We start from the raw sequence: 72,089 nt of genomic DNA on the forward strand, positions 1-72,089 counted from the left end.
AAACTTAATCCAGAGACTCTCAGGTTTTTCTACAGTTTCATACTTGAGCTCTGAGCAGTCATACTGCTCCCTTACATACAGTGCAACTCCCCCACATTTTCTGGCCTCCCATGGGGAGGATGGACGAGAACACCACTTGCACCTCAAACTCCTTTATCCTTCTTCCCAGAGCCACGTAGTCTGCAGTGATCCGCTCAAGGTAATTCTTGGCAGTATCATTGGTGCCCACGTGGAAAAGCAGGAAGGGGTAGCGGTCCGAGGGCTTGATGAGTCTCAGCAGTCTCTCCGTCACATCGCGAATCTTAGCCCCCGGCAAGCAGCAGACTTCTCTGTTTTCCCGGTCAGGGCAGCAGATAGATGACTCAGTCCTCCTGAGGAGAGAGTCCCCGACCACCACCACCCACCTCCTTCTCTTGGGAGTGATGGTCGTGGAACCCCCAACCCTAGGACAGTGCATCTCATGCCTTTCAACTGGTGGAGTCTCCTTTTGCTCCCTTCCCCCAGACGTATCATCTGGGTCACTCCCCGCAATGGTACCTGTGGAGAGAACATGAAAATGGTTACTTACCTGTGTCCGCTTTGCTGGTACATTGACTTTCCCCCTTCTTCTTCTGGAGGTCACATGTTGCCAGATTTCTTCACAGTCCTCCTGTCCCTGCTGCGCAGCCTGCTCTGAATCTTCAGAACCTTGTGCCCATAGAAGCATATCCTGACGTCTGTCCAGGAAATCTTCAGTTTCTCTTATGCAACGCAGGGTCGATACCTGTTGCTCCAGACCTTGAACCTTCTCTTCCAATATGGAGACCAGCTTGCACTTTGTACAGACAAAGTCGCTTCTGTCCTCTGGAAGAAAGACAAACATGGCACATCCAGTGCAGGTCACAACAGTTGAACACTCCCCATCCATATTACCTTCCTACTATGAGCTTCCTCCGGAGATGCAGTAATTCCTCAGAGAAGTCGTTAGGGTGTAAGCCTCAGTGGGCTCACTCCAGGTGAACTCCCAGGCAAACTCCTGCTGTTTGCTGCTCAGCTGGTTCCCCGCTGCTCAGCTGGTTCTTTAAGCACCGAGCCTAAAGCTCTTCCAAGCCTTCTTAGCGCAGCGGGCAGCACATCAGTCTCATAATCAGAAGGTCCTGAGTTTAAGCCTCAGAGAAGGCAACTCTTCTTGCTCCCTGCTTTAGATTTTCTAACGTAAATCAGAGAAAAAAAGACTAGAACTGAGTGGTTTCTAGACACCCTCCCATCCATCTAACACACACACACAAGACTTTTCTAACTGTACGTGTACAGTATGAAATTAGTTCAAAATTATTCGATTTGAAATTTCGGGAGCTATTTTAGACATTCAGGCTTCGGTGTCCCCACTAAAGCACGTGAATTCGGCAGAGTGCGTCCACAGTACCGAGGCTAGCATCGAACGTCGGAGCAGGTGCACCGTGGGTTGCTATCCCACAGTTCCCGCAGTTCCCGCCGCCCACTGGAATTCTGGGTAACGCTCCCAGTGCACGATGGGGCAAAACGATTCTTGCGGGTGTTTCTGGTGCGTGTCATCAGGAAGCTCTGGCAGACAATCGTTTCACGCAAGACGGTGCACCGCTTGCTCTCCTGCAACTATGAATCCGCCTCTCATTTCCTCTCCCCTTCTCTACTATCTGCTCTTTCTCTTCCTCATCGAACTCTTCTGCCTCCAACTCTGCTCTCCCGCTGGTGACACGCTTCCGAGCTTCTCCGGGTTGTCTGTCCTGGGCTCCCGCCTCCGTGAAAGCCACAGAAGACAACCATTTCCCGCCTTTGTTCAGCTACCACGAACCAAACAGCACCTCTTCCCCTGCCACTCTGCTCTCCTACATTTCGCACCCCTTTTCCAGGATTACCCGTGCAGGCGCCATGGAGCCCGCTCAGATCTCCGCTGCAGTTTTGAGCATTGTAAATACCTCGCGCATTACCCAGCAGTATGTGCAGTCCCTGCAAAACGGGGCGAGGAAACGACGACCGTGCGATTACTATACTGATGAGGACATGGACAAAGATGGCACGGCGTGTGGCAATTGGGAGATCATGGTGGCGCTGGGCCAGGTTCATGCCGTGGCACGCCGATTCTGGGCCCAGGAAACAAGCACAGACTGCTGGGGCCTCATCGTGTTGCAGGTGTGGGATGATTCCCAGTGGCTGAGAAACTTTTGTATGCGTAAGGGCCACTTTCATGGAGCTTTGCGACTTGCTGTCTCCTGCCCTGAAGTGCAAAGACACCAAAATGAGAGCCACCCTCACAGTTCAGAAGTGAGTGGCCATAGCCCTGCGGAAGCTTGCAACGCCCGACATCTAGCGGTCAGTCGGGAATAAGTTTAGAGTGGGCAAATCTTCTGTGGGGCCTGCTGTGATCCAAATAGCCAACACAATCATTGATCAGCTGCTATCAAGGGTTGTGACTTTGGGAAATGTGCAGACCATTGTGGATGGCTTTAATGCACTGGGGTTCCCTGACTGCGGCGGGGTGATAGACATAACGCATATCCCTCTCTCGGCCCCGGAACAGCGGGGCGGCCACTACATAAACCGCAAGGGGTACTCCTCCATGGTGCTGCAAGCCCTGGTGGATCACAAGGGACGTGGCGAAAGGGATGCACAAACAATCCAGTTGGGCCATTGCCCACAAGCTCACCCCAAGCAGCTTGGACTCCTGATGACTGTGATGCTGAGGTTCCTTAGACCCCTGTTCATATTTCAGACCCCAGCCGGTGCAGCATCCCTGCCCAACCACTCACCATCTGCCCCAGGAGAACCAGCTGGTGGGCTGCATCCACAGGCAGGTAGTTTATGCCGCTCCCCTCAGAGCAGCAGCCACAGCTGTGCAGCTAATCCCCACATCTGGTTGCCGGGGATCCAGCTGGATTGTTTGGGCATCCCTTTCAAGACTTGCCCTCAACAACCTGGCAGCCCCCAGCTTTCTCATTGCTCTGTGGTTGTTTGCTCTGTGAAAGGGGCCTCTAGGAATTGGTATTTCCAGAGACATTAAAGAATCATAAAGGAGAAGGAAAAGTTAATGCCTTAGAAAAGTCTGTGTGTCTGTATTAGATGGATGGGTGGGTGTCTAGAAACCACTCTGCTCTCGTCTTTTTTCTCTGATTTCCAGTGGTAATCAAGGTCGGCCATTGCCAGCAGTTGACAAGAACATGTGAGAGCAGTGGGGGCGGGAAATAAACATGGGGAAATAGTTTTACTTTGTGTAATGACCCATCCACTCCCAGTCTTTATTCAAGCCTAAGTTAACTGTATCCAGTTTGCAAATTAATTCCAATGATCACTACAAAAGGTTCCCCCCACCCCACCCGGCTCTCCTCCTGGTAATAGCTCACCTTACCTGATCACTCTCGTTACAGTGTGTAGGGTAACCCCCATTGTTTCATGTTCTCTGTGTATAGGAGTCTCCCCACTGTATTTTCCACTGCATGCATCTGATGAAGTGAGCTGTAGCTCACGAAAGCTTATGCTCCAATAAATTTGTTCGTCTCTAAGGTGCCACAAGTCCTCCTGTTCTTACTCATGGTGTTGTATCCCCATAGTGTGGCCGTTTGGTGTCAGTCCTTTTAAATAAACAATGAGTTTTTTTCATAGAAACCATATTTTCCTCATACAGACACAGGAGTAGATTAATCTACAAAGGGAAGGTGATTCCAAGGCAGTTCCGGAGGGAGAAGGAAACGTTTTCAGCATCACTAAATTATTGTGTTGTACCTCACACACACACAGAGTGACAATAAACTCAATTAACTGAGCTACCAACACACTGCACAGGAATGAAATAAACAACTTTATGTTCAAGGAGTTCGGTGCATTTAAATAATATTAAAAATATGTTTTGGGCAACGCATGGAAAAGTCATTGTATTGTACAACCCATTTGATATAGTTAATACACCACATAATATTTAATGAAGTTAAAACCGACGTGCTTATAAATTAACATGTTGTGCCATTTACACACACACGAGACCTAGAAAAAACTGAATTATTTGTGCTTCCAACATTTCCACTTTCTCACAGCATGTTAGACCCCCTGCTTTAAATGAAATATGTCTAAAGGACAGATGTATGAAAGAATTGTCTCGTTCTGTATTTCTTAGCTTTTATCTCAAAAGGTAATAGCCTCATAATCTCCCCCAAACACCCTGGGACCTCCCCAAATTATTAAAATGCCCCTGTTCTCAGCAAGGCCACGACAGTGACCCACAGCTAGAGTGTCTAGGCCAAGCTGTTCTGAAGGAGGCAAGTCAAAGATTTTCTCTCTGCTTCCCTTGGCAAGGTCTTAGTGGGAAAACATTGTACACGGTTCCTGGGAGAGTCCTTGGGAGCGTGGATACCTTCACTGGGCCAGCAGCGAGTCTGGCTCCTCCAGCGTCACACCGGAAAGGCTGGCGGTGGCCATTTCCCAGCCTCATCACATATTTCAGTGACGCACCCAGAGCAAAACTCCACCACTTCCCAGACAAGCCTAGCGCACACCATCCACCCAGGTATTAGCCTTCAACAGATCACGACTTTTACAATGATAGCTCACCAGGCCGACTCTGTACAAATCATCCCTTAATTCTATGAGAGTGGTGACTATGGGGCTTCCAGGGTGCTGCTTTGAGCACAGCCTGCCACCCCTGGGCTGACACTGCAATGGAGACGTCCCCGTAGAGTCTCTCTCTCCCGGGATAAAGATGGCAGCAGGGCTGGCCTGGGTCACCTGATGTGGGCTTCTGGAGCTCAAGCTGTGGGGCTGAAAAGTGGCGTGCAGATACTGGTGTTCCTGCTGAAGCCTGGGTTTGGAAACCCTCACCCCTCATGGGACCTCAGAGATTGAGCTCAAGCCCATCTGTCTCCACTGTCATTTTATAGCCCTGCAGCTGCAGCCCCAGAAGCCTGAGTCAGCTGCCCCGGGCTCTGAGACAGGTGCCCTGGGTGTTTGAATCGCTGTGGAGACATAACGTTGGGATATGTCTACAGTGCAATGAATCACCCATGGCTGGCTGGTGTCACATTAATCAGGGTCATGTGGCTTGGGCTGAAAAGTTGCAGTGTACAAATACAAAGAAACAAGAGCAAAAACCGGTTGCCTTTATAGCTAGATAGCTATAGATACATGGCAAATAGCAACAAGAATCAGCGTAGAGCTGGATCTAAAAAAATGAAAGATTAATCTTTGCTCTACGAATAATAACGACTGATAAATGGTAATATAAAATAGGACCTGGAATTCCTTCATAATTTGACGGTTCTTGGAAGTTCCAGGCATATTGGCTAGAATTTTCGAGACACAGATTGTCAGAAAAACGTAACACGCTGAGTGCTCCACCTGAAACAAGAGCAAATACTGTTGCCAAGATAGATAGATACATTGCAAAGAGCAACAAGAATCAATGTGGAGCTGAATCTGCAAAACGGAAAGATTAATCTTGCAATACGAATAATAATGTATTAATTATTAATTATTATTATGTCATAAAGGACCATGAATTCCTTCATACTTTTATCATCCTCAGAATGTTGCTGTGAATTCAGAGACATGATCGTTTTCTGGAGCAGCCGTTGCAGTTTCAAAAGGAAATGCAGGCAGAAAACAAAGCAGGGAGGGTTGTGATGGGGGCGCATGAAAGCAGAGGAGGCTTGTTCCTCTTGAGTTTTCTTTCAGTTTCTCTTGTGATCGTGATGGAGGAAGCAGAAGCTTAATTTGAGTTTGTCCCCACTCCCCTCCTTCTCTCGGTGGAGTGTGTCTTCACCAGGAGTGCTTCCACCGAATGAAGAGGGGCAGTGTGGGGGGGCTGAGAAACGGGGCTCTTCACTCCGCGCAGCTGCCCACTGGGACCGCAGCTGCCCACTGGGAGCCCAGCTGCCCCCTGGGCTCTTGACTCCCCACCTCCTCCCTGGAGTGGGAGCCGGCCACCTGGGCTTCTTGCCTGCCTGCTCCCAGCCAGGAGTGGGGGCGGGGGCCAAGGGCTCAGGCTTCTCGGCTCCCTGCGCTGGGAGCCGGGAGCTTTCGTGCAGCAGCCCTGTGAGGAGCCAGGCAGGTGCAGCCCCGCTGGGATCAGGGAGCGGAGGGCAGCCATGAAGGTAGCCAGCCGGAAGCCATGACATTGGCAAGACAGCCAGCAGCCCCTGTGAGTAAGGCAGTGTCTACACAGATACTGGGTTGTCCTAACGACCCCAACACAATCCCCGTGCCTCTTGAGGAGCTGGAGTTACCATGTGGGTGTAGCAGGGCACTTACATAGATGGGACAAGGCTGTAGTGTGCACCGTGAGGTAATTAGGACAACGTAAAATGCTGTCGGCGGGCCTAACTGTGTAGTGTAGCCCAGGTTTTAATCTCCTGCTGATGGGTTATATGCTGGGTGTCTTGTTTCCTTTGCATAGGAGTGCTTGTTCTCACACCTATCTCCTCGCTTTCCATTCCAGTTCAGGGAAGGAGAGAATAACCAAGTCTTCAGGTATGAAAAGGCAAAACATTTCTACATGACCCTTCGCAGTCAGTGAAACCTGTGGTGGGAAATGTGCCCTGGATTTTACTGCATTTTGGTTTCTTGTCTTGTTGGTTGCTCCCGAGGAGCTGGCAGGGAAATGTCCATGGAGAAGTGGAGTGGATGTGAGGTTTCTTGCTTACGAGATTTGCCTGCGTTTTGGCCTCATTGTGAGAAGGGCAAATTGGTACAATTCGTTTCTGTCACAGATTGTAGTGTAGTGTGGTGGTTATCATGTTTGCTTCACACGTAAAGTATCCCTGGTTTAAAACTAGGCAGAAACAGTGCCTTTTCCCCTGACTGATCAGTTTTGGTCTTCCTCCATTCCAAGCCCTTTGCTGAAATACACCCGTATTTCCCACACTTTTTGTTCCTTTTTCTTTCCTTTGACGATATTTTAGGGTTGTAATTTAATGGCCACACAATTTTGCTCATGAATTAAAGTTTAACACAACATTTGACAGCCTTTTCCTATGCCCTCTTTTCTGTCACTTACGGGAGTTTACTTATGGGAATATTCACTGATTTATTGCACCGAGCATTTCAAAGGAAAGGTCAGAATCATTTACCTTGGATTCACTTTCCTTACTTCTTTCTAATTCTTTCTTTCACATAGATGGGGAAATCTGTGTTGGAGCAATTTAGCTTACCACTCTCTCTTTCTAGACGGAAGCTGACACAATTAAAACTTCCCAATTTGCAAATATCTATGTGAAAATATTTCCTAAACCAATGCAGAGATCCTGGGCAGGGCTAGGGGTGAGGCAGATTAATAATTGGCTGTTCTTTATTTTGGTGCTTGCTAATTGGCCATTTGGAATTTTAATACGTGATGGCATTACAGGCGAAAGATAATCTCAACATGTGGAGAAGAAACGGTTATACGGGCTAATGAATAATTTCTTGGTGTCACACCAAAAGTGATGCATTCCAGTGTGAAAGAAGAACTAATTCATGGCTTATGAGCATTTGCTACGTAGTTGTAGCCATGCAGGTCCCAGAAAAGCTTGTCTTTGTCCCCAACAGAAGCTGGCCCAGTCAAAGATATTATCTCACCCACCTGCGCGTTTGCTCGCCACACTACCTGAGACAAGCGGAAAGAGACTCAAAGCAGAGAAAATGGAACAAAGAAGTTGAATTCCTAGCTGAAAAATGGGCCCCTTTGTCAGCTGGAGGCAATCTCAGATGATTCTGGGACCTCTTGTGACTATTGCTGGTTTTGAAAAAAGCCAGGTGTTATTTAGGCAATATCGCTTCTACTATATCCACTGAAGCAGATTTATGCTTCACGATTGCTGTGTATCCAAAGAGATTCATTCAATTCAGCACACAAGTGAATAGAGATAGGCAGCTGGAGTCAGCCAGTTCGCCCCCATCTCAAAGTCTTTGGTTTTTAAAAAGGCCCCTTTTGGTGTTTATACAGGACAGGGCAGAAAACGGCCAGATAATAAGCTATTGGGGTGAAAGTTCTGAGGTTTTTTTTAATTTGCAGTGAAGACTGAATGGAGAATTGTGTCGAGAAGTTTCTTTCCCTGACTGAGGATGGAACCAAGGCAGCATCAACGAGACTCCTAACCAGTAGACCAAGGGTACTCAACATGTGTACCATGGGCCAACTCTAGACCGCCAGAAATTTTTAATGGACCCTGAAATCTTTTTAAAAATCATAATAATAAGTAAATAAAATTATTTTCTCTGGAGTCTGGACCTTGATCATATCTTGACTGAGATTTTGGACCTTGACAAAAAATAGTTGACTACCCCTGCAGTAGACCATAAGGGGGGGTAATGTAGGGTTTTTTGGTTCAGCTCCTCTATGCTTTCTAAGGCTACTTGCTCTCCAGTTAAAGAAATCCCTTCCAACCCTGATATTCTATGATTCTATGAAATGGTCCATTCCCCATTTCAGAGGGGACAGGAACAGAGAGTGAAGGAACCCCTGTGCTCATAACCTGAGCTCAAGGAAAAGCATTGAAACAAGCTCAAATTATGATTTAGGTTCCTCCATCAGAATCCCAAGAGGAACACAAAAGAGGAACAATCCTCCTCTGCTTTCATTTACCCCACCGCATCCCTCTCCGCTTCTTCTTCCGCCTACCTAGTGGCTTGATTTCCTTTCAGAGTGGTAGCCGTGTTAGTCTGTATCAGCAAAAACAATGAGGAGGACTTGTGGCACTTTGGAGACTAACAAATTTATTTGGGCGTAATCTTTCCTGGGCTAAAACCCACTTCATCACATGCATGGAGTGGAAAATACAGCAGGAAGAGATATATACAGAGTCCATGAAAAGATGGGGGTTGCCTTAAAATCATAGAAGATCAGGGTTGGAAGGGACCTCAGGATGTCATCTAGTCCAACCCCCTGCTCAAAGCAGGACCAACCCCAACTAAATCATCCCAGCCAGGGCTTTGTCAAGTCCCCTGCCCTCTGACATGTCCTTTCACAGAATCGCAGAGTTGGAAGGGACCTCAGGAGGTCATCTAGTCCAATCCACTGCTCAAGGCAGGACCAATCCCCAATTTTTGCCCCAGATCCCTAAATGGCCCCCTCAAGGATTGAACTCACAGAGAACTGTTTGAAATGGGCCACCCTGTTTACCACTACAAAAAGTGATTTTTCCTCCTACTGCTAATAGCCCATGACAATCTAACAAAGAAACAGCCGTGATTTAAAATCTCCACTCAGAAATGGTGAACAACAGCAGAACCCAAAGTAACTGAAGGAAGGGCGGATGATCACAGTTAGGACACAGAATTCAGAAGATGGCAAAGCTCAGAGCCCCGTTACATGGAGTCAGAATGCAATCAGCTCACAATGAGGGGGAGCAAACTCCCTCCCTTGCTCTCTATGCCAAAGTTCCTGTCAGCTCAATGTCCAGGTCGGCTGCTGAGAGGGTTGCAATGGGGTCAGTGAAGGCAGAGGAGGATTGTTCCTCCTGGGTTTTCTTTGTGTTGCTCTGTGATCCTAGTGGAGGAAGCTGACGCATCATTTGAGTTTGTTTCAGTGGCTTGGGTTGGGCTCAGGTTGTGACCCTGAGCACAGGGGTTCCTGCCCGCTCTGCTCTTAGCCGCTCAGGGAATGGACAAAGGAGCAGCTTCAGAAATTGGAGAGAAAATAGCCTAAGGAAGTGTAGCACAGCTGAGAAGAACAACAACCCCATCTTCTCCCTGGTGGTCTAGTGGTTAGGATTTGGCGCTCTCACCACCACGGCCTGGGTTCAATTCCCAGTGAGGGAAAAGTGACTTTACAGCAAAACACCTTAATTTATTCTTCTCTTGCAATTTGAACAAATTGACGGTTTTTCCCTGACTCCCCCATCTTCTACGTGATCTTGGCAAGGGCTTTGGAGACCATATCAAAATCAAAGCTTCCCATTGACTAGGAGCAGAATGTGGGCATGTTTCCACTGTGCACTTCGTTGTCCACAAATAGACAGGTGCAAATTCTTGTTCCCCCTTGCTAGCTAGCCTAACCAATGTTGTAACAACAGTAATAGACACTCAGGTTGACCCAAGATGTCAGTTTTCTTGCTGAAACAAAACCAAAAAATCATTTGGGGTCAACCAAATTCTTTCAGCAAATAAAATATTCACTCAAAAAACTTTCATCCCACTCTATATACCAATCTTTGGAAGTAACCATCTCAGCAAAACTGACCATTAGCCTCTTCCATTCCTGAGGGCTAGCTGCTGTCGTGTTCTAAGCATAGACGATGGGCCTTTCACCTGTTGGCCACTGGTTTCTACCTTGCTCAGGTAGCTACTGATGAAAGGCAATGTGGTTTAGTGGCAGACCTACTTCTATCCCTCTGTCCAACTAGGCGTGTTTGTTTCACACTGCTTGTAAAAGTACAATCAATGCATTTTGTTGATACCTAAATCTGGGATCAAGATGAAACATTGTGATTGTAAGTCAATGAGAAAATCTCTGCTGAGTTCGACAGAAGGAAGGTTTTCTCATCAGGTTCTAGCACACGATAAAAGTTCTGAAGGTTCTTAGAGTTTCCAGACACATGGGCCAGAATTTTCAGAAGGTCTCACCCCCACCCCTAGAGCCAGATTTTCAGAAGAACTCAGCTCCCATTTGGGCAATAAACATTTTGGCCAGATTTCAGAAAGGCTCAACACACTGAGGGCTGAGCTATTTTGGAAACAAAAGGTGGTAGAAGTTGTGGGTGCTGGTTGCTTGGCCGTCTGGCCCACCAGGCAGGAGTTTGAGGTTCAACGTTACTTTCTCAGAATGGTAGCAATCATCTTTTATTCCCTTAAAAAGGGAGCAGGGAGATGACATATAAAAATCGCTTGTGCTTTAGAAAGTCTCTAGAAGTTGAAAGAGATATGCCATCTCCACCTCCCTGGAAAGTTCACAACAAGTTAAAGAAAACTGTGATTGATAAGTGGCTTGACAAACAGTGACAGGCTGGCCGAGTGGTCTAACGTGTCAAACTCAAGGCTGTGTCTTTCCGTCATTTGTGTTCTGGGCTCCATATGCAGGTGGGCGTTCAAATCCCCTTCCTGACACAATCATTGCCTTCTACATGAGAAATAGCCTCATTTCAACCTCTCCTGTAACATTACAACACCAACTGCTTCGCATTTCTATGCTAGAACTTGGAGGGAATTCAAAAGTGGTGCATTCAGGGCACCTAGTTGAGGTCACGGGTGGTCTAGTTATAAGCAAAGGTTGTTCAGTCCTGTCTGGGAGGGTAAGCTCTGGAGAACACGGATCATCTGAAGATTACTGAGGGGAAGCAGGAACATCTGATCCAGCCAGTGGAGGACAGCCATCTAGAATCCTAAGGAGATATTTTGGCATCTAGGGAGTGAGAAGTAAATCTCAGAACGGAGAGCTGAGGTGGTGCTGATGACTATTTCCTGCGGCTAAGGCTAAATGGGAGCGTGTACATCTAGGAACAAGGAATGTCAGCCACGTATACAGCAACAGTGGGATCTCAGCTAGGAGTCGAAAGGTCTTTTTACCTCTGTATTTGTTGTGCCCACTTCATCCAGTTCTGAGGTCCCCAGTTCAAGAAGGAGGATGAAACATTTGAGAGGAGAAAGAAGAGCCATGAGAAGGATGAAAGGCTTAAAACCCCCGCCTTGCTGTGATAGTCACAAAGAGCTCAGAAAAGGTTTAGGGGATGACGCTCTCACTCCCTAAGTACCTACATGGGGAACAATACTTACAAACAGGCTCTTCAATCTAACAGACAAATGTATAATGTGAGCCAATGGCTGGAAGTGAAGCTAGACATATTCAGATTGGAAATAAGGCATGCTTTCTGACAGGGAAGGGAATTAACCATTGAAAATCTTACCCAGAGTCCTGGTGGAGTCTCCATTCCTGGAAATTTTCAAATAAAAATTGGATCTATTTTTTTTTAAACGGATCTGTTCTAGTTGAAAAGGAATTCTTCGGGGGCAGGTATCGGGCCCATGCTAGACAAGAGGTCAGACTGGGTGTTTACGAAGACCCCTTGTGGTTTTAAAATATGGGAAACAAACCCTTAAATGACAAACGCTTTATTCTGTGAATCAAAAGGAAGTGCTTCCCCTGGCTCTTTTTCTCATTTTGTAAACAAGGGCTTGGAATTTCAACTCTCAGTGAAGCTTTGCCTTTAAACTGAATTAGGTGAATTTTCCAGCTCTTGATCCTCTGAGTCTAAGGAAGAATCCCTGAAAAGCAGGTGAGGTTGCAGTTCAGAATTTCATAGGTTAATTTGATGCCATCCAAGAGTGAACACTTCGGTAGGGAACAAGTGAGAATTTGTTGACTGAGAAAAATTCCTGGTGAAAATTGGCAAAGCTGTGGATATTTTTAAACATTCCAGTGAATTTACACATGAAGATACAAACAGAGAGAGAAAGAGAAAATCACACACTGCACAGCCCCTTGTAGGCATCAACAAAAATCAGACCCACACACAAACCCACACAGCACACAGAGAATCAGAGAATCATAGAATAACAGAGTTGGAAGGGACCTCTGGAGGCCATCTAGTCCAACCCCCTGCCCAGAGCAGGACCAATCCCAACTAAATCATCCCAGCCAGCCCAATGCCCCTACTTATACAGCCCAAAATGCCATTGGCCTTTTTGGCAACAAGGGCACACTCTTGACTCATATCCAGCTTCTCGTCCACTGTCATCCCTAGGTCCTTCTCTGCAGAACTGCTGCCTAGCCATTCGGTCCCTAATCTGTAGCGGTGCATTGGATTCTTCTGTCCTAAGTGCAGGACTCTGCACTTGTCCTTGTTGAACCTCATCAGATTTCTTTTGGCCCAATCCTCCAATTTGTCTAGGTCCCTCTGTATCTACCACTCCTCCCAGTTTAGTGTCATCTGCAAACTTGCTGAAGGTGCAATCCACACCATCCTCCAGATCATTAATGAAGATATTGAACAAAACCGGCCCCAGGACCGACCCTTGGGGCAGTCCACTAGATACCAGCTGCCAACTAGACATGGAGCCATTGATCAGTAGACATATGCACATAAGGGAAAGCCACACAAAACATACAGAAAAAACACACAAGACGAAAGCACAAAAACCACATACCAAAAGAATACGAAGCAAAAAACAATTTGCCTGCAAAAATCAGACACACGCACACAAAACTATGCAAGGCATCCACAGAAATCACACAGGACCCACATGCTCATCAACCTGACAGACAAAAACCACATGAACATATCGAAAGCCAGGCAGGGTTTGAGTCTCACAGCCAAGAGGTAGTGCAGGAAGGTGGCTTAGGGAGCAAAGGTTGAGGGGGAAGTCAGGGGCTCAAGAATCACAGGATGGGCAGTGCTCTGGGCTCTGCTTGATGCCTCCTGACACAGGGTGCAGGTGGAGAATGGAGCCTTGTAGATCTGTGGAATCTGTCCTGCACTCTGCAGAGGAAGAGAACCTGGGTGTCTTCTGAGCCGGAATTGTATTTTCCGACGGGCAAGATGAATGGCAGAAGCCATTGCTTAAAGAAAGCTGATGCTTGAACTCACAACCTCAGCATCTGAGTGGACCAGATCATACGTCTGAGGGAAGGGAGCAGAAGGAGACTGCGCCAATTGGAAGGCATGAGATGCACTGTGCTAGGGTTGGGGGTTCCACGACCACCGCTCCCAAGAGAAGGAGGCGGGTGGTGGTGGTCGGGACTCTCTCCTCAGGGAGACTGAGTCATCTATCTGCCATCCCAACCGGGAAAACCGAGAAGTCTGCTGCTTGCCAGGAGCTAAGATTCGTGATGTGACGGAGAGACTGCCGAGACTCATCAAGCCCTCGGATCGCTACTCCTTCCTGCTTCTCCACATGGGCACCAATGATACTGCCAAGAATGACCTTGAGCGGATCACTGCGGACTACATGGCTCTGGGAAGAAGGATAAAGGAGTTTGAGGTGCAATTGGTCTTCTCGTCCATCCTCCCCGTGGAAGGAAAAGGCCAGGGTAGAGACCGTCAAATTGTGGAAGTCAACGAATGGCTACGCAGGTGATGTCGGAGAGGCGGCTTTGGATTCTTTGACCATGGGATAGTGTTCCAAGAAGGAGGAGTGCTAGGAAGAGACGGGCTCCACCTTACGAAGAGAGGGAAGAGCATCTTTGCAAGCAGGCTGGCTAACCTAGTGAGGAGGGCTTTAAACTAGGTTCACCCGGGGAAGGAGACCACAGCCCTGAGGTAAGTGGGATACCAGGAGGAAGCACGAGCAGGAGTGCAGGAGAGAGGAGGGCTCCTGCCTCATACTGAGAAAGAGGGGCGATCAGCAGGTTACCTCAAGTGCCTATACATAAATGCACAAAGCCTGGGAAACAAGCAGGGAGAACTGGAAGTCCTGGCAAAGTCAAGGAATTATGATGTGATTGGAATAACAGAGACTTGGTGGGATAACTCACATGACTGGAGTACTGTCACGGATGGATATAAACTGTTCAGGAAGGACAGGGAGGCCAGAAAAAGTGGGGGAGTTGCACTGTATGTAAGGGAGCAGTATGACTGCTCAGAGCTCAAGTATGAAACTGCAGAAAAACCTGAGAGTCTCTGGATTAAGTTTAAGATTAAGTTTAGAAGCGTGAGCAACAAGGGTGATGTCGTGGTGAGAGTCTCCTATAGACCACCGGACCAGGGGGATGAGGTGGATGAGGCTTTCTTCTGGCAACTCGCAGAAGCTACTAGACCGCACGCCCTGGTTCTCATGGGGGACTTCAATCATCGTGATATCTGCTGGGAGAGCAATACAGCGGTGCACAGACAATCCAGGAAGTTTTTGGAAACTGTACGGGACAATTTCCTGGTGCAAGTGCTGGAGGAACCGACTAGGGGCAGAGCTCTTCTTGACCTGCTGCTCACAAACCGGGAAGAATTAGTAGGGGAAGCAAAAGTGGATGGGAACCTGGGAGGCAGTGACCATGAGATGGTCGAGTTCAGGATCCTGACACAAGGAGGAAAGGAAAGCAGCAGAATACGGACCCTGGACTTCAGAAAAGCAGACTTTGACTCCTTCTGGGAACTGATGGGCAGGATCCCCTAGGAGAATAACATGAGGGGGAAAGGAGTCCAGGAGAGCTCGATGTACTTTACAGAATCCTTATTGTGGTTACAGGGACAAACCATCCCGATGTGTAGAAAGAATAGTAAATATGGCAGGCGACCAGCTTGGCTTAACAGTGAAATCCTTGCTGATCTTAAACACAAAAAAGAGGCTTACAAGAAGTGGAAGATTGGACAAATGACCAGGGATGAGTATAACAATATTGCTCGGGCATGTAGGAATGAAATCAAAAAGGCTAAATCACACCTGGAGTTGTAGCTAGCGAGAGATGTTAAGAGTAACAAGAAGGGTTTCTTCAGGTATGTTGGCAACAAGAAGAAAGCCAAGGAAAGTGTGGGCCCCTTACTGAATGAAGGAGGCAACCTAGTGACAGAGGAGGTGGAAAAAGCTAATGTACTCAATGCTTTTTTTGCCTCTGTCTTCACGAGGTCAGCTCCCAGACTACTGCACTGGGCAGCACAGCATGGGGCGGAGGTGGCAAGCCCTCTGTGGAGAAAGAAGTGGTTCGGGACTATTTAGAAAAGCTGGATGTGCACAAGTCCATGGGGCCGGATGCGTTGCATCCGAGAGTGCTAAAGGAATTGGTGGATGTGATTGCAGAGCCATTGGCCATTATCTTTGAAAACTCATGGCGAACGGGGGAAGTCCTGGATGACTGGAAAAGGGCTAATGTAGTGCCAATCTTTAAAAAAGGGAAGAAGAAGGATCCGGGGAACTACAGGCCAGTCAGCCTCACCTCAGTCCCCGGAAAAATCATGGCGCAGGTCCTCAAGGAATCAATTCTGAAGCACTTCGAGGAGAGGAAAGTGATCAGGAACAGTCAGCATGGATTCACCAAGGGAAAGTCATGCCTGACTAATCTAATTGCTTTTTATGATGAGATAACTGGTTCTGTGGATGAAGGGAAAGCAGTAGACGTGTTATTAATTGACTTTAGCAAAGCTTTTGACACGGTCTCCCACAGTATGCTTGTCAGCAAGTTAAAGAAGTATGAGCTGGATGGATGCACTACAAGGTGGGTAGAAAGTTGGCTAGATTGTCAGGCTCAACGGGTAGTGATCAATGGCTCCATGTCTAGTTAGCAATCGGTATCTAGCGGAGTGCCCCAAGGGTCGGTCCTGGGGCTGGTTTTGTTCAATATCTTCATAAATGATCTGGAGGATGGTGTGGATTGCACTCTCAGCAAGTTTGCGGATGACACTAAACTGGGAGGAGAGGTAGATACGCTGGAGGGTAGGGTAGGATACAAAGGGCCCTAGACAAATTGGAGGATTGGGCCAAAAGAAATCTGAGGAGGTTCAACAAAGGACAAGTGCAGAGTCCTGCACTTAGGATGGAAGAATCCAATGTACCGCTACAAACTAGGGACCGAATGGCTCGGCAGCAGTTCTGCAGAGAAGGACCTGGGGTGACAGTGGATGAGAAGCTGGAGATGAGTCAACAGTGTGCCCTTGTTGCCAGGAAGGCCAATGGCATTTTGGGCAGTATAAGTAGGGGCATTGCCAGCAGATCGAGGGATGTGATCGTTCCCCTCTATTCGACATTGGTGAGGCCTCATCTGGAGTACTGTGTCCACTTTTGGGCCCCACACTACAAGAAGGATGTGGAGAAATTGGAGAGAGTCCAGTGAAGGGCGACAAGAATTATTCGGGGTCTGGAACACATGCCTTATGAGGAGAGGCTGAGGGAACTGGGATTGTTTAGTCTACGGAAGAGAAGAATGAGGGGGGATGTCATAGCTGCTTTGAACGAAATGAAGGTGGATCCAAAGAGGACGGATCTAGACTATTCTCAGTGACAGCAGATGACAGGACAAGGAGTAATGGTCAAGTTGCAGTGGGGGAGATTTAGCTTGGATACTAGGAGAAACTTTTTCACTAGGAGAGTGGTGAAACACTGGAATGGGTTACCTCGGGAGGTGGTGGAATCTCCTTCCTTAGAAGTTTTTAAGATCAGGCTTGACAAAGCCCTGGCTGGGATGATTTAGTTGGGGATTGGTCCTCCTCTGGCCAGGGGGTTGGACTAGATACCTCCTGAGGTCCCTTCCAACCCCGATATCCTAGGATTCTATGATCATTTGGCCAACAACATGCAGCAAAGCACCCAACTCAGTTGCATGAATGCTCTATAAGTCACTACTCAATTATACAGAGACACCAGCATATCTCCCCAGCTCTTAGCCTTGCACCTCAGAAATGTACCATCTTACACGACTCATGGCCTTCTCTTGAAAAGTGTAAGCTCATTAATTAGTTCGCCACTTCATCAAAAATAAAGGGGACATGCACCAGCCTTTGTCATGTGAGCAACTTTCCCAAACACTTTGGACAAACTCAGGAGTAAGTATAAAATATTAAAATAAGTTTATTAACTACAGAAAGTTAGATTTTAACTGAGTCTAACTGTTGGTCACAGAGGTCAAAAGTGGTTACATAACAAATGAAAACAGACTCCCAGTCTAAACTCTAATTTGAAAATACTAAGCAAGAATTGGATCAAACAGCTTTTCTCACTTACTGGTTGCTCCAGGCAATGTTGAGTTCTTCATACACAGACTGAATTCCCTCTCAGCCTGGGACCAATCTCCGCAGTTCAAATTCTGAGTCTTCCAGACAATCTTCCAGGTGTTGAGATTGGGGAAGAGATAGGCCATGTGGGGGTGTCTTTGACTCTCATACATATTTTTTCTCCAGCTGCTAGGTAGATTCTTGCCGTGATGCTGGGGTTAGTTAGCCCCCAATATGGAGCAGCAGTTTGCCTCCTGCACCGTGTGGTAGGCGTGTCACAGCTCCTTGACTTTGACCCCACAGGGCAGTGTGTCCCTGTCATGGCCCCTTTCTATCATGCATCACGAAATCTGCGTGCGCACCTCGGGAGTTACACCGCAGAAAGCTGCTTTCCTGTGCAGAAACTTGCCCGTGTAGACAAGGCCGCAGAGGACTTCCATAAGAACGCACGACAGGTCACAGACTGGGTCAGACCAATGGTCCGTCAAGCCCAGTGTGCTACCTGAGAGCGACCAGTGCCAGATGCATTGGAGGGAAAGAACAGAACAGGCTTGTTGACCTGCAAGGTGAGGGTCTTTCACCTTCATATTTAACTTCATTGTTGTTGATTCCTACTTATCCTATATCTAACTACCCCTCCTCTGAGGTCTCTGGGCAAATCAGGTGTGAACCACTCCTTTGACACAGACGTGTCCCAATCCAGCTGAACTGAGGCAGAATTTGGGCCAATGTCAGTTTGGAAAAGGCCTGCTTCACCCAGCAGGTTTCTAAAAGTATCCGTTGCTGTGAACCGCATGTCGTGTGGATGTGCGAACTCCAAAGATAGCAAACATGAAAAAAAAAACCGCAAAGCCGGTTCTGAGGTTTCCAGAGCCAGGCCTGAGGGTTAAAGAGCTGTGCTCAAAAGGACAAGCGTCTCAGCAGCTATAAAAAGAACTAGTTGCAAAAACAAAACAAAAATTACATGGAAAAAAAACAACCAAACAACAACCACCCAGAAAAGCTCCTATCACTCCCCCATCACCATTGTAGATCTTGACATCTCCTGCCTAATGTGACATCTTTGTTTTGCGAACAAGAGCCCTGGGAAACTCCTGCGAACTCCAAAGATAGCAAACATGAACAAAAAAACGCAAAGCCGGTTCTGAGGTTTCCAGAGCCAGGCCTGAGGGTTAAAAAGCTGTGCTCAAAAGGACAAGGGGGCTCAGCAGCTATAAAAAGAACTAGTTGCAAAAACAAAACAAAAATTACATGGAAAAAAAACAACCAAACAACAACCACCCAGAAAAGCTCCCATCTCTCGCCCATCACCATTGTAGATCTTGACATCTCCTGCCTAATGTAACATCTTTGCTTTGCGAACAAGAGCCCTGGGGAACTCTCTGGCTCACCTGTGTGGGTGGAAGGGGTCTCACACTACGTGGGAAGGCTGCATCATGAGAAAAACCACCTGTGCTCTACTTTCACACTTTCTAATCTTTCAGAGTAGCAGGAGGCGGAAAAGTGAGACACATGCATTAGACTCAAGAGCAAAACTAAGAGACCAAACCACAGACTCTGGACTCAGCATTCATGTATCCTGCAGTCTGAACTTGGAATCTGTTACATTCCCTCATTGGCTACCATCATTTAACCAACACGGAAGTGCTTCTTGTCCAGCAAGGCAGCCAGTTTGGGACCCATAGGCATGGCATGGCTCTGAAGGAATCAGCTGTTTCTCTCTGTGCTTCAGGAAACTTGGGATCCAAATGGTAAAAGACAGTTGTTCCCAGTTTCATCATGGCATCCTTTAGAAGTGTGAGCAATTCTAAAAACAGTTTACCTTGGCCACAGGTCACCATAGCGTCCATCTCTGGGGTGAAAATCAACCACTCGTACCTCTCATTTCTACCTGAGTTCTTGTCAAATCTTTGACCTTAGTTGTAGCAATTTTACACGGCTCTGGCGTAGAATTCTTCACCAACCACACAACATACCAGTAGCGATACTGAGGTAGAACTCCCCCAAATATGCCCTTTTGTTTCTTTAATCTGGTGGCTCAGATTTAAATAAGGGACTAAATTCAGGTGCGCCTTAGAATCCCTCTAAGACACCAAATGTCAGGTATCTACTCAAAATGGGTGTCTTTCTGCAGCTCTATCACATTCCTCATGGATGTCATTTCCTACACATTTACAGCATCTGCCAGGAGTGAGCTGAACAGAAATGTCACTTCCATTTTTCCCATCTCTACCTAGGAAGGGATTGCATTTCCCAAATAAGAGGCAACATGCACCTGATTAGGAAGGGAAGATCTTCAGGAGCAACCTCCTGCAGGGCATGGGCCACAACTGCTTTGGGAGGCAAATGAATGGGTCTTTTGCTTAGTTCCAAATCATTTACTAGAGAATCCTCTTCCCAACCCCTTCGGGAAATAATGACCTTATCAATTGAAGAACAGGGGGATTGGGATGGCGATGGAGAATCCCTCTGATTTACCCTATGTTCTTCTGTTGTTACAGAGGGGAAAAGACATTTTTCCCTCTCCCTTCCCTATTCCTGCTCTTTGTTATACTTCAATATATTTTAAGGGAGGAAAACGGAAGTAAAAATATCTGCCTTCAGGAAAACCTGAAGCAACAGCGCTCTGATGAACTGTGACAACTGGGAATGAAACAATATGTTCCTGGTGGGGGAACTTGATGACTAACAATTGTTTTTAAATGGGGGAACAGTATAACTGTGATGCTCAGGGTTTGTTTAGACTAGGAAAAGTGATGGCGTTTAGGTCAGGTCAAGGGGAAAGCTAATGCCAACCACTGCACCTCGGCTGCATCTGCACGACAACTGTAATTGTCTTTTAACACCAAGATCACTAACTTGAGCAGCCAACGCCATGTACAGTCCTAGTGGATGTATGGCACGGGTAGTTTTTGCCTCAGTGTAGCTTGTTGGGAACAAACCTCTCTCCCCCACCTGGAGCTGATGAACATTCCTGGCTGGAGGGACACACGCTCCTTCGACTCAAAAGGAAAGGAGTTGATAGAAAACATCACAGGACTGACCCCAAAGAAGGGTGAGCTGCAAAAAGCAGAAGCAGGCAACTCATCTGGGGGAGCTGAGTAACCACGGTGAAGATGGGGCACAGATCACTAAGTGGGAATTAGCAAATGTGATTTAAAAGAAAAAAATACCTTTGGCCAGCCCTAGTCAAGGCATTTGTTACAGATCACTCCCATGTGGATTTTCTGATGTCTAATAAGGGTTGAGCTCCGATTGAAGCGTTTCCCACACTCAGAGCACGTGTAGGGCCTCTCTCCGGTGTGCGTTCTCTGATGTGTGATTAGGGTAGAGCTCTGATTGAAGCTTTTCCCGCACTCAGAGCACGTGTAGGGCCTCTCTCCTGTGTGGATTCGCTGATGTGTGAAAAGGGCTGAGCTTTGATTGAAGTGTTTGCCACACTCACGGCATCCATAAGGTTTCTCACCCATATGGATTCGCCGATGTATGATAAGGTATGAGCTCCGATTGAAGCGTTTCCCACACTCAGAACATCCATAAGGCTTCTCACCTGTGTGGATTCTTCTATGTGTGGTCAGTACAGAGCTCCGATTAAAGCTTTTCCCGCACTCAGAGCACATGTAGGGCCTCTCTCCGGTGTGCGTTCTCTGATGTGTGATTAGGGTAGAGCTGTGATTGAATCTTTTCCCACACTCAGAGCATGTGTAGGGCCTCTCCCCTGTGTGGATTCGCTGATGTGAGAGGAGGGATGAACTGTCAATGAAGTGCTTCCCACACTCAGGGCATCCATAAGGTTTCTCACTCGTGTGGATTTTCCGATGTGTAATAAGGTGTGAGCTCTGCTTGAAGTGTTTCCCACACTCAGGGCATCCGTAAGGTTTCTCACCCGTGTGGATTTTCCGATGTGTAATAAGTTGTGAGCTCCGCTTGAAGTGTTTCCCACACTCAGGGCATCCGTAAGGTTTCTCACCCGTGTGGATTTTCCGATGTGTAATAAGGTTTGAGCTCTGCTTGAAGTGTTTCCCACACTCAGGGCATCCATAAGGTTTCTCACCCGTGTGGATTCTCTTATGTGCAATGAGATGCGAGCTCTGCTTGAAGCATTTCCCACACACACAGCATGCGTAAGGTTTCTCACCTGTGTGGATTCTCTGATGTGTGAGAAGGTCCGAGCTCCCTTTGAAGCTTTTCCCACACTCGAGGCATGTGTACCGTGTTCCTTCAAAGTTCATTCTCTCACGTGTAATAAGGTCTGACTGGCTACCGAAGTTTTCCTCTGGCCTCTGCTGACTCTCACAGGCTTTTGTTTTTTCTGGGCGTGCACAGCTCCCAGAATCATTCCCTTTGGACCTTCCTGACAACATCCCATGGGCTTCTACTCGCTCAGCGTCTTCCTGCTGGGGTTCCTCCTCGTTTTCACTCACCATCCCAACACCTGACGGGAGACCGAGAGAATCCAGACGTAAGTCTCTGCCTGCGCCAGAGAGAAAGGAAATCTCAGAGAGAAGAATGGAAAAAGGGATGAAGGAACGAAAACATGTACAGGACAGATCAAACCTATCAGGAGCTGATTTTCCCTTCAACCTTCCCCAGAGGAGAGAAAGGAAGGGATCAGTTCTGGGTCCGTATCTCAGAAGAAATCTCAGGGGACAGCGAGATTGGGGAGGGACCTGCTGCCAGTTGTCAGTCAGGATAGGTGGGAAGCCATGAGTGACCTCTGCCTAACGATTCCACATCTGCAGGGAACAATCCTGAACTTGGAGAGCTCACAAGCTCTTTGTAGGGCATCCCAAATGTTTCCTGTATTCACCGACAGTTTTGGGGTTGGTTTAACCAATGCCTCACCTATGAAGGCAGCTCTCGGGAGCACTTTTTTCTCAGAACCATGAAGGTCTGGGACGCACGACTCCTCCCCTCGTTCCAGCTGCGAGATCACATCAGTTCTGGAAACTGGAAACCCTGCTCAAGGCAAAGAAAACAAGGGAGGTCAGTGGAATTTGTGGGATACTTGTCACAAAGAATATTCCATGCTTTTAAACCCAGCTCACTTTTAAGTAGTAACGTCCCAAGGCCGGCTTCCTTGGCTCAAAGGGCCAGGAGATGATTATTATAAATCATATTCATTACCTTACTGCCTAAGGGCCAACTAACAGTGGGTCCTCATTTTGCTTGGCACAGTACAAACCGAGAAGCGTTGATGGCCCGTGTCCTGAAGAAGTTACAATCTAAATAGACAAGGCAGACACAGAATGGGGGAAGGGGTTCAACCCACCAGCAGAGTGAACTCCGTCAAGGCAGAGTGACAGATCTAATCAACACAGGCCTAGATCTTGAGACTATCGGATTTAATGTTACAACCAGGGCCAGTGTTTTCCGGAAATTGTCGCTAGGACTGCATTTTTTCCCAAAATTACTCTTTGTTTCTGGAATCACCGTTAATATCCGGAATTGCTGATCAGAGGGTGGGTGGGGCATGCAGGGTCACAATCCCCCAGATTTCTCCCTGGAGACACCCGTCTCCTCCCCAGGGCACAGGCTGGCTGCGGTTGAGACTTGCTGCCAATTTCTTCCCTCCTCATACAAGTCTGGGATCGGCAGTGGGACGCCAGGCTCTCTCATCATGCTGCAGAGAGGACGGCACTCACAGCTGCTCGTGGCCGTGTCCACAGCACCTCTCCCCTGCTCATCTCCCTGCACACAGCTGGTTCATGCCCCGTCTCTCCAGCGCACAGCTGGCTCTAGGCTCTCAATGCCCAGTATCTGAGCCCCACCGCCCCCACACAGCCGGCTCCTGTCCCCTCCCCCCAAGGCACTTTCAGGCTTTAAAGGATTAAATATTGCTCACGTTTGTCAATTACTCTCTTTTCATTGCCTGCAAACTCTTGCCCTAATTATGACTGTTATCTGTATATCTAAGCCAGCCCTTGAAAGCATGAATTCTTCACAGACTATGATGCCGAGATGCGCCACATGATACCAGGAAGGGCTGCGGGATGGGTTTCCTGTGCAAGCTGGTATCGCTACAGGGTGATGAATGCCAGATCTCAAGGCTGGTTATGCAGAGCTCCACCTTTTGAAGCTTTACCCAATGCAGAAAGGGGTAGTGACGGATTTCCCCTCATTCAGAAGACTGAAGACGACAGACTTTTGGGGGATAAACAGCTGAGTTTGAGCTGACTGAGGGGGGTCTTTCTGGGCTACAAACTCACAGGACCTGATAACCACCAGGAGGTAACCCTTTAACAAAGGTTTTAATGCACTTTGGAACCGATCAGGGATTCGCATGAGGACTGCTGAGGGAATGAAGGTAAACACGCATTTGGATGCTCTTCTTCTTTTATGAGAACGGGAACAGGAAGGGCAGGGATATCACTGAATGCAGGATCTCAGCAGGACTAGGTGTCAGGATAGCACCATATTGCAGCCCATTGAAAAACAAAATCCCAACTACACATATAAAATGATGGGCTCTAAATGAGCTGTTTCCACTCAACAGAGGGATCTTGGAGTCACTGGGCACAGTTTTCTGAAAACATCAACACAGTGTGCCATGGCAGGCAAAAAGCAAAGAGAATGTTGGGAATCATTCTGAAATGGATAGATAAGAAGACAGAAAATATCCTATCGCCTCTATATAAACCCATGGTACACCCACATCTCGAATACTGCCTGCAGATGTGGTTGCCCCATCTCAAAAAAAGATATATTGGAATTGGAAAAGGTTCAGAAAAGGGCAACCCAAATGATTACAGGTATGAAACTCTTCTGTACGGGGAAAGATTAAAAAGACCGGGACTATTCAGCTTGGAAAAGAGACAAAGGGGGGATATGAGAGAGGTCTATAAAATCAAAACTGCCGTGGAGAAAGTAAATAAGGACGTGTCATTTACTCCTTCTCAGAACACAAGGACTAGGAATCACCCAATCAAATTAATAGGCAGCAGGTTTATAAGAAACAAAAGGAAGTATTTCTTCACACAATGCACAGTCAACCTGGGGAACTCCTTGCCAGAGGACGTTGTGAAGGCCAAGATTATAATAGGGTTACAAAAAAAAAAAAAAACACCATGAGAAATCTACTGAGAACAGGTCCGTGAATGGTTATTAGCCAGGATGGGCAGGGATGGTGTCCCTAACTTCTGTTTGTCATAAGCTGTGAATGGGTGACAGGAGATGAATCACTTCATGATTCCCTGTTCTGTTCATTCCCTCTGGGACACCCGGCGCTGGTCACTGTTGGAAGACAGGACACGGGGCTAGATGGACCTTTGGTCTGTCCCAGTGTGGCCATTCTTAAATACCAGGGAACCTAGTGAGTCCAGTGCAATGGGAGGGAGTAGGAAAATCCCTGGGTGTGGAGAACACTGGGAAATTAGAAACTATCATTCAGAAGCAACAGACTCTAAATAGTCTAGAAAAGCAGAATGTGAAAAATAAGAATCGGGGTCATGTGACTTCAGGAATGAGGGACTCAAAAAACCAAGTCTGCAGAGAAGGTAGATTGTGGCTAGTGCACATGCGGATGGGGGAGCAACTCTCCAGGTCTCAAGGATTTTCACCAGCAACCGAGGCCATTGTCCCATGCACGGGGCAATCCGGAGCAGTGAGGAGTTGTGTCATCTGTAATCCTGGCTGAGTTTCAATGTTCTGCTGCTGGAACTCCCTTGTCTGGATTCCCCCAGCCAGCATTCAAGGTCTGTGTGATCAGTAACCCTGGACCAGCCGCTCTGACCCCAGCAGCCTGCTTCTTACACCCCAAGCACTTTCTGGTCTGGGTGGAAAGGCTCAGGGTTTGAGAGAAGGCCAGGGGTAGGAAGCTTCTGTTCGTTATGCTGGACCTAACCCCCAGTTTTACTTGTGCAAACAGGAGATATTTGACACTGTGCGATTCTGCTCCTGTGCTCTCTTCCCACAGCGTTCAGCAGCAGGGGAGGGTCTCTGGTCGTGTGTGTGTCACTGGCATGCTGGGGTGATGCTGGAACAGGACAGAGCAGAGGTGGCATTGTGGGGGTGGCGTGAACCTCATCACTTCCGTTCCCCTTCCAAGAACCGAGGGGACAGGAACCCTTACCCAGCGAGGTCACATTCTCATAGGTCTCCTGCATGACGTCTCTGTAGAGGGCTCTCTGAGTGGGGTCCAGCAGAGCCCACTCTTCCCTGGTGAAATACACAGCTACCTCCTCGAAGGTCACCGGCCCCTGAAAGAGCCAGAGCCCCACACTCAGGACCTGCTGCCCCACTCACAGCCCCACTATGCGTGGGGGAGAGGAGACAATCAAACGGAAACTCTGGGTGGACCGCAGCCAACAGAGTCCCACCCCCACCCCACTCAGAGCACCCAGGAAATACCAGGGTGAGGGGGCGAAGAGACACCCCTCCTCTCTCCCAGCAGATCCATCACACACCTACTAGCCACAGACTGATACCGGAGATGCTGCCCCGAGCAGGGTCTAGGGAGAGATCTCTTGTAGGAAGCCCAACACCCTCCTCCTTGTGAAAAGAAAAGGAGGACTTGTGGCACCTTAGAGACTATCCAATTTATTTGAGCATAAGCTTTCGTGAGCTACAGCTCACTTCATCGGATGCAAACTGTGGAAAGTGTAGAAGAGCTTTTTATATACACACAAATCATGAAAAAAATACCTCCTCCCACCCCACTCTCCTGCTGATAATAGCTTATCTAAAGTGATCACTCTCCTTACAATGTGTATGATAATCAAGGTGGCCCATTTCCAGCACAAATCCAGGGTTTAACAAGAACGTCGGGGGGATGGGGGGGCAGGAAAAAACAAGGGGAAATAGGTTACCTTGCATAATGACTTAGCCACTCCTAGAGCTGGATATGAAGCAGGGGAATCTCCCCTAAGCCTGACTGGTGGCTTCCCCCTTCGTATTTCAAGGCACCCGCTGGTTAGTTGGGTCAGGCTCCAGCACTACGAGTCTGGTCCTTTTTCCCAGCCCCATCTAGGTAGGTTATTTTCTGTTCACCAGATTGGAGCATTTCCACCTCCGAACCTCATGGGTCTCTTCCTAGAATCTAGGCCACTTATTAAACAACTCCCAGCAGGTCTGCCACCCCCTGGCCTCCTCCCTTTCTCCACCCTGTGCATTTCCTGCCCCACTCCAACCTCCAAACCAGACGGTGCAAACCTTCCCCTCTCCCGTGTATTTCCTGTCCCTCTCCCTCCTGCAGGAACAGATCAGAACCCCCCACAATAATCCCTACCTGAGCTGGCTCCTCTGCAGCCATGTCGATGCCTTGTCCCATGGGAGGACGGGATGAACCGGAAAGAAACATGAGCGTCGTTCTGCAACCTGGCCGGGCAAGAAGGGCTGTTGCAGAAGTTTAGGAACGGGCATTAGTTCATTTCACATCACGCTTCCCCCGGGCTCTTTCCCTGCAGAGCGAGATCCGAGATTCTGCCGTGCTGAGAAAATGCTCAATCTCTGGATTACAGCAGAGACCTGGGCCCTCCTGCCAGGCTAGGCCCACAGACACACTTTTAAACTCCTTTCTCCCTCCCGCATCCCAAAACAAAGTCTCTGAACGCAATCCCAGAAAAAAGCAGAACCAAAGGAGTCCCTTTCGAGGATTCCCTCTGACACTGACCCCATGACAGCCACACCCCAGCAGGAGGGACATGGAGTCAGGAACTGGGTTTTCCTCTGTCTGATCCTCGTCTCGTCCACAGGAAAGTGATTCTCCCCACAGTGCAGTAATACATCTGTCTGGGCAGATGAGGGAGCTGGAAATCTCTTTCAAAACTCTTATCCCACGGACCCTGTCAGTCTCTCTCTCTCCTTTTCCCTGTGCCCTCTCCATGCCTGTCTGCTCAGAAACTCTCATTCCTGGGTTGTTTGCTCCCCCATGGCTGGATTTGCTCCTGCAGATGGCAGGAGAAATGGGGTGGGGGGCTGTTACTGTAGAGTCATTTTATAGTCCTTCACTGCCTGCCTGGGATTTCCCCATTGTCTGCCTAGGACCCCCACCTGCCCTCCACCAGGATCTGCCAGGCCATTTGCCTGGGACCCCCTCCTCCTCCCAGCAGGACCCCCTGACGCTTTACAGGAGGACTCCTCACTCTGCGCCAGGGACCGCCCCACCACAGTGCTGTTCACTGGGCATGGCAATGGTCCCAGGAGCCAGCTGGGTAATCCCAGACAGAGCCCCTGGCACAGCACCAGGCAGCGTCTAATCCCCTGCCCCACCTGCCCAAGAGACACCCACCCCCACTGGTCTGCAGCCAACAGGCCCCCAGCCATACCCACCTCCAGGACCCATAGCCTTAGGGCTGGGCACATCAGAACTACTCCCCGAAACCCCAAACCCTCCAGAACCCACCAACCTGACTAGGGTCCCCCCTGCCCAGCCACCCAGAGGCCTCCCCCTACCACAATGCCCCTTCAGCTCCCGCTGCAATCTCCCCACACAGACACCTGCCCCCCCCCCAGCAACAGTGTTCCCTCACAGTGTCTGACAAGTGGATAGAAAGTTATCACCACCCCCTGCTGGCCAGTCACACAGGCAGAGGGAGCCCGGGGGGACGCCTCTTTAACAGGAGAAGGGAAGCCATGGAGGGCCAAAATAAGTAAGACATTTCCATACTCTGTCACTAGCAAATAATGGCCACCGTGGATCCACCCCAGAGTTGGCTACAGCTTTGCACTGCGGGAAGCCCCCCCTCACGGAGACCCTTTGTCATGGGGTTTGGGATACTTCTGGACCACGCTGCACTCAGAGGAACCTCCTCATCCCGTGCCAGCTGGAGAAAAGAAAAGGGTCCAGCCAACTCTCCTGTTACCAACTGGGAACCACCCATCCCCCAAACAGGGGGAGGCCCCTGGCTTTGATGGGTATTGAGTATATGGCTAGTCTCTTTTATCAGCAAACATTTTTAACAGAGAGAAAGGAGGGAACAAATGATTCTCAAAGGAGAAGGAAAGATGATCATTGTTGCAGGGGGGTTAATTTCCCAACCAGGATGGAGAAGGACTCAGGGCGACAGGTTCCCCCCAAGGAAGGAGAAGTTGCTGGGATTTAGAGACATGGGGAACATCCCCTAACCCAAGAGGATTTTTAATTGACATTTGATCATGACATCGTAAGAGGGAAACCTGAGATTTGTGATCAGTGTTCAGAAATGAAAGAGAAAGGGTGGAAATCTGAGGGATTTTGGATCCATTTATGGAAATTATAGAGAGGAAAGTGGAAAATGAGAGGGATTTTATATCAGTTGTTGATAGGAGGTAAAAGCTGAGTGTATTTCCCACCACTATTTGGTCAATGAATAGAGTGGAAATGGGCAACGTTGGCAAACGTTTGAGATCCATATTCAGGAATCTGAGAAAAGGTGTAAATCTGAGATTTTCGTCGTAATTTATAATTACAGAGACAGGGAAAGCTCTCAGGGGCATATTCAATTAGAAGTAGACAACTAGAGTAAAAGTGGGGCAAACGTTGAGGGTATTTTTGAGGAATCTTTGAGACGTACAGAGAAAACGTGTCACAAACTACGCAACTGAGAACATGGGATAAACGCCAAGACCGGGGGGGCTTTTATGTGGCTATTAAAGAACTAGCTGGAAAAGGGGGGACCGTTTGTGATATAAAATCCAGCCTGTCCAATACATAAGCAGAAAGTGATGGTCCCCCCCCCCACGACCCCCGTTCACCTGGGCAGCAGGGAGCCCTCTGAGGGGCTGACTGAAGGGGGCAGGGAGGGGGCGGCAGTGGGGGATGGGCAGGTAGGGGGCAGAGAGTCACTTTCCTGCCCCCCGCGCCCAGCGCTCCCCCACCGGGGTCTCCCACTCACCGGAGCACGGGGGGGTTAATGACGGGCCCCACCCCGCACAGACCCCGGAGGGGAGCCGCAGCTGCTCCTCCTACAGATCCGACACGAGGCAGCGCCTGGTCTGCTCCAGGCCCCGCCCCCAGACGCTGCCACGCCCCCGGTCTGCTTCAGGCCCCGCCCCCCGACGCTGCCCCGCCCCCGGTCTGCTCCAGGCCCCGCCCCCAGGCGCTGCCCCGCCCCCGGTCTGCTCCAGACCCCGCCCCCAGGCGCTGCCTCGTGTCGGGTCTCTTGGAGGAGCAGCTCCGGGGTCTCTGCTGGGGGGGCCCGTCATTAACCCCCCCGTGCCCGGCCGGGGGGGGCTTTCTCCAGCTGGGACCAGCCCCGGCTCTGCCCGCCCCCGACCCGGTGAGTGGGAGACCCCGCGGGGGGGGGAGCGCTGGTGGGGGGGCAGGAAAGTGACTCTCTGCCCCCGGCACGGCTGGGATTGGGGGGGGCAGAGACTGGGGCCCGGCGGGCGGGGTCCCTTGGGGGGTGTTGGGGGGAGAAGCCGGAGTTGCGGGGGTGGGGGTTGAACTGTCTCTGTGCAGCCAGGAAATTCCCCGGGGGGGAAGTGGGGGGCGGCGGGGGAGTTAATTGGATCCCCTCCCCCCCCACGGGCACAAATGCCCCCCAGGTCTCCCCTTTTCCCTCTCGGTAGCTCCCACCTGGTTGTAAACTCCCCCCCACCCCCCCATTGATCCGCTCTCTGGTCTCCCCAATCCCCCCCCCCCCAGTCTCTCCCTCCTCCTCACATGTCCATTGAAACTCCCCTCCCGTGGGGGGGGGCGGGATTTCCCTCCCCCCCCGTTTTATCTGCAGCGATTTGTCCCGATGTCGGTGGGAAGTTGGAGCCCGGAGCCATCCCCCAACCTGGCTGCCCCGGCGTGGGGGTGGGAGGAGACGCCGGGTCTCTGCCGGGGCGGGGAAGGGAGGGGACGTGTCCCCCATGGGGCTGCCCCCGATTCCGGCTTCCCAGTCCCACTTGCGGCCCCCAACTGCCGCACCGTTGCCCCCAGCCCCCACCTGCCCATCCCCCACTGCCGCCCCCTCCCCTCCCCCAGGGAGCCCTCCAGCTCCCCCCTCCCCGCCCCCTTCAGTCAGCCCCTCAGAGGGCTCCCTGCTGCCCAGGTGAACGGTTGGGGGGGGGGGGGACGACGATCACTCTCTGTTTATGTTTTGGACAGGTTGGATTTTATATGACAAACGGTCCCCCCTTTTCCAGCTAGTTCTTTAATAGCCACATAAAATCCCCCCCGGTCTTGGCATTTATCCCATGTTCTCAGTTGCGTAGTTTGTGACACGTTTTCTCTGTACGTCTTAAAGATTGATAAAAAAGTTTGCCCCACTTTTACTCTAGTTGTCTACTTCTAATTGAATATGCCCCTGAGAGCTTTCCCTGTCTCCGTAATTATAAATTACAATGAAAATCTCAATTTTACACCTTTTCTCAGATTCCTGAATATGGATCTAAAACGTTTGCCAATGTTGCCCATTTCTATTCATTGACCAAATAGTGGTGGGAAATACACTCAGGTTTTACCTCTGTGACAAAGTGGGACTGTTCTTAATGTTTCCTCTGAATAGTGTGGGGGTGCCTCAGTTTCCCCTATGAAGTTCTTAAGTATCTAGGTGGTGGGATAAGGGTGTATGATCGTTGCAGAGCCCTAGAGGGCAGGTGTGTGCAGGAGTCTGGACACAGAGAATGGCCGACACCCTGTTTCCTGGCCACTGATGGCCTGGGCCCTTCCCCCCTGCAAGGTGAGAGCTAAAGGGTTGGAGAACAAAGGAATCAGGTGACCTCCTGGCCCCGGAAAGGAACAAAGCCAAGAGGAGGAGGGGCTGGAGGGAGTTTCAGTTGGGGGCTGGCTGGGACATGGAGTGAAGGGCAGACGGGGTTGTCTGGCTCACTGCCCCCCCCAAGATGGCCCAAGCTGAGGGGTCCTGTTCTCTGCACCTGCAAGCTCTGTGTTAGACCATGTTCCTGTCATCTAATAAACCTCTGTTTTACTGGCTGGCTGAGAGTCACGTCTGACTGCGAAGTTGGGGTGCAGGACCCTCTGGCTTCCCCAGGAGCCCTGCCTGAGCGGACTTGCTGTGGGAAGCGCATGGAGGGGCAGAGGAAGCTGAAAGGTCCGAGGTCAGACCCAGGAAGGTGGAAGCTGGGTGAGCTGTGTGTCCTGAAGACAGGCTGCTCACGGAAAGGCGACTGCCCCAGAGTCCTGCCTGGCTTCATGGGGAGCAGCTCCAGAGCATCGCCCAGGGACTCCGTGACAACTGGTGGCAACGGTGGGATATACTGCACCCCGTGGACGGCGCGTCCTGCAGTAAGTGACTGGGGATCAGTAAGTCCTCTTCTGGAGTACTGTGTCCAGTTTTGGGTCCCACGCTACAAGAAAGATGTGGAAAAATTGGAGAGAGTCCAGCGAAGGGCAACAAAAATGATTAGGGGACTGGAACACATGAGTTATGAGGAGAGGCTGCGGGAACTGGGATTGTTTAGTCTACGGAAGAGAAGAATGAGGGGGGATTTGATAGCTGCTTTTAACTACCTGAAAGGTGGACCCAAAGAGGATGGATCTAGACTATTCTCAGTGATAGCAGATGACAGGACAACGAGGAATGGTCTCAAGTTGCAGTGGGGGAGGTTTAGGTTGGATATTAGGAAAAACTTTTTTACTAAGAGGGTGGTGAAACACTGGAATGCGTTACTTAGGGAGGTGGTGGAATCCCCTTCCTTAGAGTTTTTAAGGTCAGGCTTGACAAAGCCCTGGCTGGGATGATTTAGTGGGGATTGGTCCTGCTCTGGGCAGGGGGTTGGACTAGATGGCCTCCAGAGGTCCCTTCCAACTCTGTTATTCTATGGTTCTATGAGTCTTTGATTCAAATCCCTGACGTAATCCCACACCGTCCAGTAGCCCCAGGCACATTCCAAGCGTTGGATTCGAGACACTGAGTCAGCTTCCTGCAGTGAGTTTCAGCCTTCCCAGAGGTAATTTGTGGGGGCTCACCCTTTTCGGATGTTCTTGTTTAATTCCCCTCCATCCAATTCAAATGAGTTTGAAATTACTCACGGCAACATTCTTTCACCTACTTTGGTAAACAGAACAGTTATCAAATGTTGTACTGAGAGACCAGTCAGTGGGGAACAGAGCGATAGTCATTTGTAAACCAGCTGCATTAAGAACCACAGGTCTCTGGATGGGGGTAGACCACCGTGGGGATGGGAGTGTCACAGAGAATTTGGAGGGAGGTGGCGGAGTAGAGGGTGGAAGAGGTTGAATTAGGGTACATTTTCCCTTGGCCCCGAAAGGGGCAGCACGACATGCCCAATTAAAAGGGGGTGTCACGCCTGAAGAATTTACAATATCCACCAAAATAACAGTAACAACAAGACAAACACAGAACACAGTGTTTTGTTGCAACAGGGGACCCACGGCGTTCTGGGTTTTCTTCCACTGGCACCAGCTTGCCCAGAAAGTGTCTGAAAAAGAAAATAAGCATTCCCCAGCCCCTGGGTGGGGACAGATGATTGCTTAAAAATGCCCCTTTCTTTTCACATTTTTTTTGGCTGACTGCAGGAAAACCAAAAAATTACCTTTATATTTTGTTTGTTTTTTTATTCAAAGGATACTTGCTGCATACCTAGACAGAGGAGGCCTGTCTATGTAAACACGGTCTGTTCCTGAAGTCTTTCCCCCAGCTCATCACTAGATGTGAGGGGGGAGGTCATTCAGGCCTTCCTTACACTTCGTATTTAAAAACTCCTTATTCTTCCTATCTCTGCTGGCCTTAGATTTCTCCTCCTGTCCCTTCTTTGGCAGCTCATATGATGTGGCCAAGTGGTTAAAGTGGTGGGCTGCTTATCATTGTGCTTTGCATGCATGGGTTTGAATCCCATCCTCATTGTGTGCATTTTGTCTTCTCCCCTCCTTCACAAACAACCATCTCCCCTTTGGTACAAGCCACATTGCTTCCTGGAAACAAAAACCTTCTCAGGAACTCAGACCTCCCTTGCTGTCAATAAAACACGTCTAAATCCCAGATTTCTCAAAGAGTTCTTTGTTTCTTAGTATTTATCTCAAAAGGTAACAGCCTCATAACGTCCCCGAAACACCCTGGGACCAGCCCAAATAATTAAAATGCCCCCACCTCAGCCACGACAGTGAACCACAGCTAGCGTGTCTAGGTCAAGGTGCTCTGGAGGAAGCAACTCAAACATTTTCTCTCTGCTTCCCTTGGCGAGGTTTGACTGGGAAAACAAAATTGAAAATTTTCTGCTGGGAAACCAATTCTAGTCTGTTTGGGGACTTTCATTTGAATGGATTATTATTATTCTCTTCTGATCTCTGAATTATTTCAGTTCAGTCTTTGTCCTCCAGATGTGTTGCCAGGTGTTGAGCAGAGTGGGAGTGAGGCCAAGTCATGACGTCTCTTCCCCTCTTCCAACTTGCTAGGAAGTTCCGCTGCCTTGATGTGAGTCAAGCAGTGTCCATTGTCTCCGGGCTGTCTCGGAGGAGTCCGCATTGTACACGGTTCCTGGGAGAGTCCTTGGGAGCGTGGATACCTTCACTGGGCCATCTGTCTCCACTGTCATTTTGTAGCCCTGCAGCCACAGCCCCATAAGCCTGAGTCAGCTGCCCCAGGCTCTGAGACAGGTGCCCTGGGTGTTTTAATTGCAGTATAGACATAACATTAGGATACGTCTACAGTGCAATGAATCACCCACGCCTGGCCCGTGTCACATTAATCCAGGACAGCGGCTTGGGCTGTAAAGTTGCAGGGCACGTGTCTCGGCTCAGGCTCAGGACCCTGCTCTAGGAGCCCAGAAGGTTGGGAGGGAGTTTGGCAAGTGAAAAAGGTAAAACCGCAGTGAAGTATTCCCCTGGACTCAATGGCATTTCTCCATTTCTCTGTCTGCTTCGGAGCAGTGACAAAACAGGTCCTGCTGCATTCGTTATTTCAAAGGGAGGTTTAGGATTTTCATTCTCAGACACGGTGCACAAAGCAGGACTCAACCCTCAGCATAAACGGAATGAGCCGCCCACAGATTCTGGCAGCCCCAATGAGCCACTTGGTGTGAGAGCTCGGACCTGCCCCTGTCCCAGAGGGAGGGGGTCATCTGCGAGGGGACTGGAACACTGGCCTATCAGCCCTTCACACCCAAACTTTCAGTCACTCTATTATCAGTGCCTATGAGTGTAATTTAAACAACAAGAACGGCTACACTGGGCTAGACCAAAGGTCCATCTAACTCTGTTATTTGTCTTCTGATAGGAGCCAGTATCAGGTGCCTTAAAAGCCACTACTGGGAGTTGAACCCAGGATCTCCTGTTTAGAAGACAGGTGCCTTAAACCAGCTAATCCATGGTGCTTTCCTCTGGCTAATGTATGGTGTCTGCCCACACCTGACTCCCTGCCAACCCGCACTGGGCCCTGACAAGCGTTTCTTGTGTTTCGATTCTGTAAAGCAGAGAAGCGGGTGAAGTTTTACTCCCAAGGTGTGTGTGTGATTCTTTGGACAGGTCTATCTTACAAAATTAAGTCAGTAACAACATTACTTTGGGGTGTTAAAAATTTTACCTTCCCTGAGCAATGCAGTTATATCAGCCTAATCCCGGTGTAGATAGCACTGGGTTAACAGGAGGACTTCTTCCCACCCCACTCTGCCTCTTCGGCTGAGGCCTGCTGGTCCACCTTTCACTCGCTCCTCTCTCCCCGAGGCCTCCTTGCCGGCTGCTCATTCCTCTCCGCCCCCTACCCCAAGGTCTGCCCGCCACCCACACCTCTCTGACCCCTCCCCTGAGACCCACCATGGCCGCCGCTCCCACCTCTCAGCCCCACCCATGAGACCCACCCAGCCTGCCACCCGTGCCTCTCCGTCCTGCCCTGCCCACCACTTGCACCTCTGTGCCCCTCCCCTGAGGCCCACCCTGCCCACCTCTTTCTTCATGCCGCTGTTGTTATTCCATGACACATTAAAGATGGAATGAAAAGCTGAGTTTCCTCCAGGGTGAGGAAAGGAAGGAGACACCAACCCCCTGGCAAAGCTCTGTGCCCCACAGAAAACCTGCCCCCTGCTATTACAGTCACTGATGTACTGGGGATATGACGGGAAAGGGACTGTCTGAATTATCGAGGCAGGAATTTTACAACAATCTACAGCAACATCACTGGCCACAAACACACTCTCCTCATGCTCCAGCCAGAAGGGAAACGAGCAGGAATTCTTGTTCAGCCCTGGGCACACTTACACAACAGCACAGCAGTGAGTGTGTTGTGGACGCTGGTCTGAGGAAACAATTGGAAACGATCACTCAGTGAGAACAGAACTAGAGTGTTGTGAGAGCGCTCTATAAAGCAAGTAGTTGTGGCTGAGTGGTTAAGGTGGTGGACTCGAAATCCCTTGGGGGGGGGGGGTCTCCCTGTGCAGGTTTGAATCCTGCCAACTACGGAGGAAGTTGTGGCTCTTTAGTTTCAGTGCCTGAGCATCCTTGGCCCCAGTGGGAGCCAGGCTACGTCTACACGACAGAGTTATGCTGCTTTAGTTAAAGCGTTTTAATTAAGCCGCTGTTGAATGTCCACACTAGGCTGCTTGTGTCACCGGAGCGCATCCAGGCTAGCAGCTCTTGGATCGCCACAGAGAGCAGTGCATTGTGGGACGCTATCCCACTGTGCAACTGGCCACAGGGTGCTTTGGGAAGGGTTTGCAATGCCTCGTGGGCAGCCACACGAGGCAGGTTTCTCTATCCCATTGTTCCATGGGCATCCGACTCGATTGCCAGCTGCTTTTCAGCTGCCGTGGGCGTGGTGGGCAGAGAGTGTGTGTGTTGGGGACAGACAGTGTGTGTGTTCGGGGAGCATGTGTGTTGTGGAAGAGTGAGTGTGTTGGCACGCTGTCCCTAAGTTCAGACAGCTGCTGGAAGCAACCAGTCCTGAGTCAGGCAGAGGGGGACACCCCAGTCCTGGGTCAGGGGGAGGGGGACAGCCCCGACATCAGCCCCCACTTCCCGCACTGGCTCAGCACAGCTCAGCAGTCTCTGTCACATACACACACTGCTGCCTGCCTGGCTGTGTGTCAGGGTGCAGGACGAGGGGGGTTTAGAGGGCCATGGGCCCAGCACTTTTTAGCAGCCCTAAGAACGGACGACGGAGGGGGGAACAAGGTGGAGCCTTGGGGGAAGAGGCGTTCTGTGGGTGTGGCCTCGGAGGGAGGGGTGGCATCAGGGAGAAGGGGCGGTGTGAGATTGGGGCCTCAGGGAGAAGGGGCGGAGTGAGTGAGGGCTGGGGGGAAAGGGGTGTCATGGGAGCGTCACAGTTCGGACGCCGGTGGCCCCCCCACTGTAAGGAATATTCCACCACCCCTGCTCTGGGTCCTAGGTGTGGTGAATTTGTCAGGTCTGTTGCCGGCACCCAGTGCCAAGAGGCTGAACAACAGCTTGAGTTGGTTCGTTACCCGGTGTGCTACACCCAATAATCACAACGGGGTGGAGAAGCAGAAAAGTTTATTTGCAGCTGCAAAAAGGTACAGGGAGAATAAAATCTCAAATCCTGCACAACAGAGCAGGAAGTTACACAGGCTTTTATACATCCTTTTTCCCAGCATACTTATCCAATAGCAAGCTGCCCCAAGTATCCATATAGCCAGCCAATCCAGTTCCCAGCTAGTTCCCTGATTCTCTGTATCATTTGTTAAACTATACATAAAGCTGCTTTATTCAGCATTGTTCTTCCATATCTCCCCTGTTTGGCCTTGCTTAGTTTCAGGCAGTCTGACTCTGCAACATACTGTTGCAGATTCTCAGCATAACTGCTGTGTGTGCCTCCAGGCGGGGGGGTGGGGGTAAGGACACCTGGGCCTAGTGCAAGGGGGCTTCATAGACACTCGTGGTCTTCCATCTGCTCGAGTTACCTAGTGGCCATGCCCCAGTGTCCCCAACAGGTCTGAGACAGGAGTTGCTTGTGAATGACAGTGACCCCTTTGCCAATTGGCACCAATAAGCTTTTGTCACACATTGCCACGGGGCAAGGCAAGACGGCTATATTTAAGTAGTGCGGAACAGGTATTTTAGCCCCAGGCTAAACAAATCCTTGGTACTATGGTAACCAAATGGCAGTTGTTTCAGGTTAATCAAGAGACCTGGGGCCAATTAAGATCCTTCTAGAAAGCAGTGGAGATAGCTAGGTTGATTGGAATACCTGAAGCCCATCAAGGCCTGGCTGGAACTCGTGAAAAGCCTCCCAGTTCGTCAGTGAGGCGCATGTGTCAGGATCTGTAGGAGGAAGCCGTGCTGTTGGAGGAACCAAGCAGTGCAAATCCACATCAGGTGCAAGGAAGGAGGCCCTGAGGTAACAGCGAAGGAGATACTGAGTGGGGGCTACTGTGGGGAAGCGGCCCAGGGAATTGTACACGTCCTATTTCCCAAAAGTCAGCTACCATAGCTGCTACTATTAGGGTCCCTGGGCTGGAGCCCAGAGTAGAGGGTGGGCCCGGGCTCCCCCCTCCCCTCCCCTCCCCTCCCTGATTAATCATGGATACTGGGAAACAGAGATTGTGCGAGGGAGGGTTGCTTCTCCTCACCTCCCTTGCTGGCTTATGATGGCTCAGTAAGCTGTGGCCCTTGCCTCTAGAGAGAGAGAAGGGCTGTGTGGAGGGTCACAGTGAGCCTCTGAGGCTAGCAAAATCCACCAGGAAACATGGGACCCATAGAGACAAGGACAGAGCTTTGTCACAACATGCACTGAGCTATACCCTCACCCCCTGGTATAATAGAAAGACCAGCACAAAAGACAGAGAAAGGAACAATAAGATACTAAAATAACAACAGTTGGAACTCTCCATTTCTCTCAGTCTTTGGGTGGATGGGTACGAAGAGCTGTAGCTAGAGTTGAGGAACCAGGCGATCGGACAGCTGGCCCAGCCCTCCATACTAGTACCTCCCTCACATATAGGGAAATGGGTCAAAATTGGAATTCATGTCATGACTCACTTCCCATAGGGGATCGGTCTGTCTCAGGCTCTGTCTATACTTCAAACACTGGAAGTATTCTTCTGACAACCTAACACTGTCTACGCTGGGGCTGAGGTCACATTAACTACTTCTCTCAGTGGAGTGGACTTTTCACACCCCTGAGAGAGGTGGCTACGTCAACATCGCTTTTCAGCATAGACCAGACTTCAGATGGCTTCTTGACCTAAAAGGTAATGGACTTCAGCCTTTTCCTTGGTGGTTGAGGACTGCAACTTTCCTACCTGCTGAACACATCCTATGACAGATGACTTTCCTTTGCAAATTAGAGAAGTGGGGAAGTCAGTGACCCTTACAGTCTAAGTGTAAGAACTTGTAAAAACTTCTACAAATTGTCTCTTCGAATAGCTTTGCTTTCACTAGAAATAGACTTTGAAACTAAGCAAAATAAGTTCTATTTGAAACACAAAAATTTAAAATCTATACTGGGCCAATATTCACTTATACACTCTCACACACATTCTTCCACCCCAACCATTGGAGTGAGGTTTTCTACCAGAACTCCTTACACTACAGGGGGTAAATTAAAGCAAATTAACTTTTCAAGATCAGCTGTCACTTCCTGTATGACTAACAAAACAAAAAAAACAAGACACTTTGTTTTACAAAGTGATTCAGATTATCACACAATTAGTCTCCTACTCTTTAACCAATAAATTCATTTTCATTGGAAACAATAACATATTCAAAGAGCTCAAATTCTTGTCATATGAGTTCATTTTCTTTTAATCCCTGTTGCCAACAACTGAACCTTGGCTCTAGTTCTGGTTTGTCCCAACGTAGGTCCCAACCAATTCTTTGAGTTCATATATCGCTGGTTCTTCTGCCATGTGTGTTGGTGGAAGGGGTCTCCAATGTGGGAATGTTTGCATCACGAGGAAAAAAAACTCTCTCTTTTCACACTTTTTAATCTTTCAAAGTAGGAGGAGGTAGAGGAGAAGGGATGTAAATGCATAAAACACAAGAGAAAACTGTCCTACACTAAAGGCATTTATCGGTATAACTATATTGCTCAGGGGTGTGAAAAATCCAGAGTTGAGCAATGTAGTTACACGGCCCTAACGCCCTGTGTAGATAGCGCTACGTCAGCAGGACATATAGCTTGAGGGGGCTGGACTAATGAAGTCTGACGGGAGAGATCTCTCCCATTGGCTTAGAGCATCTGTAATAGCATGCTACACCAGTGCAGCTACATGGGGGCAGCTGTGCCAACATCAGCTTTATTGTGAAGCCGGAGCATCAGACACAAAACCAGAGAATCAGGACTCAACATGCGAGTATCTGGAAGTCTGAAATTGGAACCGGACACGTTCGTTGCCTCATTGGTTACCATCATTTCCACAGCCTGAAAGTCCTGGTTTCTGTGAAAATAGAATGAATTATATTGAAATTATAATTCATTAAAGAAATGCTACTTGAAGGGTTTGTTGAAATATAGTTGTCAAGAAGAGAAACATTAAGGAGTGTGAGACAATGGGTCCTCAGACTAATTAACTTAGAGCTCCTACTGAGCTGGGAGATTGGTAAACATTAGTATGCAAGTAAGATATGTATGTATATTTGTCAGTTTCTGCTTCCTTTTGTCTCTTATGTTAAATTGGCTTATCTGTATAAATAAGTTAGCTTGAGCCTTTGCAGGGGGCTCACATATCTGGGTGCATTGGCAAAGTGCTTTGCTAATAAACAGAATGGTCTGACAAATTATGTGAGTCCTGAAGCTGACTTTGACATTACCCAATGAGGCACCCAGTTTGGAATCCATGAGGAGGGAATGTCCTATGAAGCACTCTCTCTCTTTGGATCCAAATGGTGAAGGATGATTGTTCTCAATCTAACCCTGGCATGCTTTGGATCTGTAATAAGTGAGTTGTACAAACAAACAATTTTCCTTGGGGCTTTGGTCACCATAGCTTCTTTTACTGGGATGGAAACCAAGAACGGAGCGTGTACTCATTCAACCCCAGTTCTTTCCAAATCCTTGGCCTTGCTTAGGGTAAATGTACACTTCTCTGAAGTAGAATCCTTTACAAAAGCACTCAAAATCTCAGCAGTGTTAGTGAGGAATGGCTTCCTGAAACATGCCCGGCTTTTCTTTAATTTGGTGGCACAATTCCAGGCAAGGGACTGGATACAGGCCTGTTAGTTATCAGAGCTGGAGTTTCTATTCAAAACTAGCTATTTTTCTGCAGCTATTAGATTTCCAACACTGATTTCATTTCAGACACTTTTTTTTAGCACCTACAAAGGATAAATTCAATAAAAAACCCACTTCTATTTCCTCAACATCTGCATCATGAAGGGGACCATTCCCCATGCCATAGAATTAGTTAGGTTATTTAAAAACTTTTTAGTAACCTAGCATCCCCCATAATGGGGGACAAAACAGCCCCCTTGCCAGAAGTGGCTTTACCAATTGATGGAACCTGGGATTTAAACTCCAAATGATCACACGGTGCTTGGGATCCATCTGAATTCCCCTTCCAGGTTTTTGACACTTTCATCTCCAGGCATAGCGACTCTGATATAGGATTAAAGAAGTCAAAGCATCGTCTCCAAGCACAGACAGCTGAGAACGCTTCATCACGTGACACTTTGAGAAGTGGAGGGATAGAATGTGATGAAGATCCCTCCTGTCTGAGCCATGCAGAGTTAACAGGTCTGGAGTGATGGGGAAGGAGGGAATCTCTGAGTCACCCCATCTCCTTCCAGTGTCACAGAGGCTGAAATGACACTTCTTTTCCTGCCCCTGCTCCTCTTCCTTTAAATATAATTGGGAAAGTTCCCAATATAACTGCTCTTCAGCACAACCCAGAGCAACGTGAGAACAACTGGCAATGATATAATCTGAATCATTGGTGATTCCGAACAATAATTTTGGAATAGGAGGAATGGTATAGATGTGATGCCCCCTGGTTCCTGATAGGAAGGGCACATTCAAATTATTCGTGAGACAATGGAGTAGATAGGAAGGACAAATGGGTCCACCTCAAAACAGGGTGAACTGCAAAAGGCAAAAATGGGCCACTCATTTGGACACGCTGAGGGATAACGGTGCTGCAAACAATTCAAACAACTTTAAAAGTTACTATGTGGGAATCAGGAAAAGTATTAAAGAAAAAAAAGTACGGCTAGCCCTAGAGGTTTTTATGGTGTTGATCTCCTGTGCAGATTCTTGGATGGCTAACATGGGCTGAATGCCAAGAGAAGGTTTTCCCACACTCACAGCATTCATAGGGCCTCTCCCCTGTGTGGTTCTCTGATGAGTAACAAGGTTTGAGCTGCGATTGAAGGTTCTCACACTCACGGCATTCATAGGGCCTCTCCCCTGTGTGGTTCTCTGATGCTTTATAAGGGCTGACTGGTCATATACGTTTTTCCCACACTCAGTGCATGCATTTTTTGTCTTTCCCCTGAGGATTTCCTGCTGTGTTGTGCTTTCCTTGAGCTCCTTCTGAGTTCCCCGACAGGAAATTAATTTACCCACTTTATCCCTTGGCCGATTTCCCTGCTCTCTCTCTGGTCTGTGCTGAATCTCACAGGATTTTCCCTGCTCATGACTCCTGGACACGTTCCTTTCCGATCTTTGTGATAATGCTCTGTGTTTATCCACTTGCCCAGCATTTTCCTGCTGAGAATTCTGCTCCTCTTTCTCACATGCCATCGCATCACCTGCTGCGATAGAGACAGAAACCTCAAACAGGGATGGAAAGGGGAAGGCCAACGAAAAAAAGTGCTGGAGACAGGTCAAATAAAAACAGGAACTGAACTCCTCCAAACACTTCCCCTAAATGGGAGAGAGGAGGGGATCAATTCAGCCTTCACATCCCATCAAATTCATGGGGGGAAGGGAGGAAGCTACTGCCTGATGTCTGCTAGGATCTACAGGAAGCCATGAGTTATAGTTACCCTGAGGTTATGACCCCTACTAGAGACAATAATGAACTGAGTGACCTCCCAAGGGCTTTGTAGGGCATCCCAGATGTTTCCTTCAGGCACTTACAGATTCTGAGTTGGTTTCATGTTTCCTCACCTTTGCAGGGAGCTCTCAGGGTCTGTCTTTCCTCTGAACCCTGGAGCTCTGAGACCCATGGCTCTTCCCCTTCTTCCAGCTGGGAAAACACATCAGGTTTGGAAATGGGAAACCCTGCTCAGATGAAAGAAAACAAAGGAGTTCAGGTGATTGCATAAGACTCTGTCATAAAAAAAACAAATCATTCTATTAATTTAACTTCAGTGCTTAGTGTGACCTGGTGTGCCTTGGGGAGTCCTGACTGAAAACGCTAAGGTCAGGGCAGGCTAAAAAAGGGAGAGAAGATGCTCCCAGAACTGATGGCTAACACTGAAGTTAAAATCACCGACCACTCACAAACTATGCTTCTGATCCCCCACACTGGTTATTGAGAAGCTGAAAAAGATCACACAGCCCCCTTTATTGCATTCCAGTTCTCTGACTCCCAATCAGCACCTATGTTCGGTACAGTGAGAGCTTATTTAAAAATTCTGGTCACAGAAACACAATGTTCTGACCCCAAAGGGTCAACCATATTACCAGGTCAGCACAGGTTTGAATCATAGAATCTCAGGGTTGGAAGGGACCTCAGGAGATCATCTAGTCCAACCCCCTGCTCAAAGCAGGACCAATCCCCAATTAAATCATCCCAGCCAGGGCTTTGTCAAGGCTGACCTTAAAAAAAAGGTTTGGATCTTACCCAAAATACCAGGCTGCCAGCCAATCCTTTAGCCTCTAAACTAAAGGAAAGAAGGAAAGGTCAGACACATTCAGAAATCTATATATCGGGTTCTTCACAGTATTGGTGAGTTCCTGGCTTGAAAGTCCGTCTGGAACACATCCACAGCTTGGATGGGTCATTCAGTCCTTTGTTCAAGGCTTCAGTTTGCAGAGAAGTTGCTCCAGAGGTAGGAAGAGGGATTGAAGAGAAAATGAAGATGATGCAGCTGCCCTTTCTATTCCCTTTGCCTTGTGGCTTGTACTTCCTGTGTCCCAAACACAAGCTTCACAGCACATGGCATGGAAAAGCCCTGGAGTTCTCAGTACACAGGCATACCCCTGCATGTCTTGCTGACTCAATAGGCGTATCCCCTTGGTTCTTTTCATGGGCTCATTGTACAGCTGATGACCCTTGACAGGCCAGTGAAGAGGCTCGGCAGTGCTGATGCCAGTCTGTCCGGGGGTGTCACCCAGAAACACTGCACAAGTCTGGAAATACAGATATACCCTACATCTCTATAACTCACAACACAAAGGTGGTACAAAACATAGAAACAAAATGATCATACTTGGAAAATCATAGCATTTTCACTGACACCTTACACGGCATATCTAGCATGATTCATTGCAATTTCATCATATTGGTATTTTATTATTAATTATTATTATTGAAGTGTCTCACAATTCCCTACAGTGTCACGCCTAGTAAACCAGTGAATTCCCAGGACCAGCTCCCTGGGTCCCTGAAGATGCTGAGCACTCTGCTTATGAGGGATTGAAATACCCACATATCTGCTGGGGACACACACAGACAGGCACAGTCTGTACCCTGTGACGAAGTTCCTGCTCTACCTTGGTGGGTCTTGCGCTTATTGGCGGATTTGCTCACCTTGGAGCTTCACGGCAGCCCTCAGCTTGGCCGTTTTTCTGAACCCACAGTCCAGGCTGACCACTCCTGCGTCTGACCAGGAGTTGGGAGGATTTGGGGGGAACCCGGGCCCGCCCTCTACTCCGGGCTCCAGCCCAGGGCCCTGTGGAATGCACCTGTCTAGAGTGCCTCCTGGAACAGCTCTGCGACAGCGACAACTCCCTGGGCTACTTCCCCATGGCCTCCTCCCAACCCCTTCTTTATCCTCACCATAGGACCTTCCTCCTGGTGTCTGATAATGCTTGTACTCCTCAGTCCTCCATCAGTCCATGTTCTCACTCTCAGCTCCTCGCGCCCCTTGCTCCCAGCTCCTCACACGCACCTCACTAACTGAGGTGAGCTCCTTTTTAAAACCCAGGTGCCCCGATTAGCCTGCCTCAATTGATTCAAGTAGCTTCTTGATTGGTTGCAGGTGTTCGAATCAGCCTGTCTTACTGGTCTCCAGAAGGTTCCTGATTGTTCTGTTACTTTACCCAAGGAAAAGGGACCTACTTAGCCATCTGGCCTGACCCTGTCACAACCCCTATGTTCACTCTTCTAGAAAACTATGATCAATTATTTACATAGTATGGTTTGTTTGAGGTATCATTTGAAAATGCATAATCTATAGAATATTATCCTCCTGTTAAAATATGTGTAGCAACACTATGTAAAATTATGAGATTTTACTGTATCCTATTAGTGAAAAAGTTGCAATTCTGTGGAACACCCTCAGACCAGTTCCTCAGAGACAGCAAGGCAAGCAGCTGGTCAAATTGCCATTCTCCAGGAGGGGGAAGGTGTGAAGAAGACATTTACATTCCTTCACAGGGACCACTTGAAGCTCATAGCTACAACAGACAGCCGGTCACCATGACTCAGCTGAGAACTGAAGTTGTTTGTCGTACAAAGGACTGAATTATAAAAAGAGGGGAGGAAAATGCTTGAGACTCTCTCTCTCCCCCTTTTCCTCTGCTCATGACAGCTCCTGAAGAAACTGAACTTGGCAGCAGGGGCGAATTAGGGGGACTTCTGGCTGAAAGGACAGCCAGCCTGCCTCAGGATATAGTGAGAGAAACATTTGCTTTGTATCCGTTTTAGCTTGTTAAATTAGATGTTAGTTTGGGTTTTATCTTGCATTTCTTTTGTAAACAATTCTGGCTTTTATACCTCATTATCTGTAGTCAATTAATATGGTTTTTTTGCCGGTAGTTAGCCATCTCATTTTATTGTTTCATCTAACCAGTGTGTTGGGATTAAAGTGTGTTGGAAAATCCATTTGGGATAACAAGGCTGGCACGTGTCATTTTCCACTGATGAAATGACAGACTTCATATGACCTTGCGTCGTTCAGTAGTGTGCTGGACAGTGAAAGATTCACAAAAGTCCAAGACCAGAGAATTTTCTGGGGTTCTCCTGTGGTGCACTGTAATTCGTGAGTCGCTGACTAACAGCGCTCAATACTGTGTAGCTGGCAGCGAGTTACATGCTGGAGACTGGGTGTTAACTGCCCAGGAGTGGCTGTTCTCACAGTAAAGCAGTGTAAAAGCCACCCCAGCTTGGGCAACTGAGGGGAAACAGCTGTTCAACCAGTCAAGATTGCACTGTGGTTAATGTCACAGACACTCAATTTCAAAGCATCTCCTAAAACACAGAGAAAGTAAATCCATGTCCCAGAAGTTGAAGACTCCAGACAGAGGACAAGTCTCCCTGGAACTGCTTCTTGCAGAGAGAGAGAGAGGTCCAGACACAATGAGAGAGTCCTGGGGAAGCTGGGAACACTAAGAATGGGCTGGTGGGGTTCAGTGGAGAAAGGGAACAGGAAGGGCAGGGATATCACTGAATACAGGATCTCAGCAGTCCTAGATGTCAGGATAGCACCTAGTGCAGCCCATTGGAAAACATAATCCCAACTATACATATAAAATGATGGGGTCTACATTAGCTGTTTCCACTCAAGAGAGGGATCTTGGAGTCATTGTTGATAATTCTCTGAAAACATCCACTCAGGGTGCAGAGGCAGTCAAAAAGCAAACAGGGTGTTGGGAATCATTAAGAAAGGGATAGATAATAAGACAGTACATAACTTGCCTCTATATAAATCCATGGTACGCCCACATCTTGAATATTGTGTGCAGATGTGGTCGGCCCATCTCAAAAAAGATACATTGCAATTGGAAAAGGTTCAGAAAAGGGCAAAAAAACCCGGACTAGGAGTATGAAACAGCTTCTGTATGAGGAGAGATATGTAAGACTGGGACTTTTCAGCTTGGAAAAGAGACAAAAAGGCATATGAGAGAGGTCTATAAAAGCATGTCTGCTGTGGAGAAATTAAAGAAGGAAGTGTTATTTACTCCTTCTCAGAACACAAGGACTAGGAATCACCCAATCAAATTAATAGGCAGAGGTTTATAAGAAACAAAAGGAAGTATTTCTTCACACAACGCACAGTCAACCTGGGGAACTCCTTGCCAGAGGACGTTGTGAAGGCCAAGATTATAATAGGGATACAAAAAAAACAAACAAACACCATGAGAAATCTATTGAGGACAGGTCCGTGAATGGTTATTAGCCAGGATAGGCAGGGATGGTGTCCCTAACTTCGTTTGTCATAAGCTGTGAATGGGTGACAGGAGATGAATCACTTCATGATTCCCTGTTCTGTTCATTCCCTCTGGGACACCCGGCGCTGGTCACTGTCGGAAGACAGGACACTGGGCTAGATGGACCTTTGGTCTGTCCCAGTGTGGTCGTTCTTAAATACCAGGGAACCTAGTGAGTCCAGTGCAATGGGAGGGAGTAGGAAAATCCCTGGGTGTGGAGAACACTGGGAAATTAGAAACTATCATTCACAAGCAACAGACTCTAAATAGTCTAGAAAAGCAGAATGTGAAAAATAAGAATCGGGGTCATGTGACTTCAGGAATGAGGGACTCAAAAAACCAAGTCTGCAGAGAAGGTAGATTGTGGTTAGTGCACATGGGGATGGGGGGAGCAACTCTCCAGGTCTCAAGGATTTTCACCAGCAACCGAGGCCATTGTCCCATGCACGGGGCAATCCGGAGCAGTGAGGAGTTGTGTCATCTGTAATCCTGGCTGAGTTCCAATGTTCTGCTGCTGGAGCTCCCTTGTCTGGATTCCCCCAGCCAGCATTCAAGGTCTGTGTGATCAGTAACCCTGGACCAGCCGCTCTGACCCCAGCAGCCTGCTTCTTACACCCCAAGCACTTTCTAGTCTGGGTGGAAAGGCTCAGGGTTTGAGAGAAGGCCAGGGGTAGGAAGCTTCTGCTCGTTATGCTGGACCTAACCCCCCGTTTTACTTGTGCAAACAGGAGATATTTGACACTGTGCGATTCTGCTCCTGTGCTATCTTCCCACAGCGTTCAGCAGCAGGGGAGGGTCTCTGGTCGTGTGTGTGTCACTGGCATGCTGGGGTGATGCTGGAACAGGACAGAGCAGAGGTGGCATTGTGGGGGTGGCGTGAACCTCATCTCTTCAGTTCCCCTTCCAAGAACCAAGGGGACAGGAACCCTTACCCAGCGAGGTCACAGTCTCATAGGTCTCCTGCATGACGTCTCTGGAGAGGGCTCTCTGAGCGGGGTCCAGCAGAGCCCCCTCTTCCCTGGTGAAATACACAGCCACCTCCTCGAAGGTCACCGGCCCCTGAAAGAGCCAGAGCCCCACACTCAGGACCTGCTGCCCCACTCACAGCCCCACTATTCACGGGGGAGAGGAGCCAATCAAACGGAAACTCTGGGTGGACCGCAGCCAACAGAGTCCCACCCCCACCCCACTCAGACCACCCAGGAAACACCAGGGTGAGGGGGCGAAGAGACACCCCTCCTCTCTCCCAGCAGATCCATCACACACCTACTAGCCACAGATTGATACCGGAGATGCTGCCCCGAGCAGAGTCTAGGGAGAGATCTCTTGTCGGAAGCCCAACACCCTCCTCCTTGTGAGGAGCTGGATATGAGGCAGGGGAATCTCCCCTAAGCCTGACTGGTGGCTTCCCCCTTCATATTTAAAGGCACCCACTGGTTAGTTGGGTCAGGCTCCAGCACTAGGAGTCTGGTCCTTTTCCCCAGCCCCATTTACGTGCGTTATTTTCTGTTCACCAAATTGGAGCATTTCCACCTCCGAACCTCATGGGTCTGTTCCAAGAATCTAGGCCACTTATTAAACAACTCCCAGCAGGTCTGCCACCCCCTGGTCTCCTCCCTTTCTCCACCCTGTGCATTTCCTGCCCCGCTCCAACCTCCAAACCAGACGGTGCAAACCTTCCCCTCTCCCGTGTATTTGCTGTCCCTCTCCCTCCTGCAGGAACAAATCAGAACCCCCCCAATAATCCCTACCTGAGCTGGCTCCTCTGCAGCCATGTCGCTCCCCTGTCCCATGGGAGGACGGGATGAACCGGAACGAAACGTGAGTGTCGTTCTGCAGCCCGGCCGGGCGAGAAGGGCCGTTGTGGAGGTTTGGGAACGGGCATTAGTTCATTTCACATCACGCTTCCCCCAGGCTCTTTCCCTGCAGAGCGAGATCTGAGATTCTGCTGTACTGAGAAAATGCTAAAAGAAAAGGAGTACTTGTGGGACCTTAGAGACTAACCAATTTATTTGAGAATAAGCTTTCGTGAGCTACAGCTCACTTCATCGGATGCATACTGTGGAAACTGCAGCAGACTTTATATACACACAGAGAATATGAAACAATACCTCCTTCCGCCCCACTGTCCTGCTGGTAATAGCTTATCTAAAGTGATCATCAAGTTGGGCCATTTCCAGCACAAATCCAGGTTTTCTCACCCTCCGCCTCCCACACAAATTCACTCTCCTGCTGGTGATAGCCCATCCAAAGTGACAACTCTCTACTTAATCTCTGGATTACAGCAGAGACCTGGCCCCTCCTGCCAGGCTAGGCCCACAGACACACTTTTAACCTCCTTTCTCCCTCCGGCATCCCAAAACAAAGTCTCTGAACCCAATCCTAGAAAAAAGCAGAACCAAAGGAGTCCCTTTCGAGGATTCCCTCTGACACTGACCCCACGGCAGCCACACCCCAGCAGGAGGAACATGGTGTCAGGAACTGGGTTTTCCTCTCTCTCATCCTCGTCTTGTCCACAGGAAAGTGATTCTCCCCACAGTGCAGTAATACATGTCTGGGCAGATGAGAGAGCTGGAAATCTCTTTCAAAACTCTTTTATCCCACGGACCCTGTCAGTCTCTCTATCTCCTTTTCCCTGTGCCCTCTCCATGCCTGTCTGCTCGGAAACTCTCATTCCTGGGTTGTTTGCTCCCGCATGGCTGGATTTGCTCCTGCAAATGGCAGGAGAAATGGGGTGGGGGGCTGTTTGTGTAGAGTCATTTTATAGTCCTTCACTGTCTGCCTGGGATTTCCCCATTGCCTGCCTACGACCCCCACCTGCCCTCCACCAGGATCTGCCAGCCCATTTGCCTGGGACCCCCTCCTCCTCCCAGCAGGACCCCCTGACGCTTTACAGGAGGACTCCTCACTCTGCGCCAGGGACCGCCCCACCACAGTGCTGTTCACTGGGCATGGCAATGGTCCCAGGAGCCAGCTGGGTAATCCCAGACAGAGCCCCTGGCACAGCACCAGGCAGCGTCTAATCCCCTGCCCCACCTGCCCAAGAGATCCCCACCCCCACTGGTCTGCAGCCAACAGGCCCCCAGCGATACCCACCTCCAGGACCCATAGCCTTAGGGCTGGGCACATCAGAACTACCCCCCGAAACCCCAAACCCTCCAGAACCCACCAACCCGACTAGGGCCCCCCCTGCCCAGCCACCCAGAGGCCTCCCCCTACCACAATGCCCCTTCAGCTCCCGCTGCAATCTCCCCACACAGACATGCCCCCCCCCCAGCAACAGTGTTCCCTCACAGTGTCTGACAAGTGGACAGAAAGTTATCACAACCCCCTGCTGGCCGGTCACACAGGCAGGGGGAGCCCGGGGGGACGCCTCTTTAACAGGAGAAGGGAAGCCATGGAGGGCCAAAATAAGTAAGACATTTCCATACTCTGTCACTAGCAAATAATGGCCACCGTGGATCCACCCCAGAGTTGGCTACAGCTTTGCACTGCCGGAAGCCCCCCCTCACGGAGACCCTTTGTCATGGGGTTTGGGATACTTCTGGACCACGCTGCACTCAGAGGGACCTCCTCATCCTGTGCCTGCTGGAGAAAAGAAAAGGGTCCAGCCAACTCGACCTATTCGACATTGGTGAGGCCTCTATTCGACATTGGTGAGGCCTCATCTGGAGTACTGTGTCCAGTTTTGGGCCCCACACTACAAGAAGGATGTGGATAAATTGGAGAGAGTCCAGCGAAGGGCAACAAAAATGATTAGGGGTCTGAAACACATGAGTTATGAGGAGAGGCTGAGGGAGCTGGGATTGTTTAGCCTGCAGAAGAGAAGAATGAGGTGGGATTTGATAGCTGCTTTCAACTACCTGAAAGGGGGTTCCAAAGAGGATGGCTCTAGACTGTTCTCAATGGTAGCAGATGACAGAACGAGGAGTAATGGTCTCAAGTTGTAGTGGGGGAGGTTTAGATTGGATATTCGGAAAAACTTTTTCACTAAGAGGGTGGTGAAACACTGGAATGCGTTACCTAGGGAGGTGGTAGAATCTCCTTCCTTAGAGGTTTTTAAGGTCAGGCTTGACAAAGCCCTGGCTGGGATGATTTCACTGGGAATTGGTCCTGCTTCGAGCAGGGGGTTGGACTAGATGACCTTCTGGGGTCCCTTCCAACCCTGATATTCTATGATTCTATGAACTCTCCTGTTACCAACTGGGAACCACCCATCCCCCAAACAGGGGGAGGCCCCTGGCTTTGATGGGTATTGAATATATGGCTAGTCTCTTTTATCAGCAAACATTTTTAACAGAGAGAAAGGAGGGAACAAATGATTCTCAAAGGAGAAGGAAAGATGATCATTGTTGCAGGGGGGTTAATTTCCCAACCAGGATGGAGAAGCTCTCAGGGCAACAGGTTCCCCCCAAAGAAGGACAAGTTGCTAGGATTTAGAGACATGGGGAACAGCCCCAAACTCGAGAGGATTTTTAATTGACATTTGATAATGACATCGTAAGAGGGAAACCTGAGATTTGAGATCAGTGTTCAGAAATGAAAGAGAAAGGTTGGAAATCTAAGGGATTTTGGATCCATTTATGCAAATTATAGAGAGGAAAGTGGAAAATGAGAGGGATTTTATAGCAGTTGTTGATAGGAGGTTGTCACGGAGTCCCTGGGTGATGCTCTGGAACTGCTCCCTACGAAGCCAGGCAGGACTCTGGGGAAGTCTCCTTTCTGTGAGCAGCCTGTCTGCAGGACACACAGCTCACCCGGCTTCCACCTTCCTGGGTCTGACCTCGGACCATTCAGCATCCTCTGCCCCTCCATGCGCTTCCCACAGCGAGTCCGCTCAGGCAGGGCTCCTGGGGAAGCCAGAGGGTCCTGCCCCCCAACTCCGCAGTCAGACGGGACTCTCAGCCAGCCAGTAAAACAGAGGTTTATTAGATGACAGGAACATGGTCTAAAACAGAGCTTGCAGGTGCAGAGAACAGGACCCCTCAGCTGGGGCCATTTTGGTGGGGGCAGTGAGCCAGACAACCACGTCTGCCCTTCACTCCATGTCCCAGCCAGCCCCCAACTGAAACTCCCTCCAGCCCCTCCTCCTCTGGGCTTGGTTCCTTTCCCGGGCCAGGAGGTCACCGGATTCCTTTGTTCTCCAACCCTTTAACTCTCACCTTGCAGGGGGGAAGGGCCCAGGCCATCAGTGGGCAGGAAACAGGGTGTCGGCCATTCTCTGTGTCCAGACTCCTGCACACACCTGCCCTCTAGGGCTCTGCAATGATCATACACCCTTATCGCACCACCTAGATACTTAAGAACTGCCTAGGGGAAACTGAGGCACCCCCACACTATTCAGAGGAAACATTAAGAACATTAAGAACAGTCCCACTTTGTCACAGAGATAAAAGCTGAGTGTATTTCCCACAACTATTTGGTCAATGAATAGAAATGGGCAACATTGGCAAACATTTTAGATCCATATTCAGGAAAATGAGAAAAGGTGTAAATCTGAGATTTTCGTCGTAATTTATAATTACGGAGACAGGGAAAGCTCTCAGGGGCATATTCAATTAGAAGTAGACAACTAGAGTAAAAGTGGGGCAAACTTTTTTATCAATCTTTGAGACGTACAGAGAAAACGTGTCACAAACTACGCAACTGAGAACATGGGATAAACGCCAAGACCGGGGGGGATTTTATGTGGCTATTAAAGAACTAGCTGGAAAAGGGGGGACCGTTTGTCATATAAAATCCAGCCTGTCCAAAACATAAACAGAGAGTGATCGTCCTCGTCCCCCCGGCCCCGTCACCTGGGCAGCAGGGAGCCCTCTGAGGGGCTGACTGAAGGGGACGGGGGGGGGGGAGCTGGAGGGCTCCCTGGGGGAGGGGAGGGGGCGGTAGTGGGGGATGGGCAGGTGGGGGGCAGGTGGGGGCTGGGGGCAACGGTGCGGCAGTTGGGGGCATCAAGTGGGACTGGGAAGCCGGGATCGGGGGCAGCCCCATGGGGGACACGTCCCCTCCCTTCCCCGCCCTGGCAGAGACCCGGCGTCTCCTCCCACCCCCACGCCGGGGCAGCCAGGTTGGGGGATGGCTCCGGGCTCCAACTTCCCACCGACACCGGGACAAATCGCTGCGGATAAAACGGGGGGGGGGAGGGAAATCCCGCCCCCCCCCACGGGAGGGGAGTTTCAACGGACATGTGAGGAGGAGGGAGAGACGGGGGGGGGGATCAGGGGAGACCAGAGAGCGGATCAATGGGGGGGTGGGGGGGAGTTTACAACCAGGTGGGAGCTACCGAGAGGGAAAAGGGGAGAACTGGGGGGCATTTGTGCCCGTGGGGGGGGAGGGGAACCAATTAACTCCCCCGCCGCCCCCCACTTCCCCCCGGGAATTTCCTGGCTGCACAGAGACAATTCAACCCCCACCCCCCGCAACTCCGGCTTCTCCCCCCAACACCCCCCAAGGGACCCCGCCCGCCGGGCCCCAGTCTCTGCCCCCCCCAATCCCAGCCGTGCCGGGGGCAGAGAGTCACTTTCCTGCCCCCCCCACCAGCGCTCCCCCCCCCGCGGGGTCTCCCACTCACCGGGTCGGGGGCGGGCAGAGCCGGGGCTGGTCCCAGCTGGAGAAAGCCCCCCCCGGCCGGGCACGGGGGGGTTAATGACGGGCCCCCCCAGCACAGACCCCGGAGCTGCTCCTCCAAGAGACCCGACACGAGGCAGCGTCTGGGGGCGGGGCCTGGAGCGGACCGGGGGCGGGGCAGCGCCAGGGGGCGGGGTCTGGAGCAGACAGGGGCGGGGCAGCGCCTGGGGGCGGGGCATGGAGCAGACAGGGGCGGGGCAGCGTCTGGGGGCGGAGCCCGGAGCAGACCGGGGGCGGGGCAGCGCCAGGGGGCGGGGCCTGGATCAGACAGGGGCGGGGCAGCGTCTGGGGGCGGGGCCTGGAGCAGACCGGGGGCGGGGCAGCGTCTGGGGGCGGAGCCCGGAGCAGACCAGGCGCTGCCTCGTGTCGGATCTGTAGGAGGAGCAGCTGCGGCTCCCCTCCGGGGTCTGTGCGGGGTGGGGCCCGTCATTAACCCCCACGTGCTCCGGTGAGTGGGAGACCCCGGTGGGGGAGCGCTGGGCGGGGGGGGCAGGAAAGTGACTCTCTGCCCCCTACCTGCCCATCCCCCACTGCCGCCCCCCCCGCCCCCAAAGAGCCCTCCAGCGCCCCCCCCCGTCCCCTTCAGTCAGCCCCTCAGAGGGCTCCCTGCTGCCCAGGTGAACGGGGGCCGTGGGGGGGGGACCATCACTTTCTGCTTCTGTTTTGGACAGGCTGGATTTTATATCACAAACGGTCCCCCCTTTTCCAGCTAGTTCTTTAATAGCCACATAAAAGCCCCCCCGGTCTTGGCGTTTATCCCATGTTCTCAGTTGCGTAGTTTGTGACACGTTTTCTCTGTACGTCTCAAAGATTCCTCAAAAATACCCTCAACGTTTGCCCCACTTTTACTCTAGTTGTCTACTTCTAATTGAATATGCCCCTGAGAGCTTTCCCTGTCTCTGTAATTATAAATTACGACGAAAATCTCAGATTTACACCTTTTCTCAGATTCCTGAATATGGATCTCAAACGTTTGCCAATGTTGCCCATTTCCGCTCTATTCATTGACCAAATAGTGGTGGGAAATACACTCAGCTTTTACCTCCTATCAACAACTGCTCTAAAATCCCTCTCATTTTCCACTTTCCTCTCTATAATTTGCATAAATGGATCCAAAATCCCTCAGATTTCCAACCTTTCTCTTTCATTTCTGAACACTGATCTCACATCTCAGGTTTCCCTCTTACGATGTCATCATCAAATGTCAATTAAAAATCCTCTTGGGTTTGGGGCTGTTCCCCATGTCTCTAAATCCCAGCAACTTGTCCTTCCTTGGGGGGAAACTGTCGCCCTGAGTCCTTCTCCATCCTGGTTGGGAAATTAACCCCCCTGCAACAATGATCATCTTTCCCTCGCCTTTGAGAATCATTTGTTCCCTCCTTTCTCTCTGTTAAAAATGTTTGCTGATAAAAGAGACTAGCCATAGATTCAATACCCATCAAAGCCAGGGGCCTCCCCCTGTTTGGGGGATGGGTGGTTCCCAGTTGGTAACAGGAGAGTTGGCTGGACCCTTTTCTTTTCTCCAGCTGGCACGGGATGAGGAGGTTCCTCTGAGTGCAGCGTGGTCCAGAAGTATCCCAAACCCCATGACAAAGGGTCTCCGTGAGGGGGGGCTTCCCGCAGTGCAAAGCTGTAGCCAACTCTGGGGTGGATCCACGGTGGCCATTATTTGCTAGTGTTGCCGGCACCCAGTGCCGAGAGGCTGAACAACAGCTTGAGTGGTTTGTTACCCGGTGTGCTACACCCAATAATTACAACGGGGTGGAGAAGCAGAAAAGTTTATTTGCAGCTGCAAAAAGGTACAGGGAGAATAAAATCTTAAATCCTGCACAACAGAGCAGGAAGTTACACAGGCTTTTATATATATATATTTTTTAGCATACTTATTTAATAGCAAGCTGCTCCAAGTATTCATATAGCCAGCCAATTCAGTTCCCAGCTAGTTCCCTGATTTTTTGTATTATTTGTTAAACTATATATAAAGCAGCTTTATTTAGCATTGTTTTTTTATATTTTTTTTGTTTGGCCTTGCTTAGTTTCAGGCAGTCTGACTCTGCAACATACTGTTGCAGATTCTTAGCATAACTGCTGTGTGTGCCTCCAGGCAGGTGGGCCAAGGACACTTGGGCCTAGTATGCAGAGCTGCTGCGAATGCCTCCAGGCGGGGGGTGGGGGGGCAAGGACACAGGGGCCTAGTGCGAGGGGGCTTCATCGACACTCGTGGTCTTCCATCCCCTCGAGTTACCTAGTGGCCATGCCCCAGTGTTCCCAACAACTCCCCCCTTTGAGAACATTTAACAGCCTTGGCTTTGAGTTTTTTTATTTGGGCTATTTATTTTTTTATAATATGATTTTGTATAAGCATTTTGTGATAGCCCTGAAGAGAATGATTTATTAATTTTTGCAAAAGGGCCCTGATATATGATATTGCACAGCATAATACTAGTAATACAAGCAATATAGGAAAGAGAAATTTTAATAGCAGGCTAAATAAACCACCAAGCCAAGATGACAAACTTTAGCCTGAAAACAAGGGTTATAACCAATTGTTTTTTGGGGCAGTATAGGCAACCTGTGCTTTGGCTTGGGCATGGGTTTTAGCCTGTATTATTTTTTTATAGATTTTATAATTGCTATTATTTATATATATATAATATTGGGGCCCGATGAGGGCATAATTTTTTTTTTGGGATGCTAAGAGATAGTTTAAAGCTAGCCTGTTTTGGAGGGAAAATGTTTTGAGCTGCTATATTTTTTTATTTAATGTTTTTATTGTTGATTTTAAATTATTAATTGAGTTTTTTAATTTTAAGGCTATTTTTTAAAGTATTATTTGCAGCTTTATAGTATAGGTCTCCGTGAGGGGAGGCTTCCCGCAGTGCAAAGCTGTAGCCAACTCTGGGGTGGATCCACGGTGGCCATTATTTGCTAGTGACAGAGTATGGAAATGTCTTACTTATTTTGGCCCTCCATGGCTTCCCTTCTCCTGTTAAAGAGGCGTCCCCCCGGGCTCCCTCTGCCTGTGTGACTGGCCAGCAGGGGGTGGTGATAACTTTCTATCCACTTGTCAGACACTGTGAGGGAACACTGTTGCTGGGGGGGCAGGTGTTTGTGCGGGGAGATTGCAGTGGGAGCTGAAGGGGCATTGTGGTAGGGGAAGGCCTCTGGGTGGCTGGGCAGGGGGGGCCCTAGTCAGGTTGGTGGGTTCTGGAGGATTTGGGGTTTTGGGGGGTAGTTCTGATGTGCCCAGCCCTAAGGCTATGGGTCCTGGAGGTGGATATCGCTGGGGGCCTGTTGGCTGCAGACCAGTGGGGGTGGGGGTCTCTTGGGCAGGTGGGGCAGGGGATTAGATGCTGCCTGGTGCAGTGCCAGGGGCTCTGCCTGGGATTGCCCAGCTGGCTCCTGGGACCATTGCCATGCCCAGTGCACAGAGCTGTGGTGGGGCGGTCCCTGGCACAGAGTGAGGGGTCCTCCTGTAAAGCGTCAGGGGGTCCTGCTGGGAGGAGGAGGGGGTCCCAGGCAAATGGCCTGGCAGATCCTGGTGGAGGGCAGGTGGGGGTCCTAGGCAGACAATGGGGAAATCCCAGGCAGGCAGTGAAGGACTATAAAATGACTCTACAGTAACAGCCCCCCACCCCATTTCTCCTGCCATCTGCAGGAGCAAATCCAGCCATGGGGGAGCAAACAACCCAGGAATGAGAGTTTCCGAGCAGACAGGCATGGAGAGGGCACAGGGAAAAGGAGATAGAGAGACTGACAGGGTCCGTGGGATAAAAGAGTTTTGAAAGAGATTTCCAGCTCTCTCATCTGCCCAGACAGATGTATTACTGCACTGTGGGGAGAATCACTTTCCTGTGGACGAGACGAGGATCAGAGAGAGGAAAACCCTGTTCCTGACTCCATGTCCCTCCTGCTGGGGTGTGGCTGTCATGGGGTCAGTGTCAGAGGGAATCCTCGAAAGGGACTCCTTTGGTTCTGCTTTTTTCTGGGATTGCGTTCAGAGACTTTGTTTTGGGATGCGGGAGGGAGAAAGGAGGTTAAAAGTGTGTCTGTGGGCCTAGCCTGGCAGGAGGGGCCAGGTCTCTGCTGTAATCCAGAGATTGAGCATTTTCTCAGCACGGCAGAATCTCGGATCTCGCTCTGCAGGGAAAGAGCCTGGGGGAAGCGTGATGTGAATTGAACTAATGTCCGTTCCTAAACTTCTACAACAGCCCTTCTTGCCCGGCCAGGTTGCAGAACGACGCTCATGTTTCTTTCCGGTTCATCCCGTCCTCCCATGGGACAAGGGAGCGACATGGCTGCAGAGGAGCCAGCTCAGGTAGGGATTATTGTGGGGGGTTCTGATCTGTTCCTGCAGGAGGGAGAGGGACAGGAAATACACGGGAGAGGGGAAGGTTTGCACCGTCTGGTTTGGAGGTTGGAGCGGGGCAGGAAATGCACAGGGTGGAGAAAGGGAGGAGGCCAGGGGGTGGCAGACCTGCTGGGAGTTGTTTAATAAGTGGCCTAGATTCTAGGAAGAGACCCATGAGGTTCGGAGGTGGAAATGCTCCAATCTGGTGAACAGAAAATAACCTACCTAGATGGGGCTGGGAAAAAGGACCAGACTCGTAGTGCTGGAGCCTGACCCAACTAACCAGCGGGTGCCTTGAAATACGAAGGGGGAAGCCACCAGTCAGGCTTAGGAGAGATTCCCCTGCCTCATATCCAGCTCTGGGAGTGGCTAAGTCGTTATGCAAGGTAACCTATTTCCCCTTGTTTTTTCCTGCCCCCCACCCCCCCGACGTTCTTGTTAAACCCTGGAAATGGGCCACCTTGATTATCATACACATTGTAAGGAGAGTGATCACTTTAGATAAGCTATTACCAGCAGGAGAGTGGGGTGGGAGGAGGTATTTTTTTCATGATTTGTGTGTATATAAAAAGCTCTTCTACACTTTCCACAGTTTGCATCCGATGAAGTGAGCTGTAGCTCACGAAAGCTTATGCTCAAATAAATTGGATAGTTTCTAAGGTGCCACAAGTCCTCCTTTTCTTTTCACAAGGAGGAGGGTGTTGGGCTTCCTACAAGAGATCTCTCCCTAGACCCTGCTCGGGGCAGCATCTCCGGTATCAGTCTGTGGCTAGTAGGTGTGTGATGGATCTGCTGGGAGAGAGGAGGGGCTCTCTCTTCGCCCCCTCACCCTGGTGTTTCCTGGGTGCTCTGAGCGGGGTGGGGGTGGGACTCTGTTGACTGCGGTCCACCCAGAGTTTCCGTTTGATTGGCTCCTCTCCCCCACGAATAGTGGGGCTGTGAGTGGGGCAGCAGGTCCTGAGTGTGGGGCTCTGGCTCTTTCAGGGGCCGGTGACCTTCGAGGAGGTGGCTGTGTATTTCACCAGGGAAGAGTGGGCTCTGCTGGACCCCGCTCAGAGAGCCCTCTACAGAGACGTCATGCAGGAAACCTATGAGAATGTGACCTCGCTGGGTTAGGATTCCTGTCCCCTCGGTTCTTGGGAGGGGAATGGAAGAGATGAGGTTCACGCCACCCCCACAATGCCACCTCTGCTCTGTCCTGTTCCAGCATCACCCCAATATGCCAGTGACACACACACGACCAGAGACCCTCCCCTGCTGCTGAACGCTGTGGGAAGAGAGCACAGGAGCAGAATCGCACAGTGTCAAATATCTCCTGTTTGCACAAATAAAATGGGGGGTTAGGTCCAGCATAACGAACAGAAGCTTCCTACCCCTGGCCTTCTCTCAAACCCTGAGCCTTCTCCACCCAGACCAGAATGTGCTTGGGGTGTAAGAAGCAGGCTGCTGGGGTCAGAGCGGCTGGTCCAGGGTTACTGATCACACAGACCTTGAATGCTGGCTGGGGGAATCCAGACAAGGGAGCTCCAGCAGCAGAGCATTGAAACTCAGCCAGGATTACAGATGACACAACTCCTCACTGCTCCGGATTGCCCCGTGCATGGGACAATGGCCTCGGTTGCTGGTGAAAATCCTTGAGACCTGGAGAGTTGCTTCCCCCATCCCCATGTGCACTAACCACAATCTACCTTCTCTGCAGACTTGGTTTTTTGAGTCCCTCATTCCTGAAGTCACATGACCCCGATTCTTATTCTTATTTTTCACATTCTGCTTTTCTAGACTATTTAGAGTCTGTTGCTTCTGAATGATAGTTTCTAATTTCCCAGTGTTCTCCACAGCCAGGGATTTTCCTACTCCCTCCCATTGCACTGGACTCACTAGGTTCCCTGGTATTTCAGAATGGCCACACTGGGACAGACCAAAGGTCCATCTAGCCCAGTGTCCTGTCTTCCGACAGTGACCAGCGCCAGGTGTCCCAGAGGGAATGAACAGAACAGGGAATCATGAAGTGATTCATCTCCTGTCACCCATTCACAGCTTATGACAAAGAGAAGTTAGGGACACCATCCCTGCCCATCCTGGCTTATAACCATTCACGGACCTGTCCTCAATAGATTTCTCATGGTGTTTTTTTTTTTTTTTTGTAACCCTGTTATAATCTTGTCCTTCACAACGTCCTCTGGCAAGGAGTTCCCCAGGTTCACTGTGCATTGTGTGAAGAAATACTTCCTTTTGTTTCTTATAAACCTGCTGCCTATTAATTTGATTGGGTGATTCCTAGTCCTTGCGTTATGAGAAGGAGTAAATGACACGTCCTTATTTACTTTCTCCACGGCAGTTTTGATTTTATAGACCTCTCTCATATCCCCCCTTTGTCTGTTTTCCAAGCTGAATAGTCCCGGTCTTTTTAATCTTTCCCCGTACAGAAGAGTTTCATACCTGTAATCATTTGGGTTGCCCTTTTCTGAACCTTTTCCAATTCCAATATATCTTTTTTTGAGATGGGGCAACCACATCTGCAGGCAGTATTCGAGATGTGGGTGTACCATGGGTTTATATAGAGGCGATAGGATATTTTCTGTCTTCTTATCTATCCATTTCAGAATGACTCCCAACATTCTCTTTGCTTTTTGACTGCCGTGGCACACTGAGTTGATGTTTTCAGAGAACTGTGCCCAGTGACTCCAAGATCCCTCTGTTGAGTGGAAACAGCTCATTTAGAGCCCATCATTTTATATGTGTAGTTGGGATTATGTTTTCCAATGGGCTGCAATATGGTGCTATCCTGCTATCCTGTTCCCATTCTCATAAAAGAAGAAGAGCATCCAAATGCGTGTTTACCTTCATTCCCTCAGCGGTCCTCATGGGAATCCCTGATCGGTTCCAAAGTGTATTAAAACCTTTCTTAAAGGGTTACCTCCTGGTGGTTATCAGGTCCTGTGAGTTTGTAGCCCAGAAAGACCCCCCTCAGTCAGCTCAAACTCAGCTGTTTATCCCCCAAAAGTCTGTCGTCTTCAGTCTCCTGAATGAGGGTGACTCCCTTTCTGCATTGGGTAAAGCTTCAAAAGGTGGAGCTCTGCATAACCAGCCTTGAGATCTGGCATTCATCACCCCGTAGCGATACCAGCTTGCACAGGAAACCCATCCCGCAGCCCTTCCTGGTATCATGTGGCGCATCTCGGCATCATAGTCTGTGAAGAATTCATGCTTTCAAGGGCTGGCTTAGATATACAGATAACAGTCATAATTAGGGCAAGAGTTTGCAGGCAATGAAAAGAGAGTAATTGTCAAACGTGAGCAATATCTAATCCTTTAAAGCCTGAAAGTGCCTTGGGGGGAGGGGACAGGAGCCGGCTGTGCGGGGGCGGTGGGGCTCAGATACTGGGCATTGAGAGCCTAGAGCCAGCTGTGCGCTGGAGAGACGGGGCATGAACCAGCTGTGTACAGGGGAGATGAGTAGGGGAGAGGTGCTGTGGACACAGCCGCGAGCAGCTGTGAGTGCCGTCCTCTCTGCAGCATGATGAGAGAGCCTGGCGTCCCACTGCCGATCCCAGACTTGTATGAGGAGGGAAGAAATTGGCATCAAGTCTCAACCGCAGCCAGCCTGTGCCCTGGGGAGGAGACGGGTGTCTCCAGGGAGAAATCTGGGGGATTGTGACCCTGCATGCCCCACCCACCCTCTGATCAGCAATTCCGGATATTAACGGTGATTCCACAAACAAAGAGTAATTTTGGGAAAAAATGCAGTCCTAGCGACAATTTCCGGAAAACACTGGCCCTGGTTGGAACATTAAATCCGATAGTCTCAAGATCTAGGCCTGTGTTGATCAGATCTGCCACTCTGCCTTCACGGAGTTCACTCTGCTGGTGGGTTCTACCCCTTCCCCCATTCTGTGTCTGCCTTGTCTATTTAGATTGTAACCTCTTCAGGGCACGGGCCATCAACGCTTCTCGGTTTGTACTGTGCCTAGCAAAATGAGGACCCACTGTTAATTGGCCCTTAGGCACTAAGGTAATGAATATGATTTATAATAATCATCTCCTGGCACTTTGAGCCAAGGAAGCCGGCCTTGGGACGTTACTACTTAAAAGTGAGCTGGGCTTAAAAGCATGGAATATTCTTTGTGACAAGTATCCCACAAATTCCACTGACCTCCCTTGTTTTCTTTGCCTTGAGCAGGGTTTCCAGTTTCCAGAACTGATGTGATCTCGCAGCTGGAACGAGGGGAGGAGCCGTGGGTCCCAGACCTTCATGGCTCTAAGAAAAAAGTGCTCCCGAGAGCTGCCTGCATAGGTGAGGCATTGGTTAAACCAACCCCAAAACTGTCGGTGAATACAGGAAACATTTGGGATGCCCTACAAAGACCTTGTGAGCTCTCCAAGTTCAGGATTGTTCCCTGCAGATGTAGAATCGTTAGGCAGAGGTCACTCATGGCTTCCCACCTATCCTGACTGACAACTGGCAGCAGGTCCCTCCCCAATCTCGATGTCCCCTGAGATTTCTTCTGACATACGGACCCAGAACTGATCCCTTCCTTTCTTTCCTCTGGGGAAGGTTGAAGGGAAAATCAGCTCCTGATAAGTTTGATCTGTCCTGTACACATTTTGGTTCCTTCATCCCTTTTTCCATTCTTCTCTCTGAGATTTCCTTTCTCTCTGGCGCAGGCAGAGACTTACGTCTGGATTCTCTCGGTCTCCCGTCAGGTGTTGGGATGGTGAGTGAAAACGAGGAGGAACCCCAGCAGGAAGATGCTGAGCGAGTAGAAGCCCATGGGATGTTGTCAGGAAGGTCCAAAGGGAATGATTCTGGGAGCTGTGCACGCCCAGAAAAAACAAAAGCCTGTGAGAGTCAGCAGAGGCCAGAGGAAAACTTCGGTAGCCAGTCAGACCTTATTACACGTGAGAGAATGAACTTGGAAGGAACACGCTACACATGCCTCGAGTGTGGGAAAAGCTTCAAAGGGAGCTCGGACCTTCTCACACATCAGAGAATCCACATGTGTGAGAAACCTTACGCATGCTGTGTGTGTGGGAAATGCTTCAAGCGGAGCTCGCATCTCATTGCACATAAGAGAATCCACATAGATGACAAACCTTATGGCTGCCCTGAGTGTGGGAAACACTTCAAGCAGAGCTCACACCTTATTACACATCGGAAAATCCACACGGGTGAGAAACCTTACGGATGCTCTGAGTGTGGGAAACGCTTCAAGCAGAGCTCACACCTTATTACACATCGGAAAATCCACACGGGTGAGAAACCTTATGGATGCCCTGAGTGTGGGAAGCACTTCATTGACAGTTCATCCCTCCTCTCACATCAGCGAATCCACACAGGGGAGAGGCCCTACATATGCTCTGAGTGCGGGAAAAGCTTCAGTCAGAGCTCTACCCTAATCACACATCAGAGAACGCACACAGGAGAGACCCCCTACATGTGCTCTGAGTGCGGGAAAAGCTTTAATCGGAGCTCTGTACTGACCACACATAGAAGAATCCACACAGGTGAGAAGCCTTATGGATGCTCTGAGTGTGGGAAACGCTTCAATCGGAGCTCATACCTTATCATACATCGGCGAATCCATACGGGTGAGAAACCTTATGGATGCCGTGAGTGTGGCAAACACTTCAATCAAAGCTCAGCCCTTACCACACATCAGAGAATCCACACCGGTGAGAGGCCCTACATATGCTCTGAGTGCGGGAAAAGCTTCAGTCAGAGCTCTACCCTAATCACACATCAGAGAACGCACACAGGAGAGACCCCCTACATGTGCTCTGAGTGCGGGAAAAGCTTTAATCGGAGCTCTGTACTGACCACACATAGAAGAATCCACACAGGTGAGAAGACTTATGGATGCTCTGAGTGTGGGAAACGCTTCAATCGGAGCTCATACCTTATCATACATCGGCGAATCCATACGGGTGAGAAACCTTATGGATGCCGTGAGTGTGGCAAACACTTCAATCAAAACTCAGCCCTTACCACACATCAGCGAATCCACACAGGAGAGAGGCCCTACACGTGCTCTGAGTGTGGGAGAAGCTTCAATCAGCGCTCAACCCTTATTAGACATCAGAAAATCCACAAGGGAGTGATCTGTAACAAATGCCTTGACTAGGGCTGGCCAAAGGTATTTTTTTCTTTTAAATCACATTTGTTAATTCCCACTTAGTGATCTGTGCCCCATCTTCACCGTGGTTACTCAGCTCCCCCAGATGAGTTGCCTGCTCCTGCCTTTTGCAGCTCACCCTTCTTTGGGGTCAATCCTGTGATGTTTTCTATCAACTCCTTTCCTTTTGGGTCAAAGGAGCGTGTGTCCCTCCAGCCAGGAATGTTCATCAGCTCCAGGTGGGGGAGAGAGGTTTGTTCCCAACAAGCTACACTGAGGCAAAAACTACCCGTGCCTTACATCCACTAGGACTGTACATGGCGTTGACTGCTCAAGTTAGTGATCTTGGTGTTAAAAGACAATTACAGTTGTCGTGCAGATGCAGCCGAGGTGCAGTGGTTGGCATTAGCTTTCCCCTTGACCTGAACTAAACTCCATCACATGTCCTAGTCTAAACAAAGCCTGAGCATCACAGTTATACTGTTCCCCCATTTAAAAACAATTGTTAGTCATCAAGTTCCCCCACCAGGAACATATTGTTTCATTCCCAGTTGTCACAGTTCATCAGAGCGCTGTTGCTTCAGGTTTTCCTGAAGGCAGATATTTTTACTACCATTTTCCTCCCTTAAAATATATTGAAGTATAACAAAGAGCAGGAATAGGGAAGGGATAGGGAAAAATGTCTTTTTCCCTCTGTAACAACAGAAGAACATAGGGTAAATCAGAGGGATTCTCCATCACCATCTCTATCCCCCTGTTCTTCAATTGGTAAGGTCAATATTTCCCGAAGGGGCTGGGAAGAGGATTCTCTAGTAAATGATTTGGAACTAAGCAAAAGACCCATTCATTTGCCTCCCAAAGCAGTTGTGGCCCATGCCCTGCAGGAGGTTGCTCCTGAAGATCTTCCCTTCCTAATCAGGTGCATGTTGCCTCTTATTTGGGAAATGCAATCACTTCCTAGGTAGAGATGGGAAAAATGGAAGTGACATTTCTGTTCAGCTCACTCCTGGCAGATGCTGTAAATGTGTAGGAAATGACATCCATGAGGAATGTGATAGAGCTGCAGAAAGACACCCATTTTGAGTAGATACCTGACATTTGGTGTCTTAGAGGGATTCTAAGCCGCACCTGAATTTAGTCCCTTATTTAAATCTGTGCCACCAGATTAAAGAAACAAAAGGGCATATTTGGGGGAGTTCTACCTCAGTATCGCTACTGGTATGTTGTGTGGTTGGTGAAGAATTCTACGCCAGAGCCGTGTAAAATTGCTACAACTAAGGTCAAAGATTTGACAAGAACTCAGGTAGAAATGAGAGGTACGAGTGGTTGATTTTCACCCCAGAGATGGACGCTATGGTGACCTGTGGCCAAGGTAAACTGTTTTTAGAATTGCTCACACTTCTAAAGGATGCCATGATGAAACTGGGAACAACTGTCTTTTACCATTTGGATCCCAAGTTTCCTGAAGCACAGAGAGAAACAGCTGATTCCTTCAGAGCCATGCCATGCCTATGGGTCCCAAACTGGCTGCCTTGCTGGACAAGAAGCACTTCTGTGTTGGTTAAATGATGGTAGCCAATGAGGGAATGTAACAGATTCCAAGTTCAGACTGCAGGATACATGAATGCTGAGTCCAGAGTCTGTGGTTTGGTCTCTTAGTTTTGCTCTTGAGTCTAATGCATGTGTCTCACTGTTCCGCCTCCTGCTACTCTGAAAGATTAGAAAGTGTGAAAGTAGAGCACAGGTGGTTTTTCTCATAATGCAGCCTTCCCACGTAGTGTGAGACCCCTTCCACCCACACTTCTGGGAGAAGACCCAGGGAGAAATGAACCCTCAGAAATGGAAGGCTCCTAAGTTATGGGAGAATGTGATTTCACACAGAGCTCACTGGGTGAAAATGGGAATTAAGAGAAAACTGCCCTAAAGGTTTATAGTTTGTAATCTTTGAAGAAATTGTTACCAGCAACAAGGAAATTGCACATGAAGTTTATTAGTGTAAGGTAAGAGGCTGATTCTGTGATCACTTTCAGTGTTACAGTATAATTCAGGTTTTCTTCTAGCCCCCTCCTACAAAATAGCAAATGGTGGCTAATCCTGCAATAAAAACCTGACTCCAAAGGAATCAGGTTTGGGGGAAAATGTGAGAGAAATAGCAGGTACGAGAATAGAGACCCAGTATAGACTGGAATGATTTCTGTTTCAAATGGAATTTATTTGGTAAATTTTAAAATAAATCTTCTGTTGGGAGGAAAACTACTTGAGAGAAGATGTGGAACCTTTTCCCCAGTGAGAGGGAAAGAGCCAGAGAGTTCCCCAGGGCTCTTGTTCGCAAAGCAAAGATGTCACATTAGGCAGGAGATGTCAAGATCTACAATGGTGATGGGCGAGTGATGGGAGCTTTTCTGGGTGGTTGTTGTTTGGTTGTTTTTTTTCATGTAATTTTTGTTTTGTTTTTGCAACTAGTTCTTTTTATGGCTGCTGTGCCCCCTTGTCCTTTTGAGCACAGCTCTTTAACCCTCAGGCCTGGCTCTGGAAACCTCAGAACCGGCTTTGCGTTTTTTTTTTTCATGTTTGCTATCTTTGGAGTTCGCACATCCACACGACATGCGGTTCACAGCAACGGATACTTTGAGAAACCTGCTGGGTGAAGCAGGCCTTTTCCAAACTGACATTGGCCCAAATTCTGCCTCAATTCAGCTGGATTGGGACACGTCTGTGTCAAAGGAGTGGTTCACACCTGATTTGCCCAGAGACCTCAGAGGAGGGGTAGTTAGATATAGGATAAGTAGGAATCGACAACAATTAAGTTAAATATAAAGGTGAAAGACCCTCACCTTGCAGGTCAACAAGCCTGTTCTGTTCTTTCCCTCCAATGCATCTGGCACTGGTCGCTCTCAGGTAGCACACTGGGCTTGACGGACCATTGGTCTGACCCAGTCTATGACCTGTCGTGCGTTCTTATGGAAGTCCTCTGCGGGCTTGTCTACACGGGCAAGTTTCCGCACAGGAAAGCAGCTTTCTGCGGTGTAACTCCCGAGGTGCGCACTCAGATTTCGTGATGCATGATAGGAAGGGGCCATGACAGGGACACACTGCCGTGCGGGGTCAAAATGAAGGAGCTGTGACATGCCTACCACAACGTGCAGGAGGCAAACTGCTGCTCCATATTGGGGGCTAACTAACCCCAGCATCACGGCAAGAATCTACCTAGCAGCTGGAGAAAAAATATGAATGAGAGTCAAAGACACCTCCACGTGGCCTGTCTCTTCCCCAATCTCAACACCTGGAAGATTGTCTGGAAGACTCAGAATTTGAACTGCAGAGATTGGTCTCAGGCTGAGAGGGAATTCAGTCTGTGTATTAAGAACTCAACATGGCCTGGAGCAACCAGTGAGTGAGAAAAGCTGTTTGATCCAATTCTTGCTTAGTATATTCAAATTAGAGTTTAGACTGGGAGTCTGTTTTCATTTGTTATGTAACCACTTTTGACCTCTGTGACCAATACTTATACTCAGTTAAAATCTAACTTTCTGGAGTTAATAAACTTATTTTACTATTTTATACTTACTCCTGAGTTTGTCCAAAGTGCTTGGGAAAGTTGCTCACATGACAAAGGCTGGTGCATGTCCCCTTTATTTTTGATGAAGTGGCGAACTAATTAACGAGCTTACACTTTTCAAGAGAAGGACTGAGACGATCGCATTCTGACCTTTTACTGACACTTCTTTAATAACTAAAAAAAAAGAACAGGAGGACTTGTGGCACCTTAGAGGCTAACCGATTTATTTGAGCACTGTCCAGTTTTGGGCCCCACACTTCAAGAAGGATGTGGATAAATTGGAGAGAGTCCAGCAAAGGGCAACAAAAATGATTAGGGGACTGGAACACATGAGTTATGAGGAGAGGCTGAGGGAACTGGGATTGTTTAGTCTATGGAAGAGAAGAATGAAGGGGGATTTGATAGCTGCTTTTAACTACCTGAAAGGTGGATCCAAAGAGGATGGATCTAGACTATTCTCAGTGATAGCAGATGACAGGACAAGGAGGAATGGTCTCAAGTTGCAGTGGGGGAGATTTAGGTTGGATATTAGGAAAAACCTTTTCACTGGGAGGGTGGTGAAACACTGGAATGCATTACCTAGGGAAGTGGTGGAATCCCCTTTCTTAGAAGTTTCTAAGGTCAGGCTTGACAAAGCCCTGGCTGGGATGATTTAGTTGGGGTTGGTCCTGCTTTGGGCAGGGGGTAGGACTAGATTCCTCCTGAGGACCCTTCCAACCCTGATCTTCTATGATTCGATGACCCTCCTCCAGGAGTGACAGAGCCTGGCATGTGCTGGAAGAAGCGGGGAGCTCTGGTGCCAACGGACCTGTCCTGGCAGCTTTCTCAGCAGCAAAGAAATCAATTCTCCCTGCCCCTGAGCAACCCACCCACAGCTAATGGCAGCATTGGTGGGGGGTCCCAAGCTTTGCACCAATGTCCACATTTCAGACCTTCCTCTCATGGCACTTTCCATGTGAATTAGGACAAGCAAGCTGGGGAAGCTCCATGGGGTAATAGAAACCAGGGCTGCAGGGAAGGTTTGAACTCACAACCCCAGCAATATTGCCCTTTGCACTAACCACTTGCACCCCTGCAGGGGCTCCTTGGACAGCGCTGGGAAGTCGGCCGTGATCCGTCTCTGTGGTTCGCACCTTTGCCTGGCAATTGAAAGGCTGCCGGTTCAAACCTCACTCAAGCTGTGGCTTTCCAGCAATGAGACTCCAGTCCATTTTAACAGGAAGAAAATCTCCTCTATTCTGGTTTAGCCCCATTTGACTCCTTCTGCCCGTCTTCTTCCTCCCCCATCGGTCCCTTTCCTTCCCCATTGGGGCCATGCAGAGGGGAGCCCCAGTCAGTCTCTGGCACCGAGAGGCTGTATCCCATAAGGGGAGGGAGGGGTCGCTGTAAAGCATTGATAATGGGTGGGGGAGGGGTGTGCGTGGTTAGGGGGAGAAAGTCTGGAGAACTAACAGTGGGGCCCAGAGAGATTCCCCCACAGACTGGGGAGATCCCCTGCTGCCCACCATCACCCAGCTCTGGGAAGAACAACTTGGGATTGCTTGGGGAACCCACCTTTAAAAACACAAGTGTTCCATGCTAGTTACATTTGAATAAGACCAAAGCCGCCTCAAACCCAGTGTCACAGTCACTGGGACGACTTCATCCTGACATTTTACCGGCCGCAGCCACAAAGCGAGTCAAATTACGGCTCCCGTTCGGCGTCAAGGCTCACAGACGAACCCAGAGGCTTTTCCTTCCTCAGGTTCTGCCGTCATTTCAGTGCTGGCCTGTTCCGAGATTCATCGTTGTGCAAAGCAGCGTCAGGCCCTGAAACTGGACGAGCCCAGAGCAGAGGCTGCCTTCATTTAACCCTCCAAAAACCAACCCGCCGAAACGTGGATTTGCACCCATGCTCCTCCAGCCGCAGGGGAGGCGCCTCATCTGGGCCCCTGGTGCCCATGCTCCAGCAACATAAGACCACGGGGGCCTGGCTCCACCCAAGTCCGGGGGCCGGTGTCTCCCCCAGCCCCACCTGCTGCCCCCGGGCAATTTAAAAGGGCCCGGAAACCCCCACCGCCATCACCGGCAGCACAAGGGGGCTAAGGCGGCTTCCTGCCCACCCTCGCTCCGTGTAACCCTTCTGCCCGTCAGAGTTGGCAGCAACAAGGACCGGGTTCAATATCTAGGGGATCCATTCCAATAACACAATGCAAACCGGCTCGAGCCCCCACCCAGTGACCTGGGACAAATATGTACCACCCCCGCTGGGCACCTCCCAGAGGCAATACTTCCCCTCTCGTAAGCACCAAGTCTGAGTGTAGCAAAAAGCCTTTTAATAACAGAGAGAAACAATGTGGCATTATGTTGGGGAAACACCACCAACAGGATTCATAACACAACACACGAGCAAAAAAAAAACCCACCCCAAGCAAATTGGGGCATGCCCTTTCCCTTTGGTTCTTGAGTCCAGCAACCCCAAATCACCCAAAGTCCCAAAAGTCCAATGACCCAAAAGTCTCTGTCCCTGGTCAGGGCAGCCCCAAAGTTCAAAAGTTTATCTGCAGAGCTTTACCTCCCAACCTGGGTGGAGATGGGGGCGGGGGTAAAAGGCACCTTACATGATCTGAAGCTGACCGCCCCACAGCCCCATAGGCCTCCGCTCCACCAGCCGTCTCACAAACCTCTCCACAATAAATCTTCAGGCTCCCCCACTACTGAACACAACGCTCAGTGATTTCGGCTCTTACTCAGTTCAGCTCTTTGGTGAAGTCAGCTTGTAGTAGGGGAGCCTCAGTACTGGGACACCATTAGCCCGAAATGAGCTTCGCAGCCTGTAACTAGAGTCCTAACGGAATCAAAATTAGCTCTGAGATTCCACAGTGGAGAGAAAAGGAAGAGCAATTAGCATGTAAGTCCATCACCAAGGGACCCATGGCACCAAGTATTAATACTTGTCCCCACCCTCTCTCAATTCACAGCGTTTTGGAACCCATGACCCTTGCCTAGCGAGTGCTACTTAGTTGATGGTGAGTCCCTCCATCATAACAAAAGGCCAAGTACAGTTCCCAGCACAGTTCCCATAATCAGGGTAATAACAATTTATTCTTCCTGCCCCAATAACAGAGACACTGGGGATCCCACAGCAGCCAAAGTGAGCATTTGGGCAGCTATGGCCTCGTTCTAGGCGGGGTGGGTGTGCCTATGCAAATGAGATCGGCCCCTGAAGTTCTTTTCCACAACTTGCCAGACCTCACCACCAGATGTCAGGGTGAGGCTCACCCTGACACTGCTTACACTCCGTGTGGCCTGCCAGTCTCGGAAGCGGCTGGCGCGTCCCTGCTGCCCCGGGGGTGGGGGGATCTCCACACGCTGCCCCCGCCCCGAGGGCCGACTCTGCCATCTGTGGCAATGGGAGCTGCTGGGGTGGTGTCCGTGGGCAGCGATGGGCAGAGACCCCCCACCTAGGAGCTGCTGCCAGAGGGGGGTGTGGGTCGCTTTTGGGAGATCCCTGAGGTAAGAGCTGCACCCTCATTCTCTCCCACACCCCAAGCCCCAGCCCAGACCCCAGCCCCCTGTACCCAAACTCCCTCCCAGAGTCCACCCCCTGCACTCCCTCCTCCACCCTACCCCCATGCCCCAGCCCAGAGCCCATACCCCACACCCAAACTCCCTCCCAGAGCCTGCGCCCGCACCCCCTCCTGCACCCCAACCCCCAACCCCAACCCAGATCCCGCACCCAAACTTCCTCCCACAGGCCTCCCCCCACACCTGCTCTCGCACCCCAACCCTCTTCCCCAGTCCAGAGCCCACCCCTTGCACCCAACTCCCTCCCAGAGCCCGACCTGCACCCTCTCCTGCACCCCAACCCCCTCCCCCAGCCCAGAGCCCACACCTGAACTCCCTCCCAGAACCTGGCCACCCCACCCATTCCTGCACCCAATGCCCTGCCCCAGCCAAGACCCCACACCTGCACCCAAACTGCCTCCCACAGCCTGTACCCCTCACCCCCTCCCACACCCTAACCCCCTGCCCCAGCCCAGAGCCCACACCACACATCCAATTCCCTCCCAGGGCCTGCCCCCACACCTGCTCCTGCACCCCAACCCCCTGCCCCAGCCCAGACCCCGCACCCTTCATTCCCTCCTGCACCCCAACACCCTGCCGCAACCCACAGCCCACACCCAAACTCCCTCCCAGAGCCCAACCCCTTTCCCTCTCCCTCCCATACCCAAACTCCCAGAGCCTTCGGCAGATGTGGGGGGAAGTGGACGGGGAGGCAGGACTTGGTCCCATTCTGGAAACCACCAAAAATTGTAGAAACCTGCCGCCCCTGTCCAGCCCAACCTTCTGCAGGTGCCCCTCAGGCCCCACCCGTGCAGGGTTTGAAGCTTGCATTGCTTAAATTCCAGGACGCTGGGGGACTTCAGCTCCCCTTTGTCCAGCGGGAACCTTCAGCCCACTCCCAACCAGATTCTTGTCCATGGGATGACTGTCAGGGGGCTGGGCCCCTCTATGTCTTTTCTCTCTGGGACTGGCCAGGGTACCTAGAACTGGGGTATCTGAGCACCCAGGACCTTCTATGGAGATGCCCTTCCCCTTCCCCTTCTGTGGTCCCATCTGTCATTGACTCCAGCCTGTTTTCTATCCATCATCAGCACCATCCCAAGCCAGCTGCACCCGCCTCAAAAAGACAGTGTCCCCTGATGGGTGTAAATCATAGAATCATAGAATATCCTCATTTACACATTTCTTTGGCAGTCATGACAGGAGACAAAGGGTTTCTATTCCCAACTTGAAGGCAAGGAGTGC

This window comes from Lepidochelys olivacea, assembly GCF_965140295.1.
Source record: "Lepidochelys olivacea isolate rLepOli2 genome assembly, chromosome: 4".
NCBI lineage: Eukaryota > Metazoa > Chordata > Testudines > Cheloniidae > Lepidochelys > Lepidochelys olivacea.